The 72,089-nt window shown below is 33.2% G+C and overlaps 4 protein-coding genes across 9 annotated transcripts in view; 3 read left to right on the top strand and 1 right to left on the bottom strand.

Moving 5' to 3' along the window:
- LOC123551117 (baculoviral IAP repeat-containing protein 2-like) overlaps nt 1-7,785 on the top strand; it is a 9,697-nt gene extending 1,912 nt beyond the window's left edge. For 3 of the 4 annotated variants that reach the window (XM_045339830.2, XM_045339829.2, XM_045339827.2), the window contains exons 2-9: nt 3,263-4,338; nt 4,553-4,704; nt 4,880-4,925; nt 5,238-5,387; nt 5,495-5,670; nt 5,768-5,954; nt 6,573-6,668; nt 7,107-7,785. In XM_045339830.2, the coding sequence (XP_045195765.2) occupies nt 4,020-4,338; nt 4,553-4,704; nt 4,880-4,925; nt 5,238-5,387; nt 5,495-5,670; nt 5,768-5,954; nt 6,573-6,668; nt 7,107-7,297 (1,317 nt within the window). In that variant the 5' untranslated portion in view covers nt 3,263-4,019 and the 3' untranslated portion in view covers nt 7,298-7,785. Of the gene's footprint in view, nt 1-648; nt 860-3,262; nt 4,339-4,552; nt 4,705-4,879; nt 4,926-5,237; nt 5,388-5,494; nt 5,671-5,767; nt 5,955-6,572; nt 6,669-7,106 lie in introns of those variants that run through there. The other variant, XM_045339828.2, reaches the window with a different exon arrangement.
- A 4,316-nt stretch (nt 7,786-12,101) lies between these two features.
- LOC128556231 (E3 ubiquitin-protein ligase XIAP-like) lies at nt 12,102-25,523 on the bottom strand. Of its 3 annotated transcripts, none has more exons than XM_053540599.1 (8): nt 25,304-25,523; nt 24,335-25,064; nt 24,097-24,127; nt 22,976-23,119; nt 22,660-22,835; nt 20,852-20,999; nt 20,460-20,550; nt 12,102-12,567 (listed from the first exon to the last, which is right to left on the bottom strand). In XM_053540599.1, the coding sequence occupies exons 2-7, from the start codon at nt 24,503-24,505 to the stop codon at nt 20,492-20,494; spliced, it is 729 nt and encodes a 242-aa protein (XP_053396574.1). In that variant the 5' UTR covers nt 24,506-25,064; nt 25,304-25,523; the 3' UTR covers nt 12,102-12,567; nt 20,460-20,491. The 3 variants fall into 3 exon arrangements, with proteins under 3 accessions (XP_053396574.1, XP_053396573.1, XP_053396572.1); XM_053540598.1 differs by lacking the exon at nt 12,102-12,567 and adding an exon at nt 13,654-19,960; XM_053540597.1 differs by lacking the exon at nt 12,102-12,567 and adding an exon at nt 13,654-20,167 and having other exon boundaries at nt 25,304-25,522.
- Nucleotides 25,524-29,225: 3,702 nt separating this feature from the next.
- On the top strand, nt 29,226-64,901 carry LOC123551113 (baculoviral IAP repeat-containing protein 7-like). Its single transcript, XM_053540596.1, has 18 exons — nt 29,226-29,312; nt 30,312-31,163; nt 31,673-33,931; nt 35,749-36,408; nt 37,010-37,036; nt 37,341-37,484; nt 38,183-38,361; nt 39,307-39,433; nt 39,565-39,654; nt 40,067-44,566; nt 51,104-51,908; nt 54,185-54,336; nt 55,060-55,102; nt 56,049-56,177; nt 56,350-56,525; nt 58,557-58,722; nt 60,140-60,244; nt 60,727-64,901. The coding sequence occupies exons 11-18, from the start codon at nt 51,572-51,574 to the stop codon at nt 60,915-60,917; spliced, it is 1,299 nt and encodes a 432-aa protein (XP_053396571.1). The 5' UTR covers nt 29,226-29,312; nt 30,312-31,163; nt 31,673-33,931; nt 35,749-36,408; nt 37,010-37,036; nt 37,341-37,484; nt 38,183-38,361; nt 39,307-39,433; nt 39,565-39,654; nt 40,067-44,566; nt 51,104-51,571; the 3' UTR covers nt 60,918-64,901.
- A 6,252-nt stretch (nt 64,902-71,153) lies between these two features.
- Nucleotides 71,154-72,089, top strand: part of LOC123544440 (baculoviral IAP repeat-containing protein 3-like) — a 15,395-nt gene continuing 14,459 nt past the window's right edge. Inside the window, exon 1 of the mRNA XM_053540594.1 lies at nt 71,154-71,305. The gene's annotated coding sequence lies outside the window, so the exon portion shown is untranslated. The remainder of the gene's footprint in view (nt 71,306-72,089) is intronic.

Genomic DNA, 72,089 nt, shown 5'->3' with positions numbered 1-72,089 from the left:
GAGATTTACAGATTACGTCAAACAGAACACAGCATCTTTGTTTCTTTCAAAGAGAACTTCAGCTTCTTTTTCCAAATATTTGTTTTATTCTGTTTATAACTATCATATATATTACATAGTTCTCCTACAGTGAAAGCATGTATATGCCAAATTACCGTAATAACTTATAGATAAGCCTGTTAGAAAACAAATTTTATGCTTCCTGTGATGTAGACCATGAGAAAAAAGGGTATATACAAAGGGCAAAATATATATTTCTAAACAGAGCGACATTTCTAGACATCATATCCTTCTTATTCTGCAGTTTGGTAACTAAATTTTGGAAAGCTGTTGTCAGTCAACTATAAAAAGTATATTGATATGACGCTTACTGTATAAATTGTGTCATGGATATTTTTGACACTAGGAGAACACGAGGATCGGCAATTTACATTGTTTGTACAAACGTTACGTGGATACCCATGTTTCTATAGGAAAAAAACAAATAACTACTTGTCCGCATATCTTACAGATCACGCGAGTATATTTACTACACAAATATCTCTAGAGACGTGTTCTTTAAATTTAACATCGACTTAGATTACGGAAATTACCTAAAATTGTGTTCAACCATAATAGAAACCATACAATTTTTGTGTATAATATCTTGATCATAAGGACAAATCAATCGAAGCGCTCAATTTTAAATGTATAAGTATTCAGTCTTTGTTTGAGTATTGATTTCGGAATGGAAATTTTTCATTTTCGACTGATTCAAGTTTAGAAATGAGTTTATGATTTTCAACCATTTATCATTTAAATGAATCTGCTATTTTTGACAAATTAGGCATTTTATAAAGAGTATAATGCACCTGTATTGGTGAGTACTTATATCTTTCTTCATCATTTAGCCATTCCTGATTCTATAATCATTTTAACACTATCTTAATATAACAAAAACAAATTAGTTACTATTTTGTATGGAACTCCGCAGCTGTCTAAAGCCAAGACATTTCATGTTATAATGTCTTAGTGTGGCGTTAACTTGTCAAAACAGATTCTGATAATGCAAAAAAACACAAGGTCTTATTATGTATAACAGCTATGTCACTGGGTTCACGTATGGTGTTGACTTGTCAAAAAGTGTCTTATTATGATAACTTGGCCTGTCATCTTCTCAAAGTATGGTGTTAACTAGACAAAACAGTGTCTTGTAATGTTATCATGTAAACATTTGGTGTTCACTTATCGAAATGTGTTTTTTCATGGTAAATAGACTAGTCATGTTTACTTCTAATAACTTGTCAAATCATTGTCTTATAATGTTAAAAAACTAAGATATCAAGTAAAAGTTAGGTGTTAACTATCGAAACTATGTCTTATTATGTTAACTAGACTAGTCACAAGGGACCTCTGTGGCCGAGTGGTTAAGGTCTCTGACTTCAAATCACTTGCTTCTCATTGATGTGGGTTCGAGCCTCACTCGGGGCGTTGAATTCTTCATGTGAGGAAATCATCCAGCTGGCTTACGGAATGTCGGTGGTTCTACCCAAGTGCTCGCTCATGATGAAATAATGCACAGAGGGGCACCTTGGGTATTCCTCAACGAAATAAGCTGGAAAGGCGCCATATGAACTATAATTGTATCAGTGTGACATTAAACCCAACAAAATAATTAAACAAAGAGTAGTCACACGACACTTTAACAAGATAACATAGCTTTTAATATAATAAAACAATGTACAGGCAAGATCATACTGACATAAATAAATAAAACATTATTTGGGCAAGTTAACACCACATTTTATTGATAACATAACGAGTCACTGTTTCGGCAAGTTAACACAGCACTTTTACATAAAACCATAGCTTTTTAAACATAAATTGACACTGTTTTGACAAATTAACATCACCCTGTGACTTAACAACATGAAATTTCCCGACGTAAGACAGCTGTGGCTTTCCATAGTTTAGTTATTTTCATTATATAAAATTCAGAAATGTGTGAATAGATTTAAGGTTCTCAGTCATATTTCGTTCATTTTGGAAACTGTTTCGAATACCGTTAAATAGCAAGACTTGGTACCTTTGACGCAATTAAATAACAAACGTGTATTCAATGAAAACTAGACACTTTCTGCATTAAGTGTTATTGAAATTATCTATACTTAACACTTTCCTTATGACGACTACAAATAAAATCAATCAAATACAGCAGGACCTAAATAATAAATGTGAATTTACTTATTGACATTTATTGTAGTTGGATCTTTTGAGTTCAATTTGGCCATACAAAATAAAATAATCTAAACGTCTTTTACACTACGAAAATATCTAAAATACACTAGAAACTTTGAGGTTAGGTGTTGCGATTTTCTTTTGTGTTAGATATTTAACCTTTATTTCAGTATCAGTTATGTGGAAGATATATCATAAACAGATCTAAAACAAATTTCATGAATATGATATATACATTAACATTCAGTTTTGACTACGAATTATGAGAGATTGTGCATATTGTACTACATATACTTTAAACCTTGTAAGCTTGCAAAAATATCTACACGATAAAGCCAAGGACAAGCTGCTTGTCGTTGTATCAGAAATTAATGAAGACTTGACATTGAAAATGGACGCTTAAGCACATTAAAGAAATATTTTACAATATCAAAGACCATCCAGTTCAGACCGTTCAGCAATTGCTTCTTGAGATGTTGTAAAACAAAAACAAATAACATGATTAACTATTATAGGACATTATTTATACAAAGAAAATATTTTCCTATTTGAAATTTTATGGCAGGTTTTGGCACCAACTCTGATCAAAGAATAATTTGTACAAAATACTTTAATTTAATATTTAAATCAGACAATAAAGAAGTTCCATAAAAATGCATCTGAATAAGGCGTAAATTAGCGTACATGTTACAGTTCAGCAAAAAAATGACTTTTGGTTTCTAGTGCATTTCATAATTCCATGATGACGGACTTGTTGATTTTCGAATCTGTCTATCTCTATTCTAATAGGAGCAACACCACAATCTTTGCATGTTAAGTGAACGGAATATTTGCTTGACTAATCTAATTTAAATCATTTCAATAAATATACATGTATCCCGTATGTTTTCATTGTTTTTTTTATTGTAACCCCAGAATTTAGCAATGTTAGAAACTAGTAAAGAATGTTCAAAACTACATTTGGAAATATAATATAACGAGTCGAATTCATATGCCTTTATATATTATTACAAACTCTTATTATAACTTCCTTGACTATTTTCAGGATTGCAAGTAGTTGCTGTTGTCGGCATCCGTGAGACATAGAAAAATTAAAAGGGAACATATGTTACATTTCTGAACCTTTATATCTTTATCAAACATGTGCCTTTCTTCTAAAATATCAAGACAATGGTGGTACAGCTGACATACAAGTTTGCTGTAAAATATATTTCCACCGAACTGATACACCGACAGTTAAAACGTCCGAATACGGAGAGAAAACATAGTTTCCCTTCAACAGTCTGGAGACTTATTAACAAAGCTAGACAATCCGTCGCACGAGACATTCGTGAAGCGTATGCATTACACTTATATACTAGCAGTAGAGATGGTACTCATCCAATGTTAAACCGGAGGACCATAGACAGAGGGAGATTCAAGTATACTTAATTATGATAGTGTAATTAAGACATTTAAACTTATGTGATATGAATACTATTGGGGATTGTGTGGGTAACAGTTGTAATATGTAATTTTCATTGAAAAGATAAGTTTAAAGTCATTTATGTTTCAACAGACGCGTTGCTTGAGACATTTAATATCATAAGTCCGTTGTCGTTACATTGTTCTGTAACACATTCGAATTTCTTTTATATATAACAGAATTTAGGACATATCAAAACATTACGGTTGTATTTTCAAGACTATTTGTTGATCGGTTAACAAACTTATTGTGTGGCGATATATCAGAAAGGCCACTCCGCAAAGAAACAAACTTCGCGTCATATCTTTTACAAAGACAACACCTGCAATTGTACAGAATGAACTTTGACATACCTTATACATCCTTCCCTCAGCAAGTTTCTGTTGACCAAGCTGGCGAAGAAAATAGTGAAATTGCTTTTTCTAACGGTGCTTCCTTTTCACCGCTTGGAGTTGAAAGTCATCAATTAGCAATAAACAGTACACCAGGAAGACATGTAACATGTAGGCATGAACCAACAAATGCACATCGGCCTACTAATCCAGCAAAACATCCGGAATATACGGATTACAATCAAAGATTGGGTTCCTATGCAAGATGGCCTCTGAGAAAACCTGATGCAATTAGCCTTTGTGATGCTGGGTTTTTCTTTTCAAGTATGATCATTATTTAGTTTTGTGTCATTTCGTTTCTTTAGTGTAGTTGTAAAAGCTGTATCATTTTAAAACTGAATTGAGCCTTATAGTTACAATAAGTTTGCTTTCATTTGGTTGATCTAAATGTAAATAAGAAGAAAAAAAACGTCATGTATATCTGACTTTAAAATTTTTGAAAATATTATTAATAACTAACCCTGCCAGTATATTTCAGATCCGTATGATTTGGTACGTTGCTTTCAATGTGGTATAGGACTAAAAGATTTTTCGGACAGAGATGAGCCATTGTTTGAACACGCACGGCACTCTCCAAACTGTTCATTTCTGGTCGAATGTTTGGGAACTGAAAGATTATCCGCAATTAAGGTAAACATATTTAAGACTTAAAAGGCAATAGTACTTCAGAGCTGTATAATTTGTGACCTAAAACGTATAACTAGCGAACAAAAAGACATATTTTTTGTATTTTTCCACAAAAGATGCTATGATGGTATATGATAAAAGACAGATCTTTTATTTGAACTGAATCATTATCTTTTAGATCAAGTGCCAGACACAACAGTCAACAAGAATCAATGAACATCAGCGTAAGTCCCTTATAACATGTTTTCCAATTACATGTATATGTGACCAAACTTATAAAGCAAATTGAATGTTATGTATACAACAGGGTCAGATACGAGGTAATTTGCAGTTTTAAATTTATTCATAATAATATACCCAAATATAGTTCTGAAGCCACGTGAGGATCGCTTTACTTAAATTTTATTTACTACACTCGTATTTGTCTGAATCTATGTCTAGATGTCCGTTGTAATAAGTCTTGATTACTGCTTATTTGTTATCACTGTTATTTTTCGAAATTTGTTTTTTTACTTTATAATGTATTTGTTTTACAGAAGAGTTATTTACAAACACAGACTCGAACTTACAATGCCGGCATCCCGAGTACAACTCTATGCAAGCCCGTCTTTCATCTTTTGCTGGATGGCCAGGGCATATTATTCAGACACCTCTGCAGTTGGCAGAGGCCGGTCTTTATTATACCGGTAAGTTATACAAAGTTGTACAATTACAAACATTGTGCATGTACAATAGACTGTTAATGTAGTGGTGTTATGCAAGTGTTTTTATACTTTTTTATTTATATAATTAGGGTTTGAAGACCAAGTGCGTTGTTTCATGTGCGACGGAGGACTGCGGCGTTGGGATCCGGAAGACGTTCCGTGGACAGAACATTGTCGTTGGTTCCCGGATTGTCCATTTGCCAGAGAAATGAAAGGCGAAGAATTTATAGGGCTTGTTCAAGCATCGGCTGATTATACCAGTGGGGTAAATGAATGTTTACACGTTATTTTAGACGTACTTTTTTACACTTGATCATATGTATTATTGTTGCAAACAGTACATATTTCCTCATTCTATTTAGGAAAATGAAGGTTCCACAAACGATCCACAAGTGTCGGGTACTCATAATCTTACAAATACAATGGAGCAGATGACGCTGACAGATCCAACGTTCAGGGCTGCTATGCAGGAACATAAAGACACATGTCTGGAAATGGGCTTTCATCTGACAGATATAAATGCCGCGGTAGAGGAATTGATAAAAATGGGTTTGTAGTTTTTCTAGTAATTAAGAAGGAAAACTTTTTAATATTACATTTTAATGTATTACTGATTGATAGTGTTTTATACTTTCCCATGTTTAAAAGTTAAATGAGCACATTTACTAAGATGTCATATGACATCATGTTATGATTGTTATTGTTGTAAATAAATCAATGCGCTACCAATCATGTATATGCGATAGTGTTTTGTGTCTAGTCCCGCCATTTTAGTAATGTAATGATGTTTCAATTTCATATACAGAAAGGCAGTAGAAAAAATGGCTTTTCAACATCTATAATCAATATGATATGAGATAGAGGAATCAATAAAAATAATTTAGGATATGTTTTTACTTTATGTAGTAGCATAACAACAGAGAGGGTATACAGTGTGAAAAGATTTTGTGATATCAATAGAGATTTAGAAGAAAAACACAATCCTGTAGTACATATAATGTTGCGCATTTATGTCGCCAATTGTCTATTTAGCCGTTGCAATCATTTATCTATCAAACACAATGACATGTCGAATTATACAGAATAGATGTAAACTAGTTGTAATATACGGATGGTAATATCTTATTGCCATTTTTTTTATGTTCTCGTTTATTTTATTGTCGACAGGAAATGTCAATCCAGCAATTGAAGAACTATTAGAAACAATCGAGGTCCGCAAAGAAAGACAACTAAAGGAAAAAGCATTAGAAACAAAGCACAATGGTAAGGAATATAAAGGAGCTGAAACTATGTACAGCGGCAGAGATATTGCTGTGGTTTTATTCGATTGTTTCGTTACGGTCCTAAAACAAAAATATTTGTATTTATTGATATTATATATTAGAGGATACAATTTAAATATGTTTACTAGTACAATTTAGTCAAGGTATTATGATTATGTCGTATCAGACTCTTATAATTTATTTTCTTCCAGCAGTAATTATCAGATAGAACAAAAATAGCTTACTTTATTCAGCTGTTAGGCTGTTTGCTAGTGGAATTTAGTCACAATCACAAACCCTGACTTCTTTCATAGAACATGAAACATTATACTCTGGCAATGTGTTTTACTGCTGATCTGATAACAATGTATTTACATGTGCTCAAGCATTAACAAAAGAAGGAGACTCATCAGAACTTCTTTTATATGTATATTTTCAGAAAACCCTTTTGAAGAAAATCGACGATTGAAAAGTTTGATTGTCTGCATGGCATGCGGCAAAAACAACGTAAATGTTCTATTTCTGCCTTGTACACACCATCGCATGTGCATGGAGTGTGCAGAACAAATGACAAAATGTCCAGTCTGTGAAAGGTTTATACGACAAAAGATCCGGACATACTTGGCATAAATCAAACCAAAAAGAAATGTCGAGCTTTCACCGCAATGCACACTAAGTCTGCCCAACATGTCTTTTTGGTTTGATTTATTCCAAGTACAAAAGTAATTTGACATTAAAATATGCTTAAGATATCACTCGATCTTTTTAAAATGTAAGTCTAATATTTGTTAAAATTGTGTCCAGAGTAATATGTTTGACTGTTCTTTTGCTGTATTAATTTTTTATTTGTCTCAGTAACGCATTTGGAATAAAGCACAGTGGTAAGGAATATAATTACAAAAGAAATGTGCGATGCACTTGCAAGAACTGAGTCTATAAACAGCGCAGGAAATAAGTGTAGACAACCTTCATTGGTTTTATATGATTGTATATATATTTATTATTCTACATCATGTTTGTATGTAAAAGTTTTGAAATACATTTGATATGTTTAAACTAAAAGTTGGGAGTTATTCAAATGACATTAGCACAAAGATAGAATACATGAGCTCGTCGCATTTTGTGGGTTTTTTTACTGTCAGTTTTCACATCTTTAAATGTATCCCCATATCACATAAAAGTGTAATTCAGAAGTTACCAAAATGTATGCATGTATGCGTTTAAAAAGTCAGTATCAAGTAAAGGGAAATATGATAAAAAAATAGAACCACGTGATTATAATACCACACTTACAGTGGTTACAATGTGAGAGGAATTTCCCCGCACAAAATATCTTAATCACTTCCTTATGGGGGCCATTATGTTTGTCTTATAATCTATATGGATTTTTTATGTTAACATTCTTGTGATAAAACTTTAAGGGGGTTATCTGTTAAGATTTATATTAGTGTCTGAACCTTAAACACATTCCCACTTGTACGTAATCATTGAACAAATGGCATGCAAAAATAATTTTGAAATGACACGAATAGCGCGCCACAGAATAACTGTATTCCTTTGTATTTCAATGATAGTAATTATACATTATTTGCATGAAAAACTTGAGAAACACAAGTAATTATTTACAAATTAACAGTGGCAAATTTTAGGCCAAGACAATGTTTTTGATGTCTTAATACAATACACCAAAAACATGTAGCATTATGCACAGTAATTGGTGTATTAAGGTTAGCTTAATCACACGGACACTTTGTTTCTGGAGGGTAAGGTAGTTATTTATCTATATCTTTAAAACTATAGTGAATAGAGATTATCTGAATAAGTTTGCAAATAAAATTGTGAAACACATTAACACAGAGAAGGCTGTTATCTTGTAGCATAGCTGTGATGTATCAGTACAATCACAATGAATTCATAGGGCAGAAAAAAGTAGGTTGTGGTGGGTCTTTAAACAAAGTGTGAGCTACTTATAATGCGGAAATATATAACATGTTGTATAATAAATTTATGCATATCGTAGATATTAGTAGACTAATAACAATAAAGTATGTTTTCTCTAGTCAGGCGAAGAATAACAATTCTATAATAAATATAATAGTAACGTTTTTAAGAGTCAATAACGATGCAATCTGTTAGTACAAACCAATATATAGAATGCCACAGTATATTCCCGTGAAGACACGTAGCATGTAATGTGAAGTACGGATGCGATGAAAGATGGTATTTACTAATACACACATCTTGAAATTTTCCCTTTGTTAGATCACACGTCCGAGCCATGTAACATAAACAAAAAGGGTATTTTCCGTTGAGGTATATCTCTGAATCACTTCCATGCGGAAACCATTATCTCTTCAAAACGTTTATATATGATACAACTTAAATATTTAAATTTCTTCACGCACGTGCCAAATTTGATAACATTGTGTTTTTTAGGTTCAATGTACAGGAAATGACATTTGACGTAACTATTTAATGAAATCTTGTATGTATTTATACTTACGTAGTTCTTTGTATAACACAGGGTATAAACACCTACATGCCCCACGGAGTTTCCCTTTTTATTTTTGGAAACACTGTAAATATCATGGTTTAGAGGTTATTTTTCTAATCCGAATCAAGTGCCGTTGAAATAAATATGACTTATATATGCTAGATGTAAGTGTATCTATTTGACTATACAAAACAAGGATTAAGAGAAGTTTTAAAGAGTTTTGCACTTTATAAATAAATAGTTCATAAGCTTTTGGGTTAGGATAAGAACGTGTGCTGTTTAATTACATTTATAATTTAATATGAAAGTCGGATAATTGGAAATACTCTGACTTATTTTCTTGTTGAGTTAAACGTCGCAGCGACTCTGCTGACTGACTAAAGACATTTTTCGTGCTTTAGAACAAAGCAATGTTGCACAAAAGGAGTGATGTTCCAAATGATCATCTATAGAATTTATTTAGACAATCTTAAATAGTATCCACGAATAACTTCGTTCATGCACAGGACACTGTTGGTGATTCCTTGAACAAAAACGAGAATAAATGTGTTCGACGCTTTTGATCTGAAATGGTACTTTCTTAGAGTATGTTCTATAGAAAAAAATCAAAGGAGGTGAGACAGTGCAAAGCCGGGACACATAGTTAAGGTCTCACAAAGATGGTGTACGAAAAAACCTTTGGGGATATGATATATAATAACGTGAATAATGCCTTGCTGATGTTAGTTAAATGCGTGAGCTGAAAATGTAAGGTTGTTCCCTACCAGCCTACTTGCCTGATAATATAAAACGTAGGACAAATAGCAGGAACCCTGTATTTTTTCCGCTCAAAAAGTGTCTCATAACAAAAGTTTTACAACATGTTCTTCAGATAAATTATTTGATAAATTTCTTATATTTCATTTTTGGAAAATATGTAGTGAACTGTACTATTTGTGAGCTACTCACACTTAAAAACTGTAAACAATTCACATTTCCGAATTCTTTCTATTTGTGTAAGAAAATTATTCTGGACCTGGTGTAAAGGTAAGGAATTATAATCTGATATGTAACTTCACATAACAATTGTCACGTGAATTTTGACCCTGTTGCTTTGCTGTCTTTTATTTGGCAACTGGAACTGATTTTTTTTCAAAACATCTGGTTTGCTGGTTTGCAACAGTAATAATTATCTACATTATTTAATTTTGTTTCGTTCTTTTGTTATTAACTATGACAAAGGTCATTTAAAATCTTACTGTACTACACAGTTAAGTATTTATTTACTAGAAGAGAGCATATTATTTTCATTTATCTGTTTGTTTGATATGTTCGTAAACCAGACACTCTTTATTAAGGCACAAAAATGCAAATGTTGAGTATCTAATTTGTTAATTCGTGCGTACAAATGAAATTATTGGAGTTCTATCGATAATTCTAGCTAACTTAGTATTATGGTCAATGTCGTAAAATAGAAAAATGTTAACGCAACAGTCCACGAAACGCGACAAAAATAAAAATGCTCCAGACGTAGAGGCATTGTGTCTGTTCATAGTAGTGGAAATCCATGCTACTTTTCATGTCCTCTAGGCCAGGTTGAGTAGAACTCGACATTTGCACATATAAAACAATTTAGAGACTTCACAAAATTGTTCATATTGCGGTGTACGAGTACATGCATCCATCAATGATACACAGAATGCCAATTCATGAAAAGTGGCGTATAACCCCCAGTTAAAATCACGAATATATTAATAGACAGACATAAACAGTCGAGAATTTAGAGAGAGGATCTGATATAGGAACTGCATATCGCAGGTACTGCCAAAAGACAACATTAAAAGTGAGGCACATTATCCAATGCGTTATTAAACAGTTAAACCACACAAGCTGAAAAAAACTATACAGTACCACTTTCACAACATAATGTCGTGCTGAACGATCTTAAGACATTGAAATATAACAGATCTGGTTATATGTATGTGGATTCATCTTTTTGGCCGAAGACTCCACAGGTCGCCCTAACTACAGAAAGGTTGTATTCAGCTTGTTTAAGACGAGTTTCAATAATACATGGAGTCCCAATTATTGATCTATCATTTCTCCTAAATAAATTGGAATACCTAACTAAAACCAAAGCCTTTGACATTCTTTTGTATAATGACTACAGATACTAAATTCAGATATTTAGTGAAACGTAGTTTATTTAAAGAAGAATAATATTCGCATATACTTTTCTTTTGATATTTTCGGAAAATGGGTTTGGTCAATACTTTTAAAACTTGTTTTAGTTTGTGCTTATATATTTTGGGGTACGGAATAATACTGAAATTAGATGTATCTTTTGTTGATTCTTAGCTTTTACATTTTCACTTCAATTTAACAACTCGATTTGATTTTGGCATACATGTATCATTACCAAAGTATAAAAAAGAAACCATTATATTCATTTGAAGAAATATTGAAAACAAAATATTGATCGAATTGGAAACTTTACCACAATTTACGTATTATATTCTTCATAAGTATATTATTCACAAACTTTAAGATTGATTTAACCTTATGATCTAAACAATTTATACGATAATACAACGTTAGCGATCAATACTGGTTTATGGATATGTTTTGAAATAGCATTGATCAATAATATCAAAATGTTCTTTTGTCAAATTTAATGTTCTAAATATCTGCTGATCATGCAAGCTTATTGTCAGTTCAGTCTGTTTCGTATCATATTTATTTAATGGTAATTCAGTATCAGTGATAATCGTTAACGATTATTTTTTTAAAAAAAACTGTTACAAAATTCACGTAAATGTTAAAGTTTTTTCTCTTTTTTTTTCTTAAATGGAAATAGGAATGTGTAGCATTTCCCACGAATTCTTAAAATGACAGGCCTTTCTGATTTGTAGCAAAGTACGAAGTTTTCTGCTTTTTCTACATTTATACCACTTTCGGAGTAATTAAAAGATGGCATTGCACTACTATTAAATTAATGTAAACTCCAGAGCATTATTGAACATCATAATGTTAAGATATCGTCTATTTTCATGTCGTCACAAGCATTAGGCTGACTCCAGTTATTGTTATAGCTCGTATAGAACGTATACGAGAGAACCTGGAAGAGCTCATTTATCTGCTTCTTACCTATAATTGATTCCATTCACATGCGCCAATACCTTAAATAGTTTAAAGAGACATTAACATGACATATATGAAATATATATCAAGTACACCAATCTGAAACATGTCAAAACTACGACGTCTAGGCAGAAGTAACGTTTTTTTAATCCGCTATACCTTTTGTGTTTCTTTGTACACATTTAAACAACGTCACACTACTGACAGTACGAGATATTCACGTGGCATATGAATTACATGCAGTAAAGATGGCACAAATTTATCACAAAACAGCAAGACCCTTGAACTGAAAAAGATTTAAACCAAACATAATTATGAAATAGCTGTTATTAATGAATATCACTTGTATTGTTTCTACATTGTAGTTTAATGAGAAAACGTTAACGTTTGATGATACAATTTGGACTTTAGATTAAGATTAAAATAAATGCATAATAAACAAAACTGTGCATTAAGCAATTCTTTGATAAAGCGAACATCATTTTATATCATTGATTTTTTTAAATTTTCTTACCCGCAACATATTCATAGAGACCAAGCGAGTAAATAAAATGTGAAATTGCCTTTTCACAAATTTATGATATTAACCATTTTGTATCCTGATGAAAAGGCATTTCCAAATATATTCAGCAATACATTAAGTAGCGTTTATTCATCATTCGAATATGCAAAATGTAGAACAAAAATAAACGAAATAATAATTGTGCGCAAATCAAGCATAGTTAACAGAGGTCGGTTATTATAACAGTGGGAGGTACTACACAGTTTAAAAGACTAAAGTTTGACTGAGTCTGTTAATGAAGCCAATGGAACGGTGCAACTTCCCTAACGTCCAAGCATCGACTAAAGCGTAAATCTTTAAATAATAAATAGTATGTAACCAAATATCTAAGATGTAACTTCTACTCATAAAAAATCATCATAAAATGATTATTATGTTCATGTTAAAGTTGGTCTTCAGGATGGTAAAAACTTTTGAATCAACTGCGTATGTTTAAAATTGAAAAAAAAAACTTATTTGGGTATATAATTTGTTCATTGACATTGCGATGAGTTTTTACATGTGATCCGGTCGTGATGCACAGCAGCTTGAGGTGTGACCAATTAAAATTTGATTAGCAGGTATTCTTACAGTGAATTTGTTTACTTAGTTTTGTACTACCTATAAAGTTAAACAAGTAGATGAATGATAAAAACTACAAAGGAGTGTACAGACTTTGGAAAAGCTTAATATTTGCACATCTGTGGTAGAAACAACGTAAATGCTTTATTCATACCATGCACACATAATTGTTTTTGCATTGGCCGGAGTAAATCTATACGACAAGAAGTTCTAACATACTTGGCATAAATCACACAAAAACTTAGAGAGTTATACCGTACCGTTTAATGTGTCGTGTTTGTTGTGCGTACATTCTTCGTTTAATATACATGTAATGTACATTAATTTTTCTGATGTTACAGTATGTTACTTTCAGAAACATAATTGCATCTACAAAGCCATTATACCTATGCAAAATAATAGATTTTAAAAAGTCGAGCAAGCTGATAAATGTTCAAAACTTTCCAAATTTCAAAATCAACCCTTTGTCTACATAACGGAATACAAATAAATAGCTAAATGAGTATATTTTGAAGCCATATTTTTAATCTAGTTTTTTCCAGATAAAAGTTAACATCGCATAATGATACTGAAAAATGTTTTAATTTAAAAGGAAATTACTACACACACTGAGGCATATAGGTACAAGATTTGAAATCGCTACATCTTTCATGTTATCATGACAGGAATTAGGACGAAAGTCCAAAACGAAATTCCATATTCGAAGCGCAAACGCCCATACAACACTCTACACAGAAATTTACGTACATGCGTCTGATTAACACAAACTACTGCAATAATAATGATAACATAGAAGTAACATACATGCATAGGGAAGAAACACAGTAGGGTGTCACCTTCGGACGGCCAGTGAAAAAATACTACGGAGACTTAAATCTAGTTCAGTTTAAACATATTTTTATTCTGAAAGTCACAAAACTTTTGCAATATAGCAATCCAGGATTTGAACAGATAGCTATATTAGCTTATGGTTGTCCTTTCCCTAAATAATTTAAAACAATTCAACTATTTTAACAATAATTAATATTTAATTCGCCATGTATATTCCTGAAAGTTTGAGAAAAAAAATGTCATTGTCTTTCTGAAAAAGTTATTAGATAAAAAAAAAACATGTTTTTCCCCTAAAATGATGATTCATTGCTAATTAAAAATGGAGTTCTCCTATATTTTAAAGCAACACCCAAGGTGCCCTCCGTGCATTATTTCATCACGGACAGGGACCTGGGTAGAACCATCGACCTTCCGTAAGCCAGCTGGACTGCCATATGGCTAAAATAACAAACGATATGACAGTATATGATTTTACCATTATAGAAATTTGAAAGGTTAAAATATACACATAGTTTACCAATTATTTTCATATATGTGGCTAGAAAACACCTACGTAGGCATTTTTTGAAGATGCAACTTTTATGTGTTATATGTGAATTATATGATATAAGTAGTTCATTGATGCCGGTAGTCACAATCCTAAGGTCAAATTAAGGTCAAGAAATTAGGTCAAAGGTCATTAAGTGCAGTTTTTACAATTTCAGTTATATTGCTTCATATCTTCGCCATTTGATGAAATAAGTGAGCAAAAATGGTATTTAATTCAAGGCAATGTATTTAACTAAGAAATAAAATCACTATAGGCACATTAGCTCATTTGCATATTAATAAATGTAATGAAAGCGGCAAAATCATATAAAATTACGATAAAAATGGCATGTATGTACAGCTGTACAATATTTGTTGTTTTATATATAATTTTTATGATTTGAAAAAAACAGAAAGATAACAAATGATAAGAGGGATACTTATCTATCGATAAACGCTGTTTATATTGCCATCATATGTGTTTTATGTGTAGATACTGCTTGAAGTGGGTGGGGTGAGTTGACTTCTTACCAACAGTTATCTTCAGCACAATTGTGTATTTGTTTTCACAAAAGCAAGGCATTTATTTTGTATTAGGTAAATAACTGCCGGTTAGTTCAAAATATGAACCTATGTCACACAGCAAATATGGCTGCAATTTTTTCAAAATGGCGACCAAGATGACCACCAAAGGTAAGTATGCTCAAAAGTATGCATATATATGATCGTTTACATATGTTTTAATGTAATGCATTGCAGTATTACCATTGATAAATACAATTGATAATAAGACCATACGCCATGTAGGCAGCCTAAGATAACCGATATGACGCTCATTTTTCAAAATGGCTGCCAAAAGTCAATATGTTAAGGTTTCTTTGCATACGTTATAAAGTTTACACAGTTGTTTTATGTAGTTTAGTATAGTATTGTGATTGAAAAAAAACATTACTATTTTAAATCAGGTTGACACCATCTCAGACAACCAATAAGACAGCCACTTTTCACAATAGTGGCCGTCAAGAAGTCAGTATGTTCAGTTTTTCTAATATACTGGTGAAAGTACAAAAGGTTTTATGTAAGGTTTTGCAGTATTTTGACGGATAATTAAGCAATATATTTTTTAAAACATATATTGAGTTAACAGACAGGATAGTCTAAATTGGTATCAATAGTATACTTGGTATAACGACAGGGCACCCAACGTATCTAGAGAAGGCAACCAAGGATATCTTCGGTATATCGGCAGGCAAACTTGCTTTTCATACAGGCCACTATGGATATTCTTAGGATATAGATAGGCAAACTGTGTATCAGTGATATAAAGTCAGGCCATTTTTGGTATCATTTGTTTACAGACACGCCATCCGGGCTAAATATTGATGCCACTATCGGTATCGAGGGTATACAGACATGCCACTCTGGGTATCCTGTGTATACAGACTGGCCCTTCTTGCTATACATACAGACATCTAGGGAAAACCTGGCTATACATATAGGCAACAATAGGTAGCCTGGATACAGAGACAGATAAAATGGGTATCCTAGTTATACAGGAAAATTATCCTGGGTATACATACATATACATTCCACTATGGGTATTTTAGTTATACAATCATTCACTCTGCGTGTTTTGTGCATACATGTATAGCCACCCTGGCTGGCTATACATGCAGTCCACTAAGGGTACCTTGGCTATACATACAAGTCACTATGGGTATCATGGGTAAACAGAAAGGCCTATCTGGGTATTCTGTGCATACAGACAGGTCATATTGGCTACACATACATACTGGCAAATACTGGTATACTGAATATAAAGACAGGCAATTCTGGGTATTCTGGACATACAGAAGGGCTAACCGAGTTTCCTTGCAACTCTGGATATTCTGGGTAAACAGGCATGTCATCCTGGCTAAACAGTTGTATATATAGGCTACTAAGGGTATCTTCGATTTACATACACACCATTCTGGGTATCTTTGGAATACAGACATACCATCATGGCTATACATTCCGGTCACTTTGGGTGGCATTGGTATATAGACAGGTTATCTATGTATCCAAGGTATATAGCCGTGCCACTTTGTGTAGCCTGGATATACAAACATGTCATCGTGGCCATATATACTGGCCATTATGGATATCCCGCTTTCTGGGTAAAAAATCCTGGGTATACAGGCAGACCATCATTGCTATACACTAAGCCAGTATATGCGTTGAGCATGCTAGTGTATCCTAGGTAGGCCATCTTGAGTATCCTGGGTATACAAACAGGCTATCCTGACCGTTTACTTAATGTCACCACTACGAATATTCTGGGTATAAATACATGCCGCCGGTGTACCCTAGGTATAGAGGCAAGACTGTCTGGGTATACTTGGTATACTGTCAGGTCTTCTTGGCTATAAATACAGGCCACTACTGGATCCTGGGTACTGATATTTGTAAACTATTTATACATAAAGACCACTCCGGGTATACTTGGTATATATACAGAAAACTATTGGTATCCTAGGTGTACAAACATGCCTCTCGTGGTATCCATTGTATACATACAGGCTATCAGGGCTATATATGTATGCTAATACGGATATCCTTGGTATACAGAAGGACCGCCAATGTATATAATGTATACAGGTTACTCTGGGTATCGTGGATATACACACTGGTCAGATTAGCGATAGATACAGATACACTATGAGTGTCCGTGGCATACAAAGAGGCAACTATCGGTACCTTAGGTATAGATGCATGCCATTTTGGGTATCATGGTTATACAGACTGACCACATGTGTATCTTGTATATACAGACATACCATCACAGCTATACATATATGCCAGTTTGGACATATACTAATTACGCTTCACAACTTTGCATCGATAGCGTAAAATAATGGATCTAAGTTTGCGTGCATACACAGGATACCACGGGTGACATGTATGACTGTATTCATATAACACCCAAAGTAACATATCATATACTAATGTGGATTGCAAGACGAAATGTGGCAGTTAAATGTGCAAATGCTACCGATCCAACCAGGTTTGAATGTGCACGGAGCCTGTTTATATACCAACTGTAGAAATGTACATGGCAACGAGGACAATAGAGTTCTGACATTTTTAAAACAATGTCCTCTGGTATTGTGTATAGAGAAAAGACTATGGGCAAGACTGAACTGTGTGAACTACGTTGTGTAGTATTTGAATAAGTGTTAAATACTAATTATATTCTTAATGCATGGAATATTTACAAGCTTTACTTTGGACATTTATAAAACTGATAAGATTTTTATTAATGGTTAAGAACAGATATATTTGTACTAAATGAACGTTTTAAATGCATATTTGATACATTTTAATTAATATTCATGAGTATGCAAATGAGCTAAAAACAACTCTTAATTAATATTTATGAAGAACATTATTCCAAAATCAAAACATCTTACTATCTCAAAATATGGTTTATATGTGAGATATGTAAATATTGTCAGTTTTTTTTAAATATTTGTATTTTTAATGATTAACATACCCCACCAACTTAGGACAGTATTTATTCTTGCGAATAACAAATAATGTTACAAACAGATATATATTTATATAAAGTAATGATTCAAATGTAATATTGCTTATTTTTATCCATTTATAAACACAAATAGTGAAGATTTGATCTTTGTATTATCTAAAAATATCATTTTTTAACGTATTATCTGCCCATTTTTTAAGTTTTTATGAATATTCACAAGTATGTAAATTAGAAATTTTTAATTAAGTGTTTGTAAATAAATGTTCAAAGCCCTGGCTTCATTTAGATACCATTATTGTTATTCTACACCGATAAATAACCAAGATACAAGGTATTTTATGTGACACTCATGAAAATATGCACCGAATGACCTTTGACCTCGTTTATTTCACTATAAAGGACCTCTCAAGGGTGACTACCGGGCAAGTCTTTCTTGTGACACCTGGTAGATAACGTTTAACATGATAGTCGTCCATCTTCAGAGAATGCCTACGCAAGTCACAATTTTGAAAACTCTAGGTATACTAACATGTACAAGTTATTTTATATATTTATTTATAGGTCATATGGCAACTTTCTGAAACTGTAAACTGAATGATTAGATTAAACGCTTATTTATATACAATGATATATTCAATGGCGTTGTACATGATAATAATAATTATCATTCTAACAATATTAATAATGACAGTTATAATAATAACAGCCTTATTGTAACAAACAATCATGACCGCACCCCTCCCCTTGATGACCCCTATCGCGAATACCAGTGCTTAAAGCATCACCTTTAACTTTCCAGCTTAGATGGTGGAGGAAGACCCATGGTGCCCCTCTATGCATAATTTCGTCACGAGCAGGCACCTGGGAAGATCCACCGACCTTCCGTAAGCCAGCTGAATGACTTCTTCACCTGAAAAGCCCCGAGTGAGTCTCGAACCAACATCGATAACAGGGACAAGTGATTTGAAGTCAGCGACCTTAACCATTCGGCCTTGGAGGCCCCTTGAACAAGTTATTCAAAATGAAATAATAAACTAACTACTACACAAATTGTTGCAGACCATCTGATGCTGAGTTAACAGCTTAAAGTTTCTTGTCTTGCACTCAAAAAAATGCATATCCTTGGTATGTGTATTCCTCAAGCAAACAGAATAAAATGTACGTCAACAATAAAGATGCCCTACATGAGCACATATCTTATAGAACAGAATACTACCATTAATTGAAATCTTATATATTTCCGTGTCAATCGAGCACTAAATATCACAAAGTGTTCGCTAAAGCACCAATGTCATTTACAACTTTTCAACACTAAAACAAAGCAAGTGTATCCATCTTTAAAACTTAGACTGCAAACGAAATCTTAGTATGTAACTTTTCCTTATAAAGGTCAATTCAGAAAGAATCAGTGCTATAAAGAAATGTTGTTAATTATTGTCAACATTTTCATATTTCTGCCCAATATATTCGACAATTACAGCAGTAGACACGGGTCAAAGTTTGTATTGCTGCGTCCAGCCTTGTTTTGTCTTTGAATTTTGTATTTTCCAAATGAATGCTTCTGGAAAAATTTACGTCTAATAACAATATTTTATAAATACTTATGTACTTTTGCTTGTGATATTTGCACTTCACTTCTGTCCACACACGAAATGAACTTGAACTTATCTGAAGGAAATAAGGAACCACAGCACGAAGTTGAATATTTATGGATAATTTACTTGCCAAGAACACAAGATAAACCCGAAAAGTTTCTTCATTTTTGAGGTAAAACGACATGCCGGCGACTGTATTTCTGAGTGTGCAAGACAGAAAAAGTTGTCTACACTGGTTATGTTGGATGGCATTCAGAACTCCGAACTTTTGAGGCGCAGGCTGTTTTCGAAATAAAGAAGAAAGTTTACTGTAAATAACAATGCATAAGGTCTTTCAGTTTATATTAAAAATGATCATGTGTCCTAAGAATTCGTGGATTTGCAAGCTTCATCAAACACTTCATTGGATATGGTATAAACTATGATTATTCAAAGAATAACCTCATGTTGACACAGGAAACATGGATTGAATTGATGTCAAATTCTTTACAGCTTAAAATATCTTTGATCGTTATGCACAAGAAGTGTCAAAGGTACCGCAAATCCATAGCAAATGGCTAGTGAATACTTACTATTAGTTCTATTAGTTCTCACATCCCTGTGTCTACTCTTTCAGTGCCACTAGAGCATCAACGAGTTCTTCCACAGTCGGCTGTATGACACCTGTTAAAGCAATTACTCAATACTGAATCAAGCAGCACATCCGAGCAAGCCGGATAATGGTAAAAAGAAAAGAATTTCATCAGTTTAAGAAGCTAGGTGCTGTTTCTGTTTAATTGTACGTATACTCGGTCGGTATTTGTTTGGTCATTTATAAACATATTGTTATTAATTTTCATTTAAATGGGCCTTGCCATATGTGACAGCTCTCAGAAGATTGTTTAGTTTTTATGGAACATATTTCGCATATTTATTTACTCTTTTCCTACCCTAAGACGAATCATACAGAGAAGAATGTCTATACCCATGTTTCTTAAGTGTCGAACAACTTTCTTAAAATCACAATCTTCGTATCCCATCTGGAGAAGAGCACCTCTCCTGTCCTCTAGATCCATTCTAACTTCCAGTTGTTCAACTAAATTTGAGTGACTGTATCCAAAGTTTACATCTCCCTGTTAATAAACATATTTACTTACAGTTCAATTTAGCAGGCAGTTAAGTATTAAATAAATCAGGTTAACAGTTGTTTAGGATTTCCTGCATACCAGACGGGGATTTCTGGTATTTTTACCGGTGCTGGAAAAATCCATCTCCCGGGGTGTAAGATGACTCTAAATGACGTATTACGAACTACATTTATGTAGAAGATGTATGTAGTAATTTATATTTTATTTAAAAACGGAATAAAATTTCAATACCTTGACAGTTCTTACTGGTTCCTGATAGTATATTTCTCGATTCAAATCACGTTATTTTATCAAAAATTCATAACGTTACGCTGCAACTGATAAAACAAAACCGGAAAACTAAACGTTGTTATTTGTTATGAAACGTCATGACGTCTTTCCTGTTTACAGCCGTTAGTTCCCCGCGCTTTGTTTAAATACACTGCTATAAGAAATAGTTCTCAAAAGAAAGCCGTTCGATTGATCTGATTTTTATTATTATTTCTTGAAATCGGTATGCAAGAAAAAGAGTCTGTCACTGGTTATAGGTACAGATGGAAATATCCGGCTCTTGGGTAACTGTTTAGGTGGTATCTCGGCAGGGAGCCTCGTTACCGCCTAAACAGTCACCCTCGAGGCCGGATATTCCCATCTGCACCTACAACAAGTGAAAGAATCTTATAATATTATATCACATCGATAAGGTGCGGTCGAATCATGTTCAGTTGTTTTCTTAACAGCAGCTACGGCGACCGGTATCTTTTCTGAGAGTAAAAATAGGTTAGGTTTGTTTGCTGTGTTTCTCCAATTATAAAAACATTCGTGCGTAAAAACACTTTTGTAGCCATTAAATGCATTTTGTAACCATTAGAGGCAGAAGCAGGAGGACAGTACCTTTGTATGGGATTTTATGCGGAGATTATGTTTATTACTCAACAGTTTGTTAGAGGGTAATTTAAACTGCATGCAAGATAAAGGCTGTACAGCAAGTTTCAAAACATTTCTGACATCTTGAAACCTGATGACTATCAAAACTTGAAAAAGGATGAAACATAAAGTTTATAGAATTATGTGTGTGATTCAATCAAAATATGGTTAATTATGCAGTTTATGGCTGGTGTTTAATCAAATATAACCAACACATTATGTCATAAACCAAAGAAGTTATGATTGCAACATTCCAATCAGCACAGTATGTAGCTTTGCTTGTTTACAAAATGTCTTGATTATACCATTACCTACAAATCTGCATGCACTTAGCGTGTATCATTTTGTGACCACTTACCGTCCGGTTGCCCAGTTATAATTTATTTGCCAATTATTGAAGTACATATTAACTGGTAAGATATGAATTGTTTTAAAATATAAATCATGTCCAATTTCGGAAAATGTGACAGTATCAAAGATAAAATCGTTATACAGTTTGTTGGTGACCGGATACGGATTATCCCGAAAATCTATATCAGGAGGAGTGTTGTTGGCGCGCTCTTGCCTGATATCGATTTTCTCGACAGCGTGTATTTAGTATCCGTTCAGCCAAAACCCATGTAACTAATAATATATTTTGCAAAATGTCAGTGCAAGATAAGATCCATGGTCTTAAGCAGTTAGATTAGCAGAATTTAATTCTTGAAAACATGCTTCGAATAGATAAATATAACCATACCTGATTTCCAGAATTGACAGCCTCTTGCGTCTGCGTTATGAAGTGGTCCCCTTTTTGTCTCCTGGCAAAAGAACATAATGGGAACAAACGACAATGTTCGGTCCATGGATCATCAGTGGGGCACCACTGACATAGTTTACCTCCACAGGTAAAGCAACGTACACAGTCGCCAAAACCTAAATGTAATCGTACAAGGGCATTAAAGGAAACTGTAAGAAAATGAGGAAAAGGTATGTCAGCCAATGACATTTTTATTGTTAATACATTTTTTTAAATAGAGTATCTACACTATAGAACTATAACTTCATATACACACCGGTAAAGAACAACCCAGCATTGGCCATCTGCTCTGGAGTTTGTTTAATCTGGACTGGCCAGTTTATAAATGATGAAACTCGATCAGCAAATGTCCGGTACTCTGGACACTTAAGTTTGTCAGTCGCAGTCCTTCTCTGTTTTTCTGAAAACAAAAATGTTTTGATTAATAATATATAGTTTACATTCAATATATACTGTCAAATTGTTGTGGGGGCTCCGTGGCCGGGTGGTTAAGGTCGCTGATTTCAATTTACTTACCCCTCATTAATTTTGGTTCAAACCTCTCTCGGGGCATTGAATTGCCATCCAGCTAGCGTGCGGAAGGTTGGAGGTTCTATCCAGGGTCCCGCCTGTAATGGAATAATGCACGGGAGGGGCACCTGAGATCTTTCTAGACCATCAAAGGTGGAAAGTCGTCATATGATATAACTTGTGTCGGTGCAACGTTAAACCCATCAGCAGTACTGTAAAAAAGGTTAAACTACAATATTTGACGTCTTCGAGACTTCGAGCTCATGGCAGATTCTAACCATTGTATAGTTGTTTATCATTAAATTTTGATTAATTATTTCATGAACAGGGGCCGTATTCATAAAGCATCTTAAGTATAAGTATAAGAAATTGATTATTTACTTAAGTATTACTTAAGTTAGAAATTTAATTACCTAAGTATACTTGTTATTCATAAAACAACTTAATCAGTAATTCTTGGCTTTTATTGTGGACGAAAACATTGAAAAAAAAACAACAATAATTTCAGACAGATACAACATGCACAATTATGTTTAAAGTGCTTTTATCTGAAAAACAACACTTTAATCGTACTCATGATGCTATTTTCTTTTCTGACTTAAGTCATTTCTTACGTAGTTTAAGCTGTTTTATGAATAGGACTTAAGTTTTTTACTTAGACTTAAGCTGAAATCACCACAAACTTAAGTAAAATCTTCAACTTAAGTCAAAACTTATACGTAAGATGCTTTATGAATACGGCCCCAGAAGTTTAAACGGAATACTGTATGATCGGTGTTACTGTAATTGTTTGACTTCTAGTTAAATGCAAAGACGAATCTGATTAACAAAATAATACAAGGAAACATCTTTCAATTATTTACTTACGTTTGTCTTGGTCATGTCTTGGACTAGTTCCCTGTAAAAAATAGCTTTTATTACATAAATATAAAACTACCTATTATCGTACTTTTTCCTATTTTATTCATTGCTTGATAGATGTTCATGTCAAAAGAAATATCGGGCTGAATATGTTTCCTCCATATAACTGTAGTTTTTAGGAAAAGTGTTTTCTACTATTGACTATTATCCTCAAAATGACATCAAAAGGTATTGCATACATTACCACTGTGTTAGTGTGTGGGTCCTGGTGACCAGACATGCGTACAGCCGACGAACGTTGCTTAAGCACTGAACTTGACTGACCATTTGAAAACGAATTTAAGTTCCGTTCCCCGTTTCCTTCGTCTGCTGATTCGTGTTGAGGCACTTTATCATTATTGTACACACCCGCCATAATAACAGATCATATGTTTATAATAAAAAAAAACAGTTTGTATATCTATAACTTTAACATTTTGCATTTAAAATCACTAGTATGAAACGTAGTTGTACAGTATTATATCTAATGAAATTTATTTCTTTATCTTTGATTTAATATTCTCGTTGATGAATATCTTCCCCTGTCCAAAGTCCTCCGGTTTAACATTGGATGCGATCCGTCTTGTCTGCTGGTATACTGATGACGGGCATTTGCTTCGAAGATGTTTGTTGCAACTATATGTCTTAATTCTTTACAATAGGTAGTTAGACTTCGGACAGTTAATTGTTTTATATGCAAACAAATCTTGAGGTCTTTAGAACTACATACCGGTGTCACTGACACCAATGATCCCATTGTCGCCAGACTCCCTTTGCTTCATTGCAAATAAGTTCATTACCATCAACTAAATTAACGATTAAATATATTTTACATTAATCCACAAACAGGTATATTGTCCATCAGCTGTAGCTAGCGACTTCACATAGGTGAATCATAATTTACACATCAAATTTTCATGTGCGCAGCTCCTTTCCTGATAAAAATAAAAGTATGATGTACACTAAACGTGAAAACTTCTTCTAACGACGTTAAACTCGTCATAAAATACAAAATGAATTTGTCAAAAGTGATTTGAAACGACTAACGTTCTCAACAAAAGAACGCCTACGCTTGCTTAACCTTTCTATGTTCTGTTAGGCGTTGAATATAACAGAAAGACTAACATATTCAAAGTAACGTAAATATATCAATATAATAGTATTCTCACAATACCTGTACATATTACGAAGTCATATGATCCGTTATCTTAATTATAACATTTAGCAATATCGCTTTCTTATTTCCGGGTATTTTGGGTTTAAAGAATTTGAAAACACTTCCAACATCATTTACTGAAAGATAATGTCGAATTAAATTCCTTTCTAGGACAATATTCGCAGCAAAAGAAATATAGATATATGTCGCTTTTTGGTTGGTTGGATTCTAAACAGCTGATATCTCAGTCATGTGACTATAAATAGACTTGATTATACGATTACGATGCAAAACAATGAAAAATAGAAAATGCATACGATTAAAGTTGCATAATATTTTTCAAATTATTTAAATTGATAAAAAATAGCTAAATGTATATAAAAAAAAATCCTACTAAACAAGAATGCACAGTTTCGGGTTGGAATCCCAATTACTGATTAAATTTTTTTCAGCTGTGGTATTTGTAAACACAGATGACCTATATTGAAGAAGGAAGTATTAAAAATTGCAAAATGCAAATTAGATTATAAGTAAAGACTGAGCTGGCTAAAGGGAGCATAAACCTCAGTCAGTCATTCACAAGAGAAGTAAACAGTCTTCTCTCGTGATTCGAGCTGTACATAGAGACGACTTGTTTTCTCTGGTTTTAATGCATTGAACATGAAATTGATCAGCCTTGAGATTAGAGCTTTACGGATCCTTTTAGACTGGACAATGATTACAAAACAGGACATACAGTTGCATTTCGATATACTTAAATTAAGGAATCGAGTAGTTTACAAACATTCAAAAATAATTCCTAACGTCATTTGTTCATGTGACAGTTCAGTTTTAAAATAATTATGTTCTTCCAGTTTATACATTATAATGATGCCATTTTTTCCTTTTATTTTATTTTTTGTTGTTTGTTTATTCTCCTTAATATTGATATAATTATGTGAGTGTCTGCTGGATGGATAAATAGATCGAGTACATTACAAACATTTAAAAATAATTTCAAATGTCATTTGTTCATGTGACAGTTCAGTGTTTAAAATAATTAAACAATTATGTTCTTCCAGTTTATACATATAATGATGCCATTTTTTCCCTTTTATTTTATATTATTTTTTGTTTGTTTGTTTATTCTCCTTAATATTCGTATAATTATGTGAGTGTCAGCCGGATGTACAAATGGAAAGCTTTCATTTAATACATTGATCATTGATGCACTTTTTATATGATTTTGTGAAATCGTAAATGTTTATATACATGTATATTGTTGTTGTTGTTAACCGAAGGTCATACTGAAAATAAGTTTACGTTTCATTTTCATATTATGTTCCCTTTGTATGTTACCTTCATTAAATAAAGATATTATATTATATTATTATTATTATTATTATTATTATTATTATTATTATGTCATTGCTTAAAAAAAAACAAGAAAAAGTAGATCTTACAAATAAACAAAGGAAGTAAAGTTAGACTTTACTTGACCATGAATATCGATGTTAAAATGGTTTCACGTTGCGGCAGGTTTCGATTTCCGGGGTAATCTCGAGTACAGTAAGTAATATGTAACAGTACTTTCAACGCTAAGTATTCCTGATCAGGCGTGGCTTGAGATGCGTTTGGAAAATGCTACTGCTATTTTATTTTAAAGTTGTTTACGCATAAAATAAAAATAGAATCCGATAGCAAGTCATTAATATGTGAACCGCATAGAATTGAGGATTGTCTTTGAAACTGAATCTGTGATTCATTTTATCTTTACTTCCCGGTCAATTTGTATTGTTAAATATTCAGTTATCTTAGAAATCGCTGGTGATCACTATTGAATTGATCATAAATTGAAAGGCATGTGTGACTTTTTCAAGTTAAGATTTAAACAGGAAGTTGATTTATGAAATTCTAAGTTTTATTTAATTTGATGGGGCTAAACATTTTTAATACTGTATATGTTTCGCCTTAACCGATGCAATAATAAATGTATATTTGAGGAAAATTTGAGAAAGATCGATTAATGAAAACATGTTAATATTTTTGGAAGCAGACAATCGTATCCCATTTCTGTAGCATTTCATGCCTGTATAATTTTCCACTGCGCATGTCAACGTGGGTTTACGTAAAAGACAAATCATGTCATTCTAATTCTCAAAATGTTGTCAGTGTTGTCAATATCAAAATATTGGACAGGTCTTTGCTATTGTATCTACAGGTATTGATGTCTTGTTTCTTTTCACTTGTCCATCAAATATAGTGTTAGCGATAATTATTTTTCTAGCTGTTCATCTCTTGCGCTAGCTAGTAGCTGTAAGGAGAATCATAAATGTACAGCGTAACTTATTTGAATTCTATGAAAGATTGTATGTGTTTAAATTTTAAATATGTTATTATTCCTTAAGTCGACTAAGGGTAAGAATTCGTCAAATTCAAAACAAGAAAAATCGTAAACACGTACAGAATTGATATAATTAAATGTGATGGCCGTTATGCTAAAAGGAAAATAAATGATATCCTATAGGTTGTTTTTAAAACAACTATGTCGTGTTTTCATTCCTGTATGCTTCTGTATGTCTGTATTCTGTCGTATTAATATATGCATGTGAAAAGTAGACCAACCGAATGAATCATAAGGAAGTTAATGCTTATCACATTGTTGGCAACAATGCCTCTTTTTAAACATAGAGACCTAGTTATCAGACCTCTCTTGAAGATATTTTAGAAAACAAGCATTAAATAAAACATTATAGGTAAGGTTTATTTCTTATCTTGTATATATTTCTATCTCACCAGCAGAGAGACGTTATTTCATATGTATGTAAAATAGAGAATATAAATGCAAAATCTTAAAGTAGTAGTTAAATTAAGTATTTGGACACGATTGTTTACTTCAAGAAACCATTAAAACATACATGTACAAAGTAAAGTATACCAAATGCCATTTGTGTTTTATGTCCCCACATTTATGCGGAGGCATATAGAGTTGCTGCTGTTCGTACATCCCGAAATTTTGTGTGTCAAACTCCTCCCATATTATTAGCCTGTTTTGCTTTAGATTATTACAGATGAACAAGCTTGATGTGCAAATAACCACTAACGAAGGCACTTTTGCTGTGACTACTTTTAAAGCAATTTTGATTCCTTTGATAGTTTTGCTACACAGAATATATAGAACCTATATCTGTGACTAACTTCTCAAACACTTTTGAAAGGATAAGCTTAAAAGTTTCCTAGATGAAGCACCTGGATGTGAAGATGACAAATAATGGACATTTTGTGTTTTTTCCCTAGAATTATGGCCCTTTCTTACTTTCACAAATAGGCCATACTGAAGAAATATGGTGTGTTCAACTCCTCATACACTTTTTGAAGAAGTGGATTCAAAGTCGCTCAGATGCATAACCTTATCTAAATATGACAATAAAAGATAGGCTGGTGATCATTTTGACCAGTGTTATGGTCCTTTGTTAAGAGACAGTAAAGAAATATTGTGTGCTCAAATGGGTTCAAAGTAGAATAAGTGAAGAACGTTGATATGACATTGCGCAATGTGGGGGATATCAGTTTCCTTTGGACAAATATCTGGTACTGATTTGAAGATGCAATCACAGGGCTCATCCACTGTGTAAAGATATTGATAATACATTTTTTATAAGTCAATTAGTTTCATTACCACTCTTAAAAGAGAAATTGAAAGTTATATTATGCTATACCAGCAAAAGTACGCGTATCGATTTAGTCCCTTAGCTAGATTCAAGCAGTGATTATTTTAATATGTGAAGTATATTACACTACTGAAGGTTTTAGCACAAGTGTGGAACCAGTTATCAAAAATAGACACAGCCCATTATAATTATTTGTGTTATATATAGTACCAACTCGTGGGAGGAAAATTTTAAACCAGGAAGTAAATTTTGTTGTATGCTCAAAATAGCTAAATACAACGACACTATTTAGATCAATTCATTGCGCAGTTTATAATTCAGACATTTCGTTTGTATGATATTATGTTTGGTCAGGAGATATTTGTTTAAAAATTTGGGTATTATTTGCTATTTTCCCTCCTAAACAATATACTAAAACAGCATACGAAAACTATTTGCATTTCTTACATTTTGTAAGAAATGCATATAGTTTTCGCTTTGTTTGAAGACTGATCTGATTATTGTTAGAGTAACTTCGGCATTTGTTCGTATTTATGTAATGTTAAACCTGTTGAAGTGTTTATAATTTTACAAACATAAAACGTTAATATGTACATTTTAGATCTGTTTGGAGGGGTCATAATCTTTATTTTTGTCATAGGCTACATTGATTTTATTTGTATTTGAATTTCAAATAGTAAATTAGTACTTGTTAAAGGTCTTTATCTCATTTGATATTTAAGTCGCGATCAACAGGTATGAAATAATTACATATCGCTTGAATAAAAGTGTGTTCTATGTTCCCTAAAATTGACTCCGATTATAACTATTCATTGTTAAACTCTTGATTTGCAGAATCAAAATGTATCTATTTTTATAATTTCTCAAATAAATCTGATCATAATATTCTAATGAATTGATGTATTTGACGTCTATTAAACTGAAAGACAATGTTTAGTGTAATATTTGGTTTCCTACAATTATCTGTCTACAAACTAATCATGTTTACCTTAAGTTTATCTTGTTTCGTTTGTTTTAGAAATTCCCAATATTTTCTATCTACTTTTGATATAATTTAAGGTGAATTCATGTAACTATTGGTAATATTACTTTCGTTTAGCCAACACAATATTATTTAATGCAAATAATGATAATTACATTAATTCTTAACTTTGATGTTCCCAGAATAATCTTATTCTGTTTCGTTTTTCATAGTTTTAATTCTTTTCTTTAAGTTGGTTTTGGAGGTGAATCTTAAATGGTGTATTTGTCGAAATTATTGTATTTGTACATAATCTCTATATCAATTTGAGGATTTATCTCTTAAATACATTGTAAATCTACTTGAGTATTGTCCGGACATGTTTATATGTCTATAACACTGGTATCTTTTTCAGGTAAATATACACGTATATTATGTCATCGTTAAAGACGGAAATATCATGTATAAAATATGTAAGTCAAAACAATGGTAGCAATACGGAAAAAAGACTGGAAATATATCGCTAAGTCCGACTTGATAGCATTTTATAAAAGAAAATACCTATTCAAAAAACGTATCTATGATTCAAGAGGTTTGTGTCGTGCAGAGTGGAAAGTGGTCAAGAAAACTCAACATATGATTGCTCGTGACATATGTGAAGCATATTCCAGTCATTTATATACTAGTTGCAGTGATAGTTCACATCCTATGCTAAATAAGCGAACCCTAGACCGAGGGGGGTGACTTAATTTGATTATATACTTGATTTTAATGTGCTAACATAAAATTGATCTAATAGTATCAAAAAGCTGGCCAGGGGCTAACCAAAATAGTGCAATAAAACACAAATTGTACGATAAATCGTTATTCATATTACCTCGTATGCATGTTATCAAGTGTCACGGTATGGCTAACAACTTTGTAAGAAACAAATTCCCACAACAGGTTTCAACTGATCAAGCCAGCCAAGACGGAAGTGAAATTGCATTTTCTGATGGAGCATCGTTCTCTTCATTTTCCGCAGTGGATGGTTATCTTTTAAATTCTGAACAACATTTTGTCAGAAATGGTATTTCAGATGTAACTGGACAACAGCAATTAACATGTGAAAATTCCACGGAAACAGCGACAACTACACGAATACCAACGCAACCAGCAAGACATCCAGATTATATAGATAACAGTCAAAGGCTTAGATCCTACGCTAGATGGACGCGTTCAAATCCAGGTCCAATCTGCCTGTGTGATGCCGGTTTTTTCCTTACCGGTATGTTTAATATTTACAAATAAACATTTAATGATACATTAATTTAAGAAGCATTTAGAAGCACTTTGTATTCCAGTAACGTATAGATCATAGCCGTTTCCTCGCCGTGGTCGCTGACTTCAAATTACTTGCCCCTCATTGATGTGGGTTCGAGCCTCACTCGGGACGTTAAATTCTTCATGTGAGGAAGCCATCCAGCTGGCGTACGGAAGGTCGGTGGTTTTACCCAGGTGCCCGCTCGTGATAAAATAATGCACGGAAGGGCACCTTGGGTCTTCCTCCACCATTAAAGCTGGAAAGTCGCAATATGACCTACCATGTGTCTGTGCGACGTTAAATCCAACGAAAAAAAATGCTGAACATCTGTTCTCACCTACAGACATCTTGAGCTTGGACTAGTTTATATACCCTGGCTTTAGTCTATAGTAATACAAATGCAAATATGTATTGTTTTAAGTAAATTAACACAGGAAGGAAAATAGAAATTATTATCATATGTTTAATTTTAGAACCACCCAGGATAAAACATGACATGTGACAGAAACAACACAAATTACTTGTTCATTTTGTGTAAACACCATCGGTACTGGATGCATTGTGTATAACTTCTAACAGTATGTATAATCTTCATCCGATTAATACACAGACAAATCGAACAAAGTTAAAAGATAGACTGTTGTATTTGTTTGAAAGGCAGTGGATAACTTCTCAGACGGAATTGTAATAATTTTCAGAGTGATTGAAATGGAAGTGTGCTCAGCCGAAGTTTTTTCTTTTGGAACAAATTAACACATACTGCGTTCAGTTTATAATCTGTAGCATTATATGCATAAATTGTTCTTGTGTATACTTTTTTCTGGAGCATATATAACACTTAAATATAATACAATGTGTTGAACTCAGAGTGTTGTTGGACCAACACTACTTATACAAATAGTGCATGGTTAGACAAGTTTTATTTCCTCTGTAATGCTCTGTATTTGATGACTTTATTTCAATAAATAACTTTACTTGATGATACAAATAGGTTTTAAGCATTTTAATTCCTGCGGTCACCAAAAATATATTTGTGCTTATAATATCTGAGTTTTAATCTTGATATATTTTCATGCACATTCATAAAATTCTTTATTAGTCAATTTTAAATAAAGAGTTTAAATCTATCTGGCAGATTGCCGACATAAGCAAACCAAATCTGACAGGAAACAAGTTTGGCTGATTGCCAGATTGGCAGGCTATCCGGATAAGAAAAATGAAAACAGATCTGGCAGATTGCCATGTACGACAAAAAATATATGAATAATAAGCAAATATTACATACGACTTGTACATGAATGAATCAAGGTCATTAATTTATAATCAAATCGTGATTCCACAGGGACATCCAAGATAGTCGTATTTGTATGGATTTAGAATGAGTATCTTCTGCATTTGAAAACACATCAAACACTTGATATCAACAATCTGGAGCATTTCTATAAGCTCTGAAGACCTTTACATTCGACATTAAAGACAATTTCATCAGCTGTGTAAGCTCTTCAAATCAATATTGTAGGTGCTTTTGTAATGTTTTTCAGGTCCTTCCTGTCAACCATATAGGACTTTTATATCAATATGATAGGATTTTTGTGATTCTTATCAATATAGCAAGTCCTTCGCGTGAAGAATGAATGTCCCTTTTATTAGCTTTTAGATTCTTTCGTACAAGATAAATGATTCTTCCTGTCAGCAATGCAAGACAGTACTATCCTCCTAACAGCATCGCTGACCATGTTTGTCAGCAGTGTTTGTGCTTTCATGAATATATTTAACGAATCATGTAAGTATCTATGTCCTTTCAACATTACAGTTGTTCCTAAGAAAGTTGCAGGTGATTCAGTCAGTATGGTTAGCGCTGCCTATTAGCACTATAGGTTACTTCTATAATCCTATTGGCAGTCAATGTCCTTGCTGTCAACAATGCCGGCCCTTCCTATCCTTCATGTCTACCGCCCTCTTAAATGGTTCTGAGACAACGTGTGCATAAAACGAATTGGAACCACTTCCTTACCCTTGCATAGTCTTAAAAGGCGTCTAATAGTGTATTAACACAGGGGAAAGAAATAATTCGTGAAACGATAAATTTTAGCTTTTTTTGGCACCAAAGCCTGTGCCGTTTCCGTGAGAGTTAACATCCTAATCAGCAAATCAACATTTCTACATTTTCTATTTCATATCAGCATGGCAGATTCTTCATATCAGCAATACATCTTCGTCATAATAATATTTCTGGTCATTCAATGCAGGTTTACAGTTCATGCCTAGTATGGTGCAAGCCTTTCTCCTCAGCATTGTATGCCTTTCGTATATCATCATAGGCACTTCGCTGTACCGTAGGAAGCCCTTTTTATTCTGCAATTTATCATAGCATGTCCTTCCTATCAGTATTGTTGGTACTTCTGAAAAAACTCCGTCATTCGCGCTAGAATAGGCGTGTACGAAAAGCGAGTATACCGAACTGATCAAAACAGTCCGATATGGATTACATACTGGATACGAAATTCAATCAATACTTCATTACTTAGCTAACCTGTCATGTGACAAACATTTAGTGGGATCCCAAAAGAAATGCACACACACGATATCTTTTTATCTGCCAAGCTGTTTGTTTATGTGTTTATATACAGAATACTGTTGTAACCCGCATAATATATTTAAAGCTAGTGATGAACGTGCGGATAGTTTAATAACACACCAGGAAAATGTTTGACATGAATATACTTTCTGTCGTAAGTTTTGACGAGATTTATACTTTGTTATTATTTCTAATAAATAGCTTTTATTTATTTAACGTTGTACAAATATAAATAGATATATCAATAAGTTACTACCGAAATAAAAACTGCAACAGGTACACTTATATTTTTAAATATGACTATGTTGTTTACCATCATTTGTAAATGATATTATACATGTATGCGTTATCATTTAAATATATGAAAAATTCACATGTTGACAGATACAATATAATATTACCTTTAGTGAGGGGTATATGTGTATTTATCGACACGGAAAACGTAATTTTGGCTGAGGACGTAACCCGATGTTGATTTATTAAATTATTTATGCCAAATAAACTGTATAGGCAGTTGGGCAAAGATCGGGGCCTACTTAGCATAATGATGAAACAATGCGCATGCATAACGGTTAGTTTTTGGTATGAGGGAAAAGTAAACACTACGAAATACACGCATTGGGCGTAAAAGCCATGACATTGAAAATCAAATTATGAATGTTGGATATAGATAATGTTCTTTTTCATTTTGCATTTTGCCTGTTTAGTGATATCACTTTCTCCTTTGTCGATGTGGGAAAATTAAAATATTTTCAGAACTTGTTTAATGTCATTATCACATATGCGATTTTATAAATTTCATCAAATTTATATAACCATATTGTCACACGAGTCCTAGACCTTTTGGATGAAAATAAATTGACACATAAAATTGTTATAGAAGTTTAAAAAAATAATAGTGATTATATCTACATTGTTCAAAGTCATACAATATCAAAATGTTTTATACATTAATACTTGTTAAAGCGTTCTGTCTGTTTTATTGATATCTAGTTAGCATTACCATTTATTTGTTGTAACAAAAATTAAGAGATTATAATAATATTCAGCTGGTACCCTTTGATATGTGAGATTAAAGTTGGTAATGTGTATATTCAAAGATCTGGAAAAATATTACTTTTTTTCAGTTACAGCATACTAGCTATTCCTATTCGAACTTTGTCAAGACTCAATATTAAATAAAATGAATATAATGTAAAATTGTTTAGATTTAACTGACTTCAAATTGCATCTTTTTACAAAAAAAAGAAAGAATACAAAGAGGGACGTGCCTGAGGAACGAAATGCAATGTGCAACTGATAATTATGCTGAACATTTGTTATCACCTATATACAGTTTGAGTTTGAACCAATGGACCAATATGTATTCTATATGGAAAATTGCAATCACTTTCATACTTGAAATAAATAATCTTCTTAAAATGCGTATAAATACTATGTGTCTGAAATATCTGAAATAAGAAAAAAATAAATGATTTATTGTTCATTCTGTGTGTGGAAGTATTGTGTATATCTGCTAGCATAAAGTTTAATCTTCGGCAGATATACCGACGGAAAATTTGAAGAAAGCAAAACGTTATAACTGTTGTATTGGTGAAAGTCCGACATTTTTCTCAAACGGAATTACATTTTTGTTTTATAGTGATTGAAATCAAAGTGTTTTCAATCGTTGATTTAACCATATTTAACGATAGATCGAGGTATTTTCATGATGTAAAATATGCTTTTTCTAGGATACAGTGGTTACTTTAAAATTTATCAATGTATAATTGTTACGTCCAACTGAAAATTTATGCCTTACGATTTCGTTTCTTCATGTAGTCGCCATTCAAATGCTGTTTTACGCTTGATATATGATACATGTAAGATAAATAATAAATATTACATTAGTTTGATTTTCCCTCATGGCGACGCTCAAAATTTTATAAGACAAATAGTAAATCTTTACTATAAATTTAATTTTATTTTCAGGTGCACAACATGCAGTCGGAATTTGAGTGTAAATGTTTTATGGTGTTATGGACTTTTTTGACATGTATCAGAAAGCCATAGAAAATCATGGGATCAGCGGTATCCATAAGACCGCTAAGTGTTTTTGAAAAAGGAAAATCTCTTTTGACTTCAAAACAACATATCTTTGAAAGATTGTACATTAATTGTCCTTACCACTGCTATGATATAAGTAACATTATTGCGACAAACATACGTGAAGCCAACTCAAGTCACCTCTACACAAGCAGATACGATGGTTCCCATCCAATGTTAAATCGAAGGACATTAGATAGAGGAAAAAAATGTTCTGCATCTGAATCTGATATAAACGCGATTGGAACTGTTTTTATTGTTTTATTATTTATTTAGTATAAAAGTACCAGAAAACGTTAACAAGAAGCTTCTTGTCTAATATTTGCAATATTTACCCTGTGATATTTGTGAATATCACAGTATGGCTAGTTGTTGCATTGGTGACCAATTTTCTATACAAGAATCGTTCCGTGACGTTAATGATGAACGGAGCTCAATCGTCTTCCTAACGGACAGACTTTTAGATTGGGTGGACGTCGTGTGACAACAAACAGATCTTCAACGATACGTTTGTTTGATAATGCCCGGCCGTATATCGGCACAGTGGTATTGTATGCGTTTTATGTTACCAATAGTTCCCTCTGTTATAATTTTTTCTAATCATTTATGAAATAAAAACAAAAACTGATGTATGATCTATGATTACCTATATTTTACATGTCATGATTTTATCAGACTGAGTCCACTAGTATGCCGTGATAGAAATAGTCCATAGCATACATCCATGGATAATTTATGCAAAGTTCATGCGAACTAAAACGTTTCAAAATATTACTTAACACCACCAAAAGGTATGGCAATCTATAAATAGCCCTATTAATTAATTAATTTATTTATTGGAATGGCTTATATCATTCGATAATCCACAAATTTCGGCTTCGCACTGAGTAATATTAAAAAGATGCTCTCTATTTTGCGTAAAATTATAGGACATATCCTTTGGAAAGAAAAAGCAATCAACCATAATGGTAGGTTTGTTTCAATTGAATATATTCATGAATTGTTATGAAATGTGCGACAACTCAAGTAGATCTATGACTAAAAACAGAATTTGACATACATACCTTTTGCACTGATAAGTGAACGCTGAGGATGGCAAAAATAGGACCAAAATATTCTAAATGATTCATTTAAATTGTTATTGCAGGGAAGTACTAGGAGATATGTAGAGAGCGTAAGTAAAACTAACAATTGATCAGTTTGAACAAAATGATTAACTAATTTAATCACATTAATTGCAAAATGTGATTGAAAGCTTTGCTCAGTTGAATATCATTAACAATAAATGCTTGGATAATATAAATAATTTTCGTCCCGTAATATGATCTTTGTCTGCTTTGTTACATCACATAAAAATCGTTTTATACTTAAATTAATGACAAAACAAAAACAACATCAGACAAATCAGTGCAAGCATCATATCGATCATTGTCAACAATTACGTATACCTGACAATATCAGATAAAACACTTTTGCAGAAATACCAGTACAGTGTGAAGGGAACAAACTCAAGTATCCAAATTTCCAGAGTATTGAAGAGAGAGTTTCATCCTTTGAAAAGTGGCCGGTTCAGATCATACAAACCCCAAGCCAATTAGCTGAAGCTGGTCTTTTCTTTACGGGTATTTGTAATAATTTATATAGTCTTTTACTTGTATCAGTATTTATCTCATCTTCTACAAGTTTCTTGCATGTCTGTTGGTCAAAAGACGTGAAGTAAAGGAATTAACATTTTTATTACTCATCAGTTTTTGTAGGATCATTTAATCAACGTGCATGATAAAGGATTTAACAGAAAATGTGATAAAAGTGGAAGTTTCAAGACATTTCTTACATCGTAAAATCTGATGATTTTCGAAAGGATGGGAGTTTATTATGTTTCCGATCAAAACCAGTTCATACGCTGTATAAATGAGCTTTTGCGTTTTGTGATCCTGTCAAAATACAGTTCATTCTGCATTTTATGGCTATAAACAAAACATGATTATCAAACAAATGATTGCAGGATTCCTGTCGGCACAGTAGTAGCTTTGCTAATTTACAAAGGGTATTCAACAAGATAAAATCGTTACACAGCTTGCTGGTGACAGGATACGGGATATACACTGTCTCGAAAATCCATATCAGGCTCAAGCCTCGCTTTCGTTAGATGTGGATTTCCTTGACAGCGTGTCACCAACAAGTAGTGTAACTAATACATTGTATTGTTTGGAATTAAAGTTAAGCGACTGTTACTGTATTATCATGGAGTTTTTTTAAACAGATCTATTTTTACTTTTTTAGAAAGCACTGATTTTATACCTTAGTTTATTACAAACAGGCTTTGATGATTGCGTATGCTGCTTTGTTTGTGGTGGTAATCTACGTCGTTGGTGCATCAATGACGATCCGTGGACAGAACATTGTCGTTTGTTCCCGTTATGTCTGTTCGCTCGGGAACAGAAAGGAGATGAATTCATAGACCAGACGCAAGCAGTCGGTTCGGATTTAGGAAATGGGGTAACACTTTACAGTTCATATAAGACAAATAAACATCTTACAATTGTAGCCTATAATAGAAATCAACGTAAAACATCACACAAACTGAATGGTGCAACAGATGTCAAAGACAGAGTCCTAACTCCCATGTTTCTATAAACAGTTCGATGAAATATTTGTAATACGAAAAACAGGGAGTCTAATGATAACACTGCTACGAGTTCACTATATATTTACAAAATTGCCTGCACATAGTTTTGTATATAAATATGTTTTCATATTAAAAGTAAAAAGCGATCATTAATCCATTTTAATGCAAAATATCTGATCTAAATTGTTTAAATATCTCATATTTATTAATAAAACTTTTTTTCTTTTTATCTTTTACCGTATATTTCTACTTTCTATATATATATCAGTTTTTATATCTATTTTCTTTTAAAATGACACTAAATGGAGCATAATTTCTTAAAAACTAATACATATGTATATGTCAGACTTGTTTCTTATCATAGAGGTATAAATTATGTATATTTAACAAGGTTTTTTTTTGCCCTTGAAAGAAATACGTAATGACACATTATTGAGGTCCAAAATGGCTCTCTTTTTAAGCAATTTTGCAAACAAACTAAAATTACCTTTTCAGGTACAGCTGTCACTTTCTCAATCCGGAGATCGTGGCTTCAATCCCAACGGGGTGACGACCACACCTTCTCATATCATTTGTTTTCAAATAAATTTCAAGCTTCCAAAAACAATAAAACTAGAATAAACTAGAATAAACTAAAAATAGCTACAATTTACTGTAAGGTGAGAAATAACCTTAAGCAGCCTTAAAGGTATATCATTCCTGCGGAAGAATATTGCAATATTAATCAAAGTAAATTCCTTTTAAACTCCATTTCAGACTAAACGTGTGCAGGACATGTATCTTAATTTCTCATATATTTATATATCGTTCACCAGGATAATGTTTCCGTGGAAAAACAGCTCATTGTTAGAGCAGATATGGAGGAACTGAGAGGCGCGTTTCTAGAGATGGGAAATGAGGATTCCGTTTTCAGGAAAGCTATTTGGCACCTTAGAAACTTAGGTAGAGTTTTACTTACAAGATGCAATAATGTTTCTTATTTTTTTCGTATTATTTACTAGACAGAAAAATATTATGGTAATGTTAAAAAAAAAAACTTCTTTCTTAATTGAAATGTGTACTTCTATATACAGGAATCTTACATCCCACTGTTGACGAAATCGCCGAAGTTGTCAGTGCAGTGAAAGATAAACGAGAATGCCATTCGGACAGGCAAGAATATGGTGATTAATTTTTTTCTTTCATGTTAGTAAATTTTGACAATTGTTGATAACTGACTTTTCAAAATATTTTGTCACAGATCAATACATACACTGATATGCTGTGACTAAAAACAAAGAAAATAATATTTATATAAAATCTGCTAAGACTATAAACCCATGGCATTTTCTTGTTTCATTTATAACATTTCATAACATTTCATAGTATAACATTTATGCATATGAATGTAAAAATAAACAATACTTTTGTCATTTGTTGACTTTTTTATATAAATTACACATTATTCTTTTACACGAAACATGGTAAACTATATTAGAGCGATCGCGAATGCTTTCTTTAATAGAAAGTTACGAATAAACTTTAATGTATATAGCTAGCAGCACATACGGGATAAAGTTTGATTTAAAATTTCAGAGTCATCTTTGCGGGAAAATCGCCGTTTGAGAAGTATTGTATTCTGCATGTTATGCGGAACGAATAACGTAGATACTCTTTTCCTGCCTTGCGCACATAACCGGACATGCAACGGATGTGCGGGGAAACTGAAAGTGTGTCCGGCTTGTCAAAGAAATATAGAAGAGAAAATACAAACATCAATGACAAAAAGGATGTAATGTGCAGTAATTCGTTTTATCAATGGTTGTTTTACAAACTATACAATGATAGTTGTAAAACGATTTTGTTGTGTAGAGAGTTATGTTGAAAAGAAGCATAGACGAATGAGTCGTCTATAACATCAGTGAAAAATGCAGCATGATTAAAAGACCGCTTCAATAGACTTGTCACGTTTTATTACCCACCGCCAGGAGACGTTGGGTTTATTGGTATGCTAATTTATTTTTCGCGTGTGGGACATGGAGCAAGTCATGTGACAGGTTTTCGATACTGTACATATTTTTTATTCGTGGATGTGTTTATGTATATATATTTCATCATTTTTTTGAAAATAAGAAAAAAAGTTAGGTCACGTAACACGTTTCGACCATCTTCGTAACACACCGAAAGTTACGACCATCTTCAACTTTCGATTTCGGGTGGCTGTAATCTAGTTCACACGATCCTTTTGTTTACATTTTTATTTTTACAATTTTCGCCTTTCATGTGGTACATTTGGCTTAGATACAAGAATTTTATAATTTGATTGTAATGTAGGATTATCACGATTATCGGAGATTTGTAGAATAATGCGTTTTGTTTATCTTAAATTGTAACAACGGATTGATGCGTATGACGTCATCATTTTCTGCGTACATAACATGTTTGTACAAACAAATAATTAGCTGTTCAATGAGATGATAACCTTTGATAGAGATATGTTTGTTGAGTAAATGGAAATGTGCTTACATTACATCTGTAAGGATTCTGGTTAGGAAAGTGTGGTTAGTTTGCATAAACTATAGATATTAGACTTTTTAGTATATATTATATATATTAGATTGCCATGACCTGTAATGGCCCCAATTGTTTTTGAGATCATTAGCCCACAAAACATTGCTCACAATAAAAAAGACTTCTAGGACTGATCTGAATACACATTCCTGACGGCGGAAAAACTTTTGATTTATTAATACATGTGGTCGTGCTTTCGGAAATATAAAGAGAAATCTGTTGACATATATTCGCTCACTTGTATCTGGAAGGATTGACCACACACTTACAAATAATAATATATACGAACAGATCCTTTGGAAGCACAGAACACAATCAAGCAAACTAGTAACACACTTGTTTTGACTGAATCTGTTCATGAGAGGTATTACAATGTGCAACAACTCTCATGCCCTCTTACACAGGCTTAAGCGGAATTCTACTATTGTAAAATTGAAAGTTTTCCAAAGGACGTAAAATATAGCAATACGTAGTCAAAGTTCCGGTAGACTTCTTACAGCCTTCTTACAGCCACAAGGCACTTAAAGGCTCATGTTGTGATGCTGAAATGATGCTAACGAATCGTAGAGCGCAACCAAGTTAATGTTGAAGTATAAGATATAAAATATCTATAGTTTATATTGTGAAATGGTTTTGTCTTACATGAGATAAACATTTTTGCGAAATCTAAAGGCAAGTATGCGCTATGTGTTTTCAATACTTCTTATTTTATACCTTAATGTAAGAGATCATTATGTAGTTTTCATCTTGCAACATGAAAGTAAAATTTTGCACACACTTGTACATAGCACACGCTCATACCTGCGTTTTATGTTTGTAAGATCTCGCTTTTTTCATATCTCTACTTTTCTACCTTTTTTCTCCATTTTTTTCTTTCTTGTCCAAGTGTCATTCTTTTTTCTACTAACTGGTATAGTCTACGTCTATGTTCTTGTTATCCTTTTGTACAAACTGCCTAGAGAATCAGGAAATATTGATATCTTATCGTCTTGTCGATTTTTTTCTGAAATTTGATTTTTATATATTGAAACCGTTTAGTTTGTAATACAACGTCACAAGTAAAATATCTTTCCACAAAAAAAAAAAACAAGTGGCTAACACCTTTCATGAATTTTTCAAACTTGAGAGATTTGCAAACTTATAATAAATGGTGCTGTAATTTATCATCTCCAGTTGTGTCATAATTTTGTTGATGATATTTGGCCATTTCCATCAGACTTGCCGGGTCAGGTAGTGGCGGCGCGTATTTCAACAAATATTTTAAAAAGCATTGACGTCAATAAAGCTAACAGGTTTATGCTATTAACACACCAAGTATAGAGTTAGCCTGGCAGAATTGTGATACGTGTGTAAAACTAGTTGCGTAAAGATAATTTAGGGAAGTGATTTCTTTCGGACAGATGCATGTATATTTTCAGTCAGCTAGAACTGTTTCAAAAGAAAATTATTTACTTTGATAGATGTTACTTTTTTGCTAAGCCTTTACTGTGAAAGATAAACGTATATAGATAACACTAAGCAGAGACTTTTAAAACGGTGCATTCAACCACAAATACATCTGTTCAATAGTACTTGTCTTTCTTTTGATCACTTTAGAGAATGTATATGATATAAATTTATTCTGAATATTTCCCAATTGATAACAATTGTCGTTTTCATGTTTCACACTAGACCACAAAATACGGATGAAAATAAAAGGAAAAAACGTTGGAAATTTTCTGAAATGCGGCGACATCCTTGAGTTCATTATCTGTGCATACACTGTGATTGAAGAAACTGGAAATGGTGTCGTTAACGATTTGATGGATGATTATGTATAGTTTGGTATACTTTTGTAAATTTATTTTCCATAACACGACTTCCAATATCTTTTTATATATTAGTTTAACTATCACAACAACTTTAAGTATAATGCAGTGGAAGTAAAACATCTCCATTAATTTCACGCCGTCTTGTCATATTTTCTAGAATAATAGAGTCAAATAAATGCCCGTTTAAAAGAGTTCTACTCAAGATAGTTCTGGGAGTGGGCATGAGAAGTGTTTCACATTTCATTAACTGTCGTGAAAAGCCTCATGATATGATTTTGCTCCGTTTTGTCTTTATAAAGATTTTATTCTAAAACATTATTTTCATTAGTTCCGTTTAGAACATATGTATTGTATGATCGATTCAATATTGTTGACACATTGTGTATATAATGAGATACCGACCATGTGTGAATATGCAAATGTCCCCTTCAGAACAGAACGCCTCATTTTTTAAAACTTAAAACGATACTGCACCCAGCTGGTATCATAAGGACGAATTTCTCACGGGACTAACACTTTTTGACTTTCAAAATGAATGTTTCTGATAAAACTATAAGAAAATGATAGTTATTCCATGGCTAAATCAATAAATTCTGTTAAAATCATAGGTTTAGGTAGTGGACCTTGCTGTGTTTTAATAGTAGCAGCCTTTACTTATTAAAAAAACGCTTGTAATAAGAAATTTGTAACTTTTTATACAATAACAATAACGTTGAACGATCAACTTAAAGCAGCATGCCTCCAGATTTGGCTAAAAAATAATCTTTCTTTCAAATTTAAGTTCCCGACATCGTAACCAATAGCGCTATAGCTGAAGTAGTCAATAATGACTTCAAAATATAGATATTTATAATCGAGACAGTTTACCTGGAGTAACAGCGTGACAAACGCTTTTCGATTTTCATCGTAAAAAGTAGTAAAAACAGCAAATTCTCATGTGTTTCCGTAACATAAAGTTTGTCAGTAATTAAGTTTTAAACCCTTCTTAAGAAATATAGCATTTATTTCAAGATATCTTAAAGAAATATTGTTTTGTTTTGTTGTCGAACGATCTGGAGGCATGCCGCTTTAAACCAAGAGATTTATTTTAAAATATAAATACACGTCCTTGACATATTTTTCCGACCAGGAAGTTAAATATGAAGATCACATTTAAATATTTAAAGTATTTATAACGTAATTCAATTCAGAAAGCACTTGCTGGAATGACTTATGTTAATATCGTTGAAAACAGTAACTGAATACGAAACATGTTCCCTTTTAGTTAAGTGAGACATAAGATTTAATTTCAGTAAGGTAAGCGCATCATTTATAAATAGTAACAAACAGAGATTCGTTTTAAATTTGCATGCATCTTAAAATGAAAAGATGCTGCTGCAATATTGTGAAGTGTTTATGCAGTCGCTTACTATATTTTACTAAGAGAAAGTTAACATTTTTTCGTAAGAAACATTTGTAATACTGTTATAATTATTTTCTGAATAAGATTATCTGACTGTTCTCAGTTTACACGGTTACTCGGCTTCTTATCATGCTTCTCAAATCACACCGACATCCTGTTTACATTTTGGGGGAAAAAACGGGCATTCGCAGTGCAATAGTCCACTTCCTGTTGACTCCCATAATCAGCCAATCATTTTATTGCAAACAATTTGTGTGGTAATTTCAAATTCAAATCAGTGTTGTTAAAGAGATTTTAATCATGTTTCTGCAGGTAATTCCGTTTTGCTTCTATTTTTATATTAAATTATATTTATTGCTTATTCTTTTATTCATATTTACATTCTTTAGATTTTGTCTTAAATTCTAAGATGTGGTTAAATTTATTAAATATACAGAACGATATACATGTTCTTAAGGAGGTAGGTTACCTTTATATTTGTATTTGCGCATGTCCAACCGGAAGCTAACGTGACGATTTACGACGACGTTTACGACAAACTAAATGTGTTTGTATATTCATTCTTCTGAAAACAAATCATAGACCTGTCTTCGATCTGACGCTTTATGGTTTAATAATGCAGAAATAATGAATAAATTGCCGCAGAAACGCTTCAAAACAATGTTACCTTAAAATGACGTCATTGACGTCATGACGTTACGTGTCAGTTACCGCGCAAAATTAATAGCTTTTATCTTGAAAGTACGTAATTCTGTGCATTTTCTTTATTCAAACTATTTTCAAATAACCATTATTTGCTGAAATATTTTTTATGAGTCTTTTGCTCTGAATAATAATCAGTATTTTGCTTCTTTTATGTAGTTATATTGAAATGTTATGCGGAATGTAAGAAAATGAATTATGGTAACCAATGTTATTTGGAATATAGTTGGGTGAGGGGTTACTTTTTACGGCCATTTTCAAATAAAAAATCTAGCAGTTTGATTTGTAATACCTATTTTTCAGGTTCCGTTGATAATTTGTTACTTATATACTAAACTAAGATCTAAAATTGTTCAAATTTCAGTAGAAAAGTGTGGTTTCTTGAATTGAATTGACGCTACCATGGAAACGAAGCCCGTGACCTATGTATCTAAATGTTAAATTCAAAAGCGTTGACACTAGTCTATTTAAGAAACACAGCTTCGGCTTTTTATTTTCATTTCAACAATATCCATGAGAATAATAGTAGCATGCTGAACGATTTTTCCATGAAAAATGCCAGACGAGGGGTACTGCTGTAAGTACTCTAAGCTTAGAAATTTGTTTGAATAAATGCAGATAACACGAAAATATAACTTACTTTAGAAATAATATGTTTTAAAGCTACATCAGCTAGAAAGATAATCTTATTCAATATTATTTTATAAGAAATTACGACAAAAAGCAAGATATAAGCCATTTTAAACATCTCTGTTGCCATGGTTACTTTAAACTTTAAGAAAAATAGGGTACCATGTATAGTGCTTGGTATTTTGCTAATAATATTACCCAAATATTCCATGTTGGTCATAAACAGAATGGCACAGAAGCCATCGAAAACCCCTATTTTTATACATAGTTGTTTAAAAATGAGAGAAAATGCGTTACCATGGAAACACGAGCCTCGCGACATATACATTTTAAGCTTATATTAGAAAGCTAACGTGCATACTAGTAAAATTATAAATTATGCTGACTTCTACGGATATCAATGAAACTAAAATACACCGAAAAGTGTTAAATATCCGTATTTTCCTTCTTCTTTCAATATGAAATACCTTTGGAGGGTCATGTTCTTCAAACCTGGATAAAAATTGAACTTGAAGGAACAGAGACAAACGAAACTGAGATTTTAGCAGTTAAAACTTCATATTACACGAAATATAAAAAGATGCTGCGGTTCAACTAATTTGAATTTACCCTTGTAACAAGGTAACCTACCTCCTTAAGCTAAGTCTGCGTTCCCAACCCGGCTTAGAATGCAGTATCAACTTATTTAAAGTTGTGTTATTTATCTCCATTTTCTATTCTATCTTGTCTACCGACCATATTATCTTGTCAAACGGACATGCCATTGTGTTGAATTACAATGTTAGAACTTTATTCTGTGTTATTTGTCTGTTTGTTATACTGCCTTGTCTACCGGCCATATTGTCCTGTCCATAAGACGCACCATTATGTTTACATACAGTATTAACTTTTCGATACAATACTAACTAATTCAATGCGATGTTGTTGTTGTTACCACAGTATAATGTGGTGACGTCATAAGTCCATCTCTGCGATCTAAGTGGGTTGTTCCTAGTCCACCTACCGTTCATCTATATTCAGGAACTGAGAATGGCGGAAAAGTATGGAAGCCACAGCCTATTTTTAGGGATACATTTCGCGGTAGTTATCATCTTTATGTACTATTATTTATCATAATTATTAAATAAAAGTAAAAACAATACTTATATAATAATCACACAAAAAAAAATATGCTCCCGAAGGTTGTCATATTAAAATCGCACTGTTTGTTCGTCCGTCCGTCAGTGCGTGCGCCCTTGTAAATTATCTTCAGGACTGTAACTCTGCCTTCCTTAAAGGGATTTTGAAATATCTTGGCATAAATGTTCACCATAATGAGACGACGTGTCATGCGCAAGACTCAGACCCCTGGCTTCAAGGTAAAGATCAGACTTAGACGTCAAATGCATGCTAAAACAGGGCATGTTTCGTTTCCGGTACATAATTCTGCCATTCACGAAGGAATTTTAAAATAACTTGGCATAAATGTTCACCATAGTGAGACAATGTGTCATGCGCAAGACTTAGAAAACTAGCACTAATGTCAAGTTCAAACTTAGTGTTAACATGGTCTGTTTCGTGTCCGGTTCATAAATTTGCCATTCATCAAGGGATTTTGAAATTACATGACATGAATGTTTCATATAATGAGACGATGTGTAGTGCGCAATATTCAGGCTCTAAGGTCAAGGTCACACTTTGAGGTTAAAAGATAACATGGCATGTCTCATGTCCGGTCCATAACTCTACCATCGATGAAGGGATTTGTAAATTGTGTCAGATCAGATGAGCTTAAAGAACGTTTTTCATACTAAATCACTGATAGATCTATCGTCATCATCTTCTTTTTTTCATTATCATTATTCTCATTATTATTATTGTTGTTGTTGTTGTTGTTGTTATCATCATCATCATCATTTTTATTATTGTTTTACGAAGTCTCGGTGCCATATTTAGATAATCAAGATTGAAAAACTAATAGAGGGATTTAATAGAGATATATCATTTTCTTACGTTCTACATTTCTTCTTCAAGATATATATTTACGTACTTGATTAAGTTTGTATACGTAAAAAAATAAAAGAGCCTTTTTCTGTGCTAGAATGTGCATTGACTTTACTTGTAATACCTACAGGTTAAACTTTTCATTAACATTTTGAGCCAGTATATCTTTTCAAAAATAATTACTTTGAGGAAAAGTATGTTTAAAAGTGTAAGTAAAAATGAAAAACTTAATTCACAAAGCTCTTCAAAAGCAACACAATTGAATTTTGGATAATTCTATATATAACTGAAATTTACATAGGCTACTTTGAAAAGAAATAAAGAGTTGTAAAGAATTTGTTTCACCATTCATCTCAAGTGAAACACGGAAGTAAAATGATTAAGCAATGTATTAGTAATGGAAATTAACTATCCAGTGTATCACTGTGACCATCGCTGTTTCAGTGCAAAAGAATTACAAAAAATACACCATGCAAATTATATTTGTTTCACCATTCATCTCAAGTGAAACACGGAAGTAAAATGATTCAGCAATGTATTAGTAATGGAAATTAACTATCCAGTGTATCACTGTGACCATCGCTGTTTCAGTGCAAAAGAATTACAAAAACACCATGCAAATTATATTGCTATGTGCCTCAAAACTGTGCACTGGTTTTGACCCAAGTTTATCTGTAAATCACCTATAAAATGAGAAGAGCATGTACAATTGGTAGGGGTATAATATATACACACTGAAAGATATCGTTTACAAAACCAGTTAAAATCGTCTTAATTCAATTCTTATAATTATTTAGGGATAATGAAAATACTTGAAATAGTACTCGTCAGTATTAAAAGGAAAATCTGCAATGCCTGACCATTTAACAGGTCTTTTAAGGAGAATGAATAATTTCAGATAATGCACATGTATTTGTACTGAAAATGTTAATGTCTCTAGGTTTGATATGCTTTAAAGGTACTGACGTCTAGATTTGGCTAAAATAGTCTTTCAAATTGAAGTTTGGTTAATGGTTATATTATGAACATTAGAACATGATTTCTTGTTTCTAAAATATTTTAAAACATTCCAAAACAAGAAAGAAAGATGACCGCGTAGGGAATCGAACCCCGGACCGCCACGGCAATAAAATACATTTTTCCGTCGTCTTAACCAATAGCGCTATAGATGAAGTATAAGTTAATAAATGGGAGAGTGGTGCCTTTGAGTGATAATGGCCCTGGCAAAGTGATAATAGCTCGAGGGCTATTATCTTCTTTAAGGGCCATTGTCACTCAAAGGCACCGCTCTTCCATGTATTTACCTGTTTATTACATGTTAACTTATAATATAGTAAGAAAGGTTTAGTGTGTCATTTTTATAGGTACTAGCATCTCTCTACTGGCATAGGCCTAATAATTCAGCTTTTCAGTTTCTATATTATTTGCATAAGAGGTTATAAATCGTATAAAATCAAATGCCTTGATAGTTCTATTTTTTTTTTTGCTTATTGCATAATTTAGAGATCATGGAAATAACTTATTTCAAGAAGAATACGCTCAAGATGATAAACTAAAACTGAAATATTCGATGTTTTACCTCCATGAAACACCATGACGTCATTTCTGTTTACGGACGTTAATTTCCCGCGCACGATAATGGCCCCGGGGCTTATTATGATAATGTGATAATGCATGACGCAATGCGATAACAGGAGAATTTTCAGCACAAATTTGTTCTATTTATAGGTACTCATGTAATAAGTAGTGAATAATGACTTATCATAATTTACCAGGAGCAAAACGCGTGAAAAACGCTTTTCTATTTTTATCGTAAAAAGTAGTAAAAATAGCAAATTCTCATGTGTTTCCGTCAGATAAAGTTTGTCAGTAATTCAGTTTTAAAGCCTTCTTTGAAAAATAGCATTTATTTTAAGATATCTATATATTTTTTTTTTTTTTTTTTTTGTTATCGAACGATCTGGGGGCACGCCGCTTTAAGTCTGCGATTTTTGCAACTTTGCAACTTTACATTTGAATGTATTTATAATACTCAAATAAGTCGCTCGCAAAAAGATCATTTCCATCATTCTATATATATCATCATACGATCCGGGCTGCATGATGGCTTCTCGAACTAAATAAACCAGTTTTTAAGGGTTTAAAGTGGCAGAAGTACTAACAATGACAGCTGTATGCAAAATTTATTTTTCTATGGACAACTAAAATCACATTTGCTTCAAATTCCCAAATGCAGAATATATATTGATAATTGTCATGGTGTGTCTTGAAACTATATCCGTAAATTTGATTTTCAAAAGCGAAATACGCACACCATATAGTGCCATTCATCATCGAGAAGCAAAGCAAATCTATATCATATTATAACATCTTATTCTTAATGTCTAAACATTTTTCATCCTGTTATTTTCATTGTTTGAATTCGTTATATGTTTACGATCGTTTTGCGTGATGTGGAAATGGTTTTACTGCTGTCATAATTGCTCATATGTGTAGGTGTAAATTACTAATAAAATATTGATAGAGACAAGTCATAAACACGGGGTTACGGTTTTGGTCGGCGGTAGTCATGTTTCTTTATTTACAAATACGAAACTTGACAGATAATTCCTAAAACGAAATAGGTTATTAAACTTACTGTGTTATACTTCGGTTTTATGAGTAGAAATACTTAATTATATATATATATGTTTTCTTTATCACTTTTACCTCAGAAATTATCAAAATCACATTATTCAATTTAAATCTGATTATAAGTTACTAGCAGTTATATTTTAATATCCTGAAAGACATAAACTTAAACTGTAGCTGCTTGTAATTATAATTCCAAACTGCAGTGTGAATTAGTTCGAGTTTTCATTGATTGCGATAACTCGTTTCATATCATTGTCTTAGCGAAAATAGATATAAACAATTATATCAATGACTTTCAATCTTTTCGATCTTGACTTAGAAAATAAATGCATCTCAGACATTTATGAAACACAGATAACTTTTCATTCATTGAATCATGCGGAAAATTATGACTGTTGTGAACCGTTAACCCAAAGTGAACAGATCAATAATGTGTAAAAATAGCATGCAATTAATAAGAATGTAAAATTAATCCAAATTCATTAAACGAAAGTATTTAATATTATAAAATTCCGTCTTTCGGTCTGTTCGATTTTGATTGTATTTTTTTTTTTCTCTATGATTCAAAAGATATCCATGTGTCTGTTGCATCAGGAGAGCAATTACTCTGACACAGGTTAATATGTGCTTGATTGTTTTTAAACATACACTGCCAGATCAGTTATGTTAGATTATAATTACAATCTATTCAGATTTTCAGGCATACTTAATCTATTTCGATATAAATGACATAATGTGAGTAAAAGCACTTGACATAAAAAAACTTATTTCTAATTGCATATGCTTTGTTTAAGCACGACTATATTAACATTGTAGGAATAAGTTTTCGGAGAATGTGTAATTTTCTGGAATCCAGTGTTATCAAATTCCATTTGTTTCAGTATTTTGTTTTGGTTTCAGATAAAAACAGGATACCATCCAAAAAGAGGCATGCCATTTGTGCTACGGCATGGTGTCACAGAAACTTTTCCGTTTTTCAAAGTATATTTCTAAAGCTGACTTAATCGCTCATTATAAAAGAATAAATTTATTCAAGAAGGGTATTTATGACTCTAAAAATCTTAGCCGTATTGAGTGGAATGTTGTCAAAAAAATCAGACATCACATTGCTCGTGATATTCGTGAAGCGTATGCACACCACCAGTATACCAGCAACAGTGATGGATCCCACCCCATGTTGAATAAACGAACCTTGGATCGAGGAGAATGCTAACTGGTCAGTTTGTGTTTACTATCTATGTGTACGAGAACCATTATCATATGAATTGACTCCTGACCAACAATTTGAGTGCAAAGTGCAATAATAATAGACATTGTAAACAGACCAACTATTCTGTCTACATATTTTCTTTTTTCAAATGTTCAGATATGGCAAATTATTGTGCTAGAACTGAATTCCCGCGACAGGTATCTACCGATCAAGCAAGCGAAGGTTTAAGTGAAATTGCCTTCTCAAACGGAGCAACGTTTCTATCAATGTTCGGGGTGAATGGTCACCGATTTGTCAGAAACGGTATTTTACATGAACAACAGCAGTTCACATATACACGTTCAGCAGAAACATCGACAGCTGCACGAAGACAGCCGCCGCCGGCGAAACATCCTGACTATACAGATTACAGTGAACGGCTTAGATCCTACGCAAGATGGAGTCGTTCAAATCCAAGTCCTGTGTGTCTTTCTGAAGCTGGCTTTTTCTTCACTAGTAGGTGCAACATTTTTCGTGCTTCTATTTGAAAAATAACATGATATTAAAACAAATTAAATTTAAAATGAGAAAAGCGCTTTACATATTAATATATCTTGAATTATTGTTCACATTAAATTCAAAACTATCTCTGTTTTTTAGCTCACCTGTCACAAAGTGACAAGGTGAGCTTTTGTGATCGCGCGGCGTCCGTCGTCCGTCGGCCGTCCGTGCGTGCGTGCGTGCGTCCGTCCGTCCGTCCGTAAACTTTTACTTGTGACCACTCTAGAGGTCACATTTTTTTTGGATCTTTATGAAAGTTGGTCAGAATGTTCATCTTGATGATATCTAAGTCAAGTTTGAAACTGGGTCACGTGCCATCAAAAACTAGGTCAGTAGGTCAAATAATAGAAAAACCTTGTGACCTCTCTAAAGGCCATATTTTTCATGGGATCTGTATGAAAGTTGGTCTGAATGTTCATCTTGATGATATCTAGGTCAAGTTCGAAACTGGGTTACGTGCCTTCAAAAACTAGGTCAGTAGGTCTAAAAATAGAAAAACCTTGTGACCTCTCTAGAGGCCATATATGTCATAAAATCTTCATGAAAATTGGTCAGAACTTTCATCTTGATGATATCTAGGTCAAGTTTGAAACTGGGTCAGGTGCGGTCAAAAACTAGGTCAGTAGGTCTAAAAATAGAAAAACCTTGTGACCTCTCTAGAGGCCATATATTTTAAGAGATCTTCATGAAAGTTGGTCCGAATGTTCATCTTGATGATATCTAGGTCAAGTTTGAAAGTGGGTTACGTGCCTTCAAAAACTAGGTCAGTAGGTCAAATAATAGAAAAACCTTGTGACCTCTCTAAAGGCCATATTTTTCATGGGATCTGTATGAAAGTTGGTCTGAATATTCATCTTGATGATATCTAGGTCAAGTTCGAAACAGGGTCATGTGCGGTCAAAAACTAGGTCAGTAGGTCTAAAAATAGAAAAACCTTGTGACCTCTCTAGAGGCCATACTTATGAATGGATCTCCATAAAAATTGGTCAGAATGTTCATCTTGATGATATCTAGGTCAAGTTCGAAAGTTGGTCACGTGCCTTCAAAAAGTAGGTCAGTAGGTCAAATAATAAAAAATGTTGTGACCTCTCTAGAGGCCATATTTTTCATAGGATCTTTATGAAAGTTGGTCTGAATGTTTATCTTGAAGATGTATAGGTCAAGTTTGAAACTGGGTCAACTGCGATCAAAAACTAGATCAGTAGGTCTTGAAATAGAAAAACCTTGTGACCTCTCTAGAGGCCATATCCTTGAATGGATCTTCATGAAAATTGGTCAGAATGTTCAACTTGATGATATCTAGGTCAAGTTTGAAACTGGGTCAACTGCGGTCAAAATCTAGGTCTGTAGATCAAAAATTATTAAAATCTTTTGACCTCTCTAGAGGCCATATTTTTCAATGGATCTTCAGGAAAACTGATCTGAATGTTCATCTTGATGATATCTAGGTCAGTTTCGAAACTGGGTCACGTGCGGTCAAAAACTAGGCCAGTAGGTAGAAAAATAGAAAAACCTTGTGACCTCTCTAGAGGCCATATTTTTCATGAGATCTTCATGAAAATTAGTGAGAATGTTCATCTTGATGATATCTAGATAAAGTTCAAAACAGGGTCACGTACCTTCGAAAACTAGGTCATTAGGTCAAATAATAGAAAAACCTTGTGACCTCTCTAAGAGACCATATTTTTCAATGGATCTTCATGAAAATTGGTCAGAATTTTTATCTTGATAATATCTAGGTCAAGTTCAAAACTGGGTCACATGAGCTCAAAAACTAGGTCACTATGTCAAATAATAGAAAAAACGACGTTATACTCAAAACTGGGTCATGTGGGAAGAGGTGAGCGATTCAGGACCATCATGGTCCTCTTGTTTATACTTGTAATACTTAAGATCGCACACACTCTAGGTTGATTGAGTGAAAAAGGGTAGATTTCAGATATGTTTTGAACGTGTGCAGACTGTTTAAAGTTAAACCTGATGCAGACAGAACTGTCACATGATAAATATGAACGGCAATGGAAACCAGTTCTTGGATCCTATCCACTACGGACAATCTCGATGGGGCTAGGCACTAGGGTAGAACAGTGTATTTTATACTTTGACAACAATATAAATGCTACTCTTTAATTTTAGAACACAGTTTTGAGTAGTCAAAGGAATGCGACCTAATACCTGCTATATGTATTGATAGAGGAGGTTTAAGCTTGAAACTTCCTTTTCTATTTTAGATCAAGGTGATTTGGTACGCTGTTTTCAGTGCGGTATAGGTCTCAAAGATTTCTCGGGAGGGGACGATCCCCTACTGGAACATGTACGATATTCGGGAAATTGTCTGTACCTTCTTGAACATCTTGGAACTGCAAGTTTGTCTGCAATAAAGGTAGAATATTCCACATTTAACATCTAAAAATCTGACATCCAAACTCATTTATAAAGATCTTATACATCAGTTTTCTTATAAAGATACAGAGCTTAGTGAAGAGATGCTTCATTTACCCTTATCTTGTCAGACAGCGCCCGGTGGCATGGTATTCTATAATAACACGCTGTTAATACAGAGGTGAGGGTTCGAATCCCGATTCAGGCACTGTAAATTTATCAAATGTTTTTAAGTGCCTTTTATCCAACAAAGAGACTTTTCTGGCTTTTTTTCGGGAATGAAAATTTCGTGTTTCTGATACTATGTATCTGGCACGTAAAAGAACCAGACGCAAAGGACTAGGCTATGTTAGTTGAATATGTCTGTATGTAACATATTTCTCTCTGTATTCTGTCGGATAGCCGCGAGGCGAATCCTTCTCTTGCTGTTTTCCTCAAGTAAGATCGCTTTGTTCATCCTCAAGTATAAAATTTAACCGAGTCTTATATTAGATAGCTTTGTTGATTCTTTGCTCCGATTCTTACAGATTTCATATAAAACTATCACGACTGCAGTCATTTCTGCCGTGCCAAGCCATATGACAGCCCGTACTTGGAATTATATTATATATATATATTGTACAAGGAAAATGCATGTAGATATATTTTTCAAACCACTGTCATTCTGTATTCTAAAGGTGACGGGTGTATGAGAATTTATATGTTTATATTTATTTATGTACAGAAGAAGTGTCAGACAGAGCAAGTACAAGGGATTGGACAACAACGTAAGTAAAAAATATTTAGGTCAAGTAATTTTGAAAATGCATTGTTTTATATACAGAAACTTATGTTTAATACGGGTCTAGTAACAACCCGTTCCTTTGATATTTCTGTATGAAACAAATCCTTTCATTAAAATTACCAAGAATGGAATAAAGAAGTTTGAAAGTCAGTGATTAGTTTTGAACTTTCCGAGAAGAAGGTTTTATATGAAATGCTTTAACACTTTGCATTTCAGTCCATTTAGACACCAAAACGTGTTTTAATCTTTAGCCTGCTGGCGGCAAGTGGTTCTGCCTTTGCGACCAGTGCAGACTAAAATCATGGCCTGCTCTGTTCGCTGTTCAGTCAGTAATTTTTCAGTGAACGTCGCTTGAAATAATAAATGGTATTGCCCGAATTGAATAATGGACCAGTCCATTTTAGATATAGCAGTATAAGGGTTAATATGACTTTGTCTGACTGCTAATTTTTGTAGCAATTCAGGATACATTCAGCATAGAGATTATTTTTCCAATTAAACATTCTGTAAAATGTTGGAAAAAAAATATTTCTTCAAATGTTTCATAAGCTAGAATTTTATCCAGGAAAAATAATTTTTTTCATTAAAATCGAAATTGGTAAACAGTTTTATTCAATTGCCGCTCTCGTCTTGTCAACACTGTAATTTCCGTTTGTGTGATATGATCAAGGAAATAAAAATGTCCAGTTTTCATCCATAATGACTATAAAGTACGGAAAAGTTTTGCATGAAACCTTAAATATAAAATAAACGGGAAATTATGATCGTTATTTCAGGAAGAAACAAGGAAGTATGATTTTACAGATCCGTGTAACTGGTGGTTTTCACAGTTTTGATTATTATATTTGTAAATATCACCCCAGGCTATTATTGCGAAACAAAGTAGCCTAAATGAATGAAATTAGTGGAACTACTTCTGTTATATTCAGAGTCAAACGCACAGTGTCGACAGCCTGAGTACAAGTGCTATGAAGTCCGTCTTTCATCCTTCAGTGGATGGCCGCAGTATTTAACCCAAAGACCTGAAGCATTAGCCGAGGCTGGACTTTACTATACTGGTAATTTTGGTTCTTTAAGAATTTAAAAACAGTTTTGGTATTTTATGTCGTAAAACTCTCTTGATAATCGAACAGTTCCATTGAAATATTTTTGAAACGAACAACGTTAAAAGCCAAATGTATAAACAAATGCAAAACAAAGTATTGCAAGTGGTTGTATGTTTATAAACAGGATCTGAAGACCATGTGCGCTGTTTCATGTGTGATGGCGGGTTACGGCACTGGGACACAGAGGACGACCCTTGGACAGAACATTGTCGATGGTTTCCGGCTTGTCAGTATGCCAGAGAAAAGAAAGGCGAAGAGTTTATAGCACTTGTTCAGGCTTCAGCAGAATATAATGAAGAGGTTAGCAAATGCATTAACTTTCGTTTCATGTACAGCAAGATAAATATAAAAATAGTGCACATAAGTCCGTGTATACTTCGTAAATAAATACCTTACACTAACTAATCTATTTCAATAACTTCGGGCGTTTACGTTACTTTACGCGATAATTGTATCCTGAAAATATTTATACTACTAAAATATCCCATGTAGTCAAACAATGGCACTGTAGAACAGACTTCTATGCAGGTAACATACATAATATGAAGGCTGGAATTATGTTAGGAATATGTTTTAGTGCTATTTCATCGATATTGCTCTGAGTTATACGTTATAATATGTATTATAATTCACCATATTGTAATCAGCTCACTTGTCACGTAGCTTTTGATCGCCCTTCGTCCGTTGTCCTTCGGCGTCTGTCGCCCGTCGAGGTCCGTCGTCCGTCCAAAATTTCTTGTGAACATGATAGATACCACATTGTACAATTGATTTTAATCACATTTGCACACAACTTATATTGGCATAATATCTCGCTTCTTTTCGAAAACTGAGCAGATCTCATCATGGGTTCTAGAGTTACGGCCTCTTAAAAGGTCAAAATTTGCTATTTTGGCTTGTGAACACGATGGAGGCACTTATATAGGCATACTATCTTGGTTTCTGTCGCAAACTGGCCATTATTCGTTCCAGAGTTATGTCCCCTTTAATGTCCAAACATGCTATTTTGGCTTTTGCAGCCATATAGAGACTTCATTTATTATGTCATTTGAAACAAGTTTGAAAAACATCTTTAACAACACGAGATCTTGGATTCCACGATGAAGCCGTCAGATCCAGTCATAGCTTCCGGAATAACGGCCCCTGATTGACTCCTGAAAGTGTCAGAATGTGTTAATTTTTACCTTGAGGACGATAGAATGACATTTTACATTCAATTTTAACCACACTTGCACACAACCTTAGTCGAAATAAGATATCGGTTATTTTTGAAAACCGTCGAGATTCCATCATGGATTCTAGAGTTTCTGCCCCTGAAAGAGGCAAAATTAAATGTTCTATTTTTAGAGGTTTAATTTATGCCTTGATTTAATACAAAATTGCACAGAAAGTTTATCTTGGTAATCTTTACGCTAACTAAGGAACTTGGTCATGTGGCGTAAAAAAATAGATCACCATGTCAGATCAAAGGAAACGCTTGTTAACAGCCTAGACGCCACCTTTATATGACTCTATCTTCATGAAACTTCGTTAGAATGGTTCCTATGCCAAATTTAAAACTGGGTTATATGGAGCCAAAAACTAGGTCACTCGGTCAAAGCAAAAGAAAAGCTTGTTAACAGTGTTAAACACTCTTTGTACCATATTTATGACCCTATCTTCATGAACTTAGTCAGAATGTTTATCTGGATGATTCGTCGGCCAAGTTCGAAACTGGGGTATGTGGGTTCCAAACCTAGGTCACAAATGAAACAAAGCAAAGGCTTGTTATAAGACATTACCAAAAGAACATTAACATTTCTGTGCAATGTAATGAGTTATTCGATGCGTTAATTATGATTTTTTATGAAAATATGGTTCTGCATAAGTAGAAAGATATTTCCCTTGCTTGTCTTGCGTTATTGGTTTCCAGTTTTTTATACATGTAGTAAATTATTTACGTATTATGGATGTTTATCTTCATGATTCCAAGGCCAAGTTTATAACGAGTGAGCGATATAGGGTCATCAAGACCCTCCTTTTTTAACTATTTTCTTGTACATGTTATCAATTTTTGATATAAATGCAAAAAAAAAATAGTACAATGTCGTTGCAATATTTCCGCCTGTTAGGTTTGCAAAGACTCGAGCTCATAAACACAAGACTGACTGTCGAAAGCTTTCTTTCACATAGCTGTCAATGAATGTGAAAGTATGTCAATGCTAAGATATTTCTGTCATTTTGCTATTAAGGTTCACATACCGAACATTAATTTTCGGAAATATATGGAATATTAACGATTACTAGGTGAATGCTGTGGACAATATGTATAATTCATCTGATCTTGCTTAGGAAACTGAGACCACTACACAAGGGGAAATTGCCGGCAGCGAAGCTCAGATGACACTTAGAGATCCAGAGTTCAGAGCTGTTCTAGATGAACATAAAAATGCTTGTCTAGAGATGGGATATGAGCTGGCAGACTTTAACGCAGCAGTGGATGATTTGCGAAATATGGGTCAGTCTAAGCATCTTTTAAATTACAATGTATATTGAGCTTTATATATATATTGTCCGCGTGAAATATCCCTTTAATTGTCATTATTTATGATGAAATAATAAACATACTGTAACATAATATATGGAAAAAGGAATTTAAATGTGACTAAAATCTACAACTATAACACTGGAATTGTACAAGATGAATCTTCAGACGAAACTGTCGACACATAAGTAGTACACTAGAACATTGTTTACCTTTTTCTTAAATTGATAAAATTAACTTTTATCGACCAATATTTTTCATTTCAGATTTAAATTTTGTTCTATAAACTATACGAATTTTACAAAGACTTCTATATACTGAAATACAGATGATTTGTCTAATTGGATAGGAAAAAATGTTGGTAACAATTATGAGATCACGTTTTCGGAATACGAATGTTTTAGGAAAAATATCATATTTCAAAATATTTAAAATGCAGTTATAAATGATTGCATTTTATCTTGATGTATAAGCACTATTTCATAAGACTCAAATAAGTTTACAGAACTATTAAAATACTTTTAGGTATAAGTATTTTATTTCCTTTTATATAACCTTAACGTAAAAATAAAATATTTCTCAAATTAAGATATTAATGCATCTTCTTTTAACTAGAAATGGGAAAGGGTTTGTGAATTCGTTCCTATTTGTTTTATTGCCCTAATAAACTGAATAGTGTCGAATGGATTTTGTTTTACGTCTTGCATTGTTACTATAAAACCTGTTCAGTATACAAGAATGTCGTCAAATCCAATTGGGCATGTAGACCGTAAGCTAGATTTCACGTTTAAAATGTGTGCCAAGTTCGGATGATGCCATTTCGGATAAAATCAAGCTCTTGAATATTTTACAGGCTAGCATCTCCATTTCGACACTAATATTAATTGAACGTTTACATTTTCTGATTAACATACCTGCAAGCTACTTCAACCAGAATCGTGCATTTATCTAAGTGATCAGTACATGTTAACTTTATAATAAAGTGGATGGGGGGGGGCAGTGAAAATATGTATCTTTTTCGAAATTAGGTAATCTAAAAATATATATGTTATATAGGCAAAGAATACATTTTGTCCGGAATTAAAAATATTTTTATTCAGTTTTCTAAAACAGATATGAAATCTTGTTTGAATGTTTAAATTACAGCGGCATTTGACTCCTCATTTGCAAATGAAGCCTATGGTGAAAATAGGAACGAACTTTTTACACACCCTTTACTTTGCCAAACAATATATAAAATAAACCCATGCTGTCAACCAAACAGAGATGTGTAAAAGTGACTAATCTCTTGTGTGCCTACAATAGTCATTGGTACTTGATTTTCTATCTTTTACTGACAGGTTGAACTGGTTTATCTTGTTAATATGCATGGAGTTATGTATTTCAACAGGCACTATTAAGCCAATACTAGAAGACGTTCTTGACATGGTGGAGGTTGTAAAAGAGAGGGAAAAAAGCCAGCAAAGAGCTCTTGAATTAGAACAGCGTCATCGTGGTAAGTAGTGCATTACGATATACTTATAAAATTACCATGTCTGGGTAATTGTTAGGTATTGCCCCTTACTTTAAAGAGTAATTTTTTTCAGAAACAATAGACAAGACGGGAGTTGTAGAGGTATTATTGAAAAAAAAAGACTTTGGTTGAGGTACAAATATATCACGAAATTATTTAACCTATGTTGTATCATATTCAATAGTAACTGTTTTGTACGAGTATATTAGATTTAAACTATATTTATATTAATTAATTGTGTATCATTACAACAAACGGCTAGCAAAGATTAAACTTTCATCATTTTATTATCATGAGTTCTAAAGAAAATAACATTCATTGACAAAGAATTAATTGTAGCATGCTTAATTTGTACAAACGTCCATTTGTATTAGTGAAGGTCCTGCAATAGACAACTATTTAGTAAATTGAATGCTTACATAATTTAATTTATTATTTTTAATAATGTTTTTCAAATATTTCAGAAACCCCTCTAGAAGAAAACCAGCGTCTGAAAAGTTTAATAATCTGCATGTCATGTGGCAAAAACAACGTAAACACTTTGTTTATTCCGTGCACGCATCACCGTGTGTGCATGGAGTGCGCGGAACCACTAATTGAGTGTCCAGTTTGCGGAAGAAACATCAGACAGAAGGTTAGAACATTCCTGGTGTGAATTTCTTATTCCTTCATCCCCAATGATCAGTATTGTATATCTGCACTTTTTATCAACGTCACACAAAGGTGGAACATATCACTTCATGAACATACATCATGCCAAAATTAGGAATATTCATGAATACTGTGCAATATATTGGCTTTCATACATGTACTGATGCTGTAAATTGCCATGTGGTAATTTGTGAAATATGTATTTTTTGTTGGACAAGGGCGAAAATGTAGATTTGAAGTAATATTAGTTTGGTCTAGACGGGATACAACTTCCTCAAATATGTTCAAAGTTTAGACTCATATATATCAAAGGCGTAGACCATTTTTACATTTGTATATACATGTAGGTATCCCATATGACATTTAACCCTGTCCTCGGAGGACAACCATTCCATTGCGCCAAACATGTTTTTTGAATTTTTATAAATGAGGTTTGTTAATTATTTTTCTAGCGCTCTCATTTTATTTTTCGTTATCATGTACATATCAAATAAGAACGTATTCCTTTGCTCCAAACGGTGCAGTAATAAGCTTACGCTACCAAAAAAAATCCTGGATGGCAACTCAGTAGTACCACCGACCTTCCACTAGCCATCTTGTTGGCTTCTTCATACGAAGAACTGAACGGCTCTATCGATACTGAAGACCACGTTAATAAGGGACAAGTGATTTGAAGTCAGCGACATTAACCACTCTGCCACAAATTCACATCACAAGACCTAGTTACATTGATATGACACGTAATGATAAACCATGTGATATTACACGTGATGATAAACCCATTTTGTTGCCATTGGTCTATAAAATTGAGTGTTTGAACATTTTTATTCGTTTTTGGTAAGGTTATCAAACTTTGAGGATTTTCGGTATTTGTTCAGTTACAAGATATGTGGAAAAAATCAGTGTATCCGTTAGTTTTATCTCCGTTAAATTCGTTTTAGGGGATTCGATAGCTTTTCTATTGTTGACTAAAAACGCTAATATTGATGAATTTATTTGTATAATGTTCTGCGTTTCGTGAAAATCACATTAAAATGTACTTTGCACATTACATTACTACGTATATCCCAATTTATTCTTTGCTTTCACATTATCATATAGTTTTGTATGCATCACATTTCATTGAAATTTGAATTGGATAGCAGTAAAAGAAGTTTAATAGCTGAATATGTTACCAAAGTGATAACTTTAAAAAATACGAACAAGGAACTGGTAAGTACTTGTGTCAGGTACGTTCTAGAATTTTAATAGAATAAATGTGTATATATGTACATAATGTCCTAATTGATAAATAACTAGTATGTATGTAATTTATTTCTTCTAGTGCGGGGCTGCTAATCAGTATATTTTGGGTTAATTGATTTCTTAAGACAATTTTTTTCTCACACACTTTTGATACCACTTTAACTTGAAATCTTTTTCGATCCGAATTATTTTAAGTAGTCTTTATCATTAATTAGCAGCCTCTTTCTAGTCTTATTATCTAAATATATATCTTATTTTTTTGTTTCACTCCTTTTGATTAAATAGATATGTGCACATTACTTTGATATATATTATGTATGTACATGTCTAGATAAAACATTAATAAGTACCCTGTATAAAGTATCTGCTATGTTATTTCGTTGTTACATCTATTTATTTCGTTGTTACATCTATTTATACGCCCGTCCGCTTAGCTCAGTAGGTAAGAGTGTTGGTCTACGGATCTCGGGGTCGCGAGTTCGATCCTCGGGCGGGGCGTATGTTCTCCGTGACTATTTGATAAACGACATTGTGTCTGCAATCATTAGTCCTCCACCTCTGTTTCATGTGGGGAAGTTGGCAGTTACTTGCGGAGAACAGGTTTGTACTGGTACAGAATCCAGGAATACTGGTTAGGTTAACTTCCCGCCGTTACATGACTGAAATATTGTTGAAAAACGGCGTTAAACCCAAAAAACAAACAAACAAACAAACATCTATTTATAAAAGTAACGGTTTCTTAATGGGAGACAACCCATGCATGCTTGAAAATGTATATTACATAAATAATTGATACTGTATGACCTCGGCGTTTGAATATATGTCATCAAAATATCTTGCTTTTCGTAACGTTATAAGTTTGTATACAATTCATCTGTGAAATATGTACATGTATCATTTGCATCGAATTAAATCCACATTTATTTGTATTACCTGATTTTAGGTAGGAGGCCGTTTGCATAACACTAGCTCTTGTACAAGTATCAAATTATAATACACGTTTGTACACTTTGCACATACAAACAAGCTAAAGATAATTATCCAGTAAATATATGTACGTAACTTTGTTTTTTTATTTGGTTTGTGGTTTGTTCATTTGTGGTCTGCTTAATTGCACTGTGTAAGTTCGAGGGACACTACGTATCGTATTCGAATTTACAAAAAAACATGATAGAAGAACAAAAAAGAATCATATATATATATTATTTTTACTAAAAGAGATTTCCATGTATATTTATGTACATGTGTTAATGTAAATATTGTATTTAAGTTTTCTTGACACATAACAGTTGTTATGCATAAGAGTAATCTAAGTTTCTTAGATAATAGATATGAGCCGTGCCATGGGAAAACCAACATAGTGGGTGTGCGACCAGCATGGATCCAGACCAGCCTGCGCATCCGCGCAGTCTGGTCAGGCTCCATGCTGTTCGCTTTTAAAGCCTATTGGAATTGGAGAAACTGTTAGCGAACAGCATGGATCCTGACCAGACTGCGCGGATGCGCAGGCTGGTCTGGATCCATGCTGGTCGCACACCCACTATGTTGGTTTTCCCATGGCATGGCTCAATTATGTTTCAAGTTTCAGTCCGCGACAACCTTGTATTAGCAACTACTTCATAGTTTTGCCTTGTTGTATAAAATATAGTGATGTAATAGTTTGTTCAAATGTGATATATTTTCAAGTCAATATGACATTTCACAAATAGAGTGGCAGAGTATTTTTCTTTTTGCTGACTATATTTTGTTCTAATTTCATTCTTATTATGTTATAGTGTACATGGATGAAATAGAAATGGGGAAGAAGTCATTAACTATTAAGAATTTTATAGTGTATAAATATCTACAACTATTGTCTTGTAACTTTCAAAATATAAACATATTTTATCTCTATCTGTCCTGAGTAAGCCCTTTCGAAAATTTGTGTCATAATCTATTTATTCATAATAACTATGTTGATATAGTAGCTTAGAGTTATAGCTTATTTTTAGGTTACTCTAAGTAGTATAGTCATTTCTGGAAATTAGAATTCGGTCACAGTATAGGGTGTTCTGCTCACCATTGGTCGCGTGATAATTACCTTATCACTTTGTTTCAATTACTGTCATTTATAAAATCTATTTAAAATGTTGTTACTAAATGCATGCATATGCCTGCATGCTTAAATCAACCATGTAATGTTGAATATGTATATCTCTTGCATTGTATACTCAAAGAACTGTAACAGGTTTCGAGTAAACAAAGGTATGGTCTGTTCTGTTCTGTTCAACTAACAAATGATCTCTTTACGTATAAATACGTCAATACATTATATAGCTAGTATTAATGCAAAAAACTTTGCATTTCGGCACACCGCAGCGGGGAAAGAAATTAGAGAGTCCTAGGGATGATGAACCAGTTTTTCATATTTGCATCATTCATTAAGAACGACGTCGCTAGGCTCAGTATATATTAACTTATTTTCACCGAAAGTCTCTTGACCTCTTTTCATTATTTTTTGTTAAAAAATAAATTCATATTACATCTCTGACACTGTAAATAATGTTTGTTTTTATTTCTTAATCATTTGTTTCATTTATAATTTATTTCTGAGTAGTTGTCGTAAAAGTGTCATCTATGATTTGAGGCACATAATAATATGAGATTTACTGACATACTATATATTCAATATTAAATCAACTATACATTATGTTACAAAGTTTTATTGCCGCTTACATTTCATGCTAATAAATAAGTAACAATATTTTTCTTTTCATTTTTTTTTTGTCGTCTCTCTTTTCTTTTACGTCCATAGACTGGAAAGACGTCATGACGTTTCGCATCGATTTAATTATCTTTTCCAGTTTTGCAGCGTATTTTACAAAATTTACTTTTTATACTCTTTGGTTTTTGAGCAGCGTCTGGACACCATGTCACTAATAGAAGTAAGAATAACTCTTGTGAAAAATTTATATAGAACGTCGATTTCGACTAGACTGTCGTTAATGAACATTATACGGTTATCACATGACATCAGTTTAATATGCAACTGGTTTGAAATAAAAAAAAAGGGCACTCCGTGACCAAGTGGTTAAGATATCTGACTTCAAATTACTTGCCCCTCGTCGATTTTGGCTCGGGCCTCACTCGGGACGTTGAATTCCTCATTTGAGGAAGCTATCGGAAGCTGGCTGGTCGGTGGTTCTACCCAGGTGCACGCCGAAATAATGCACGGAGAGGTAGCTGGGGTCTTCCTCAACCATCAAAGCTGGAAAGTAGCTATGTGACCTATGATTATGTTGGTGCGGCGTTAAACCCAATTAAAACAAAAGAGAAATCAAAAAGAGGTGCAAATAAATAATAAAGCTATTTGCGTTGTTTAAAATTAGATGTATCAGAGTTCACACGCGCAGGAATTTTAGCTACGACTATTGCCAGACCAGTAACAAGTACTCTATTTTATTTTATGCTAACTGATGAAATACCGAATTATATCATGAGATATAATCCGTATCACTCACTGTTATCACGCACTGTTTTGCTGGTTTACTTGTAGCTCTACATTTAGTATGAATTTTAAACTATTTGCTTAAAACAGGATGAAAATTGTAGTCGCACTTTGTTCTTTATACTATTAGTATATTTCTCGATTCAAATTGTTTTCCTTAATGAGAATTTCCATAACGTTATCTCACCTCGAAGTGAGAAAATTTTCATATTTTTACTCGCGCTAAAATATTTTAAATTTTCTTACTTCTCAGTGAGATATATTCCATATTCACTCAAAACAAACAAGTACCCTCTATTTTACAATCAGGGCACATGTCGGCAGCAGTCATTTCCCTTCGTCTCTCCAAACCCAACTATATGTACATTTTAATTAAAACATTCTTTACATCCGCTATGCCCTTGTAAACACGCGTAAAGGCAAAATGAAAAATAAAAGGCAATTGCTTTGAATCAAAATAAATCCAGTATTTGTTTTCGAAATGACAAGAAATGTCTTTCCTTGATTCGCATATCTGTCCTGTATAGCCCATACATATACATGTATTGACATCAGTCCGCTGTAAAGCTTTTAACATATGTTTCAATGGTTTAAATTTTCAAGCTCTATTAACTGTCATATTAAATATAAAGGCGATTAAATCCCGATTTTTGGTGGAAAATATTCCTCACAAATATTTATTGCGAATAATATTTTGGCACACGTTGTTTTAGAGCAATGGTATTTGATCACTTGTGCTTTTGAGGCTGCTAGCATAGTAATTCGTCACTGTCGCGGAAAAGTATAAAAAAGAAAACTTCCGCATAATCTTTTGTTATAATTTTTATGTTTGAATAGCTTGACACCTACCAAAACGATCCGGGATTCGAGTGTACGACCCCATGACTGCACAGCTCTGCTCTGCTTTTTAAGCAAACCGGTTTATTTTCGTTTAACTTTTATGATGCAAGTGATGTCCGGTCGGTTATCTTATTTTTTATTAAATGCAACATTGTTTTTTTTTTAATATACATAACAGTTTGACAGAAAAGTCCTGTTGATTGCGTTATGCATTAGTAAGATTTATTTTGTTTTTGTCGAGTTTAATATCATACTAACGCAATTATAGGCCATATGACAATTTTCTAACGTTTCCTGGCGTAGAAGAACCCTTGTGCCTGAGCATTTTACGGGTACAGGCGAGTACGTGAGTACACAGACTTCTGAAACATTTCTACACCACTAGCGAGTGTTCGAACCCACAGCGATGAGGGGTTGAGGGCAAGTGATTCTAAGTCAGCGACGGTAACCGTCTGACAAGGAGGCTCTTGAACTAACAGATGAATTGTAAGTTGTCAAGTTCTGCTTATCTATATTTATCATAATGTCACAGTGAACAATAATGAACAAATCCGTAAATTACTTCTATTTTCAAAGCTGATATTATACATCAAGCGATGACTGTAAATCATTAGTGTGATGTAAGGCGCAGTAAATATCGCAGATCTACGAAATAACTAATAACTATTTCGTTTAAACGAAATGATTTCGTTTAAACGAATTAGTTTAAACGAATTAGTTATTTCGTTTAAACGAATTAGTTATTTCGTTTAAACGGAATAGTTGTTTCGTTTAAACGAAATGATTTCGTTTAAACGAAATAGTTAAATGATTTTGTTTATTAAACGAAATAAAAAAAAGTCTCACATTACCTAAGTGGAAAAAAAGTTCGTAACATGTCACTTTAGGGGCACCGTACAGATCTATAAGACAAAACCTGGCAATAGTTATCTATTATTAATAATATTGGTATTCAATAATATCATTTTATGGACTTTATTTTGTGACAGTTTTAGTTATACAGTCCCTCTTTACAGCGGCCCTCTGAACAACAATTCCCTCGAGGCAACAGCACTTGCTACTGATTCCAAAATATTGCAATTGTTCTTAATCTTACTTCTCTACAACAACTCCCTCCGAACAACAACCAAATTTTCCGTCTCCCAAAGGGTGCTGTTGTAGAGAGGGAGCACTGCAGTTATTACTTTCTTCAGTTGAGTGTCATACCATACGACAACTCAAATAGGTTTAAACAGTCAGTATCGTATCTAATTGTGTGGTAATGATTACGAAAAATAAACTTTATCTATGTCGTTATTTAATAAAAAACGTATTTACTCTGTATTTTACAATTTTGATAGAGCATTATTACTATGGAAAAAAACACATTTTTGATCTTGTATTGTAATATATGTGGCTGCGATGAAAAAAATAGGATGTAAAGACGTAAAGTAAATTATTAGGTCATTTTCGCCGGAGGTAAAGGAGACATCAGATATCAATGAGAAAACGTTCAAGAAAAAATAAATCTACACATTGTTTCTATAGTGTGTTTGTAGGCGTGACACCGTGTCAAGTGGTCTGCACAATCCGTGTATATCCGTTTGTGTGCACAAGGTAGGGAAAATGGTGCCTACGTGGTTTGTGTAGCTTATCATATATTCTAACATGGCTCGATTTAATTTACAAAGACGGCAATCAAGCTCTGTACATTCTGATAACAACGGTTGACGCATGGACAGGAAGAGAGCATTATGACGTCAATTATGACGTCAAATTGCCGAATGACGTCTAATACATTGGCTGTGACTAAATACAGAGTTGGTGCGCCCGTGATATATTACAGACTCCGGTATATACCGGATTAACTAAATTTGAACAAAAATACCTTAAATGTATATATTTTGTAACCATGGTGATTCTAACCCTAACCTTTAGTCAATATATTATGCACATTATACACTAAATGCATGCGGACATGCAAACAAAATGAGTATTTTTGCCGTGCGTTCCATTTGATAATAATTCCGCGCATGCGCCGAACGGCTGCACCAACTCTGCAATGAGAAACATTCTAATACATTACTCCTCGGGTAAATGAAGACCAGCATAATATAATATTATTAATTAAAATACATCACTGAGCATGTCAGAATGAAAACAGTCAAGGCTGTCTTGTGGTTTATTGTCTAATTTACCACGTTTAGTCAGTCAGATGCTTTAGTATTTAACCGATCGGGCCAATGCCCTCGTGGTTCAATTTCTACGCATTTGAACTCCGAACAGTGGGAAATTAGACGATAAACAACTCGAAGGCCTTGATTATTTGTTAAATATAGAATACCTCTCAGACGCTGATTTTTATGTAAGAGTGTGTCTAACAATGAAAACATCACATTTTAGATAACAAGGAAAATTGTTTTCTGTGTAAATGTTGTAACAATACATTCAGTATCCTCTGTATGCTTTCCTAAGTAGAAAAAGAGAAAAGTCCACAGGTCGCGAAACACAAATGAAATCTTGCAGGCTCGGTTTGATTTAGCCTGTTCAATGTCGGTAGTGGAAATGCATGCTACCGTCCACGCATTCTAGCCTTGGGATGAGCAGAACGCAACATTTGCACATATTACAAGTATAGAAAAACAATTTCGAGACAACCACAGATGTGTTCATACTGCAGTGTACAGGTATGTTCTGTCCATTTATGTTGACTTGGTATGCATAACATGTTACCTTAATTTTCATAACGATTGTGTCTGTGATACGAAGAGATTTCTTCTTTGTTCCCTGGCAAAAGAACATAATGGGGACAAACGAAAATGTTCCGTAAAGCGTTCATCATTGATGCATCAACAACAAAACAGGCGAAGCAACAAACACAATTGTCAAAACCTATAATAAGACTTGCATTTTATTCGTTAATTGAGATCAATAAAAGATGCTAAATAAAATAGTCAATTCCTGTCAATTTGAATATAAGAAGACGCTTCTTCCTTCAGTTCTTTCATTGACGGATTCTTGTTGAGAAACTTACAGTTTGTAAACAGACCTCCTTGATAATAAACTCAAATATTTATAAAGGACAGTTTGTTTTGTATGATAACTGTCTTCGCGTTTACATTTAAAATGATTCTTTTGAATGTAGAAAACTAACTTGTCACATTCACATTTAAAAATTCTCTTATCTTTGATTCAGATTTTTACCAGCGAAAGCATTTTCCCTTTCAAATAATTTAAACGAACTGGAATATTGATTACAAGAATTTGCATCGAAACCGTTTGATGTAAATAAATGTTCAGTTTCTGGAAAATTTGTATATACGGCAATACGAAGAATAAGAAGTTGATATTCACGTGAGGAAGCCATCCAGCTGGCTTACGGAAGGTCGGTGGTTCTACCCAGGTGCCCGCTCGTGATGAAATTTTGCACGGAGGGGCACCTGGGGTCTTCCTTCACCATTAAAGCTGGAAAGTCGCCATATGACCTGAAATTGTGCCGGTGCGACGTTAAACCCAACAAAATAAATAAATAAATAAGAAGTTGATATCTTCACTACAACAAATGGATTTGCATAAACATTACAGTTGTTTCAATATGCAATCAGTTGATTCAGTAGCATACAAGTGTGATTTAAGGGGATTCTTAATTGGGTTATATTCTTGGTACTTTCTCGAACATTAAGTGATATAAATTTCTAGATTCAAATACTCCCTGTATATTAGCTTGATTTGAAAGTTTCAGGCACGTATATTATTTTTCTTTACAGAATCTAAAAGTGTTCTGGTAACTTAACTTAATTCGTGTGAAAATGTAGGCAAATTGGGTCTGTATCATGTCTACCTCCAATGTTTGGAATACTACTGATCTTGGTCATGGTCTAGGATGTAACTGAATATTAGATTCAAACCAGTCATACTTAAAATGACTTAATTGCACTTAACTTTAACACGAATAGTTTGGGTACTAAAGCGATTTGTCTGTTAAGGAAAATATCATAGTAATGCGAACATGGAATGGAAAATATATTCTGCACATTTTTGTCAGTTACACAGGCAATGTCGCCACATATGAAACCGATATGATTATCATATACAATTCATAAAAATATTATATCATCATTTCATATGAGAATCATATGTATCGAAATTGGCTATGTATATCATCTCAAAGTCGTCTGTCTTCAATATAATCTGCAAGTGTCGAACGTGACACTGAAGTTCGCATAGTTCAAACATCCACCAGTTACGTAATTATTGCAATTTCTTGCATATTTTAAGATATGTTTAAACATGTATATTTGCTAAACACTATCAAAGAGTCGAAGGTTTGTAGATATAGGAAATGTGTTTCTTGCAGGTTCGTAACTTAAGGTTTAACAGCTGTGCATAAATACTCTTCTATCAGACATAAACGGCCTTGTTTTGGAAGAACAGGAATTGGTAAGATTTATCATTATACTCGATAACCTTGTCGTCTAAAATTCTATATCAGAATATAACCTAATATTTGAATTCGTTTTACTTTCCTTATCAATTCGATATTATCTAGTATAAACAGTACAATAAAGGAACAATTTGAATTCACTGATCATGAATGATTTACCTACTCTTGTGAATCAAGGCACACAAAAAGCAAAGAAATCGGTAAACCGCTTAATAAGATATACGATACTTAAGTCTTACAAATACAAGGTACACTAGTATATATATTTTGGTGAGGTAATCATTTAAAAGCAAAGTGTTAATTTAGGATATGATAGTGTTAGAATGTTGATATAAAGGTGTAAAAGGACATAAACTGGTACTAAAATATTTCACACTGTTCGAATATACCCTATACGGTAAGTAGGCACGCTTATTTCATAGTAGAGAAAAGCAACAAAGTGCGTTTGCGAGAAGTATGGATCCAAATCACCCTGCGCATTATTGAAAATAATTAGGTTGCTTTCCGACGACAAAATCAATCCAAAGAATTTATCCACATTTCATTGAGACATGAAAATACGTCTATCTCAAGTCCCTTCCCAAAACCACATGCTTAAAATATCATTTTAACTTGTATTTCGGTTACATCGAAGAACAACGCTCGATCCCTTGAAATTTGAGAAATCGAGAACCAACTGTACCTATAATTACTTAATGAAAACAACAACTGGTGAGCATTATAAAACATCACATGTATTTATGTTGTCGAGACAAATTCACACAGAGCAGATACATGCATGTTCTTTTCCAGCACAAAGTAAACTACTTCTAGTTTCTTACTTACCTGTACTAGCTTCTTACTTTCCTGTATAACTAAAATCAACTTCAGAAATTTTTTTACGCAAATAACATACTTTCCTCCTAGACACGGCACAGATCAGCCTAATGAAAACAGATCAGCCTATTGAAATCAAATCTCAACACACGGCAGCTGTAACAGTATTACAGTCGAGCGTTTCAGCTCGGCCATGAAACTTTCATGAGTCAAAATTACAGCAGGGACAGACAGTTCAAACGTATACTAGTGGGATAAAACTGACATTCAGGGAGACATCACGTTTTCTAAAACGCTGGAGTATCTGAATAATTAGAATATCTGAATACAGATGAATTCATGCTTTAAGAGCAGTTACATAAATA

The sequence above is a fragment of the Mercenaria mercenaria genome, chromosome 4, assembly GCF_021730395.1.
Source record: "Mercenaria mercenaria strain notata chromosome 4, MADL_Memer_1, whole genome shotgun sequence".
Taxonomy (NCBI): domain Eukaryota; kingdom Metazoa; phylum Mollusca; class Bivalvia; order Venerida; family Veneridae; genus Mercenaria; species Mercenaria mercenaria.
Note: the sequence above shows the minus strand (reverse complement) of the source record. Positions and strands in the feature narration are given on the sequence as shown.

Excerpts from the sequence above, each read along its gene's own strand:
- LOC123551113 (XM_053540596.1), top strand. The coding sequence starts at position 51,572 with ATGGCAAATTATTGTGCTAGAACTGAATTCCCGCGACAGGTATCTACC. Across the intron at positions 54,337-55,059 it reads CAAGTTTGTCTGCAATAAAG|AAGAAGTGTCAGACAGAGCA; the intron begins GTAGAATATTCC and ends ATTTATGTACAG. Across the intron at positions 60,245-60,726 it reads ATTAGAACAGCGTCATCGTG|AAACCCCTCTAGAAGAAAAC; the intron begins GTAAGTAGTGCA and ends CAAATATTTCAG.
- LOC128556231 (XM_053540599.1), bottom strand. The coding sequence starts at position 24,505 with ATGGCGGGTGTGTACAATAATGATAAAGTGCCTCAACACGAATCAGCA. Across the intron at positions 24,128-24,334 it reads ACCCACACACTAACACAGTG|GGAACTAGTCCAAGACATGA; the intron begins GTAATGTATGCA and ends TATTTTTTACAG. Across the intron at positions 23,120-24,096 it reads AAGACATGACCAAGACAAAC|AAAAACAGAGAAGGACTGCG; the intron begins GTAAGTAAATAA and ends TTTTGTTTTCAG.